At 46.7% G+C, this 71,022-nt stretch overlaps 5 protein-coding genes and 2 pseudogenes across 7 annotated transcripts; 2 read left to right on the forward strand and 5 right to left on the reverse strand.

Moving 5' to 3' along the window:
* Window positions 1-12,562: 12,562 nt before the first annotated feature.
* On the forward strand, window positions 12,563-16,075 carry LOC125543892 (wall-associated receptor kinase 3-like). 2 transcript variants are annotated; one of them, XM_048707393.2, is made up of 4 exons: window positions 12,563-12,720; window positions 12,944-13,858; window positions 14,206-14,346; window positions 14,679-16,075. In XM_048707393.2, the coding sequence occupies exons 2-4, from the start codon at window positions 12,961-12,963 to the stop codon at window positions 15,875-15,877; spliced, it is 2,238 nt and encodes a 745-aa protein (XP_048563350.1). In that variant the 5' UTR covers window positions 12,563-12,720; window positions 12,944-12,960; the 3' UTR covers window positions 15,878-16,075. The 2 variants fall into 2 exon arrangements, with proteins under 2 accessions (XP_048563350.1, XP_087401245.1); XM_087545119.1 differs by lacking the exon at window positions 12,563-12,720 and having other exon boundaries at window positions 12,927-13,858.
* A 1,101-nt stretch (window positions 16,076-17,176) lies between these two features.
* Window positions 17,177-19,321, reverse strand: LOC125543898 (ATP synthase small subunit 6, mitochondrial). The gene is made up of 2 exons (XM_048707399.2): window positions 19,013-19,321; window positions 17,177-17,454 (listed from the first exon to the last, which is right to left on the reverse strand). The coding sequence occupies exon 1, from the start codon at window positions 19,203-19,205 to the stop codon at window positions 19,026-19,028; it is 180 nt and encodes a 59-aa protein (XP_048563356.1). The 5' UTR covers window positions 19,206-19,321; the 3' UTR covers window positions 17,177-17,454; window positions 19,013-19,025.
* A 5,057-nt stretch (window positions 19,322-24,378) lies between these two features.
* Window positions 24,379-25,502, reverse strand: LOC125532602 (uncharacterized). Its single transcript, XM_048696604.1, has 2 exons — window positions 24,969-25,502; window positions 24,379-24,882 (listed from the first exon to the last, which is right to left on the reverse strand). Exons 1-2 carry the CDS (start codon window positions 25,500-25,502, stop codon window positions 24,379-24,381), a joined length of 1,038 nt encoding a protein of 345 aa, XP_048552561.1.
* A 16,814-nt stretch (window positions 25,503-42,316) lies between these two features.
* On the forward strand, window positions 42,317-43,386 carry LOC147988692 (uncharacterized). The gene is made up of 2 exons (XM_087535555.1): window positions 42,317-43,004; window positions 43,097-43,386. The coding sequence occupies exons 1-2, from the start codon at window positions 42,317-42,319 to the stop codon at window positions 43,384-43,386; spliced, it is 978 nt and encodes a 325-aa protein (XP_087391681.1).
* Window positions 43,387-46,969: 3,583 nt separating this feature from the next.
* Window positions 46,970-49,560, reverse strand: LOC125543906 (disease resistance protein Pik-2-like). Of its 2 annotated transcripts, XM_087545138.1 has the most exons (3): window positions 49,345-49,559; window positions 48,317-49,224; window positions 46,970-48,076 (listed from the first exon to the last, which is right to left on the reverse strand). In XM_087545138.1, exons 2-3 carry the CDS (start codon window positions 49,138-49,140, stop codon window positions 47,113-47,115), a joined length of 1,788 nt encoding a protein of 595 aa, XP_087401264.1. In that variant the 5' UTR covers window positions 49,141-49,224; window positions 49,345-49,559; the 3' UTR covers window positions 46,970-47,112. The 2 variants fall into 2 exon arrangements, with proteins under 2 accessions (XP_087401264.1, XP_087401266.1); XM_087545140.1 differs by lacking the exon at window positions 46,970-48,076 and having other exon boundaries at window positions 48,313-49,224; window positions 49,345-49,560.
* Window positions 49,561-65,414: 15,854 nt separating this feature from the next.
* LOC147988693 (putative disease resistance protein RGA3) lies at window positions 65,415-67,174 on the reverse strand (annotated as a pseudogene).
* Window positions 67,175-68,308: 1,134 nt separating this feature from the next.
* LOC147988694 (disease resistance protein RGA5-like) overlaps window positions 68,309-71,022 on the reverse strand; it is a 4,068-nt pseudogene continuing 1,354 nt past the window's right edge.

Consider the following 71,022-nt stretch of genomic DNA (forward strand, 5'->3'; position numbering starts at 1 on the left):
GGGTCCCGGGGGTCCACCGGGTGGGGCCACCTGCCCCGGGGGGGCCACATGGGCTGTAGGGGGTGTGCCTTGGCCTATATGGGCCAAGGGCACCAGCCCCAAGAGGCCCATGCGCCAAGAGATGGGAAAAAGGGGAGAGTCCTAAAGGGGGAAGGCACCTCCGAGGTGCCTTGGGGAGGATGGACTCCTCCCCACCCTTGGTCGCACCCTTCCTTGGAGGAAGGGGCAAGGGCTACGCCTCCCCCTCTCCCTTGGCCCTATATATAGTGGGGAAAAGGAGGAGCAAACCAATCTAAGGCCTGGCGCCTCCCTCTCCCTCCCGTGACACATCTCCCTCCTCCCGCAGCGCTTAGCGAAGCCCTGTTGGAATCCCGCTACTTCCACCACGCCGTCGTGCTGCTGGATCTCCATCAACCTCTCCCTCTCTCCTTGCTGGATCAAGGCATGGGAGACGTCATCGGGCTGTACGTGTGTTGAACGCGGAGGTGCCGTGCGTTCGGCACTTGGTCATCGGTGATTTGAATCACGACGAGTACGACTCCATCAACCCCGTTCTCTTGAACGCTTCCGCGCGCGATCTACAAGGGTATGTAGATCCACTCCTCCCTCGTTGCTAGATGACTCCATAGATTGATCTTGGTGACATGTAGGAAAATTTTGAATTTCTGCTATGTTCTCCAACAGCTATAGCCAAGGAAAACACATTGTGTGGACCAAAACTCAAGCTTGTGGCGATTGTAAGGACGCAGATTAGGATAGCAAGCACATCCAAAGGTTTTGAGATAGTTATAATCAGGTTTTTGCTTGTACAATCGCTCTAAAGGAGTAGAGTTGCCAATGAATCTACTGGGAAGACGATTAATAAGATAAGTGGCGGTGATAAAGGCTTCATCCCAATATTTGAGAGGCATGGATGCATGAGCTAAAAGAGAGAGACCGAAGTCAACAATGTGGCGGTGTTTGCGCTCAGCAGAGCCTTTCTGTTGATGAGCATGAGGACAAGACACATGATGGGCTATCCCAATGCTACGAAAGAAGGCGTTGAGTTTCTCATACTCCCCTCCCCAGTCACTTTGGACTGAAAGGATTTTCCTATCAAATTGGCACTCAACAAGTTTCTGAAATTCTTGGAAGATAGAGAAAACCTCTGATTTATATGTAAGCAAATATATCCAAGTGAACTTGCTATAATCATCAATAAAACTGACATAATATTTTTTTTCTACCAAAGGAATCTCGGGCATGACCCCATACATCACTGAAAATAAGTTCTAACGGAGCATGAGACACACTAGTTGACTTGGGATAAGGAAGTTGATGGCTCTTGGCACATTGGCAAGCTTCACACACAGACTCATTATTTTGACTATGAGACAAAAGAAGATTGTCTTTATTGACTATTTGTTTGACGATGACCGAAGATGGATGTCCTAGTCGTTGATGCCACCGTGCCAAAGATGGCTTGATGACGGAGTGGACTTGACGACGCTTGCAACCTAGTGCTCCGGATGGAATTGGGTAGAGCCCTCCAACGCATCTACCGTGATGAAGGAGTTCCCTCGTTGCCTGATCCTTGATGAAAAAATAACGAGGGTGTGTCTCAAAGAAGACATTATTGTCGGTGGCTAAACGAGACATGGAGGCAAGGTTCTTGTCAGCTTGTGGAACATGAAGTACATCTCGAAGAACTAGATCACGTTTGAGTGTAGGGGAATTGATAGAACCTTGACCGATGTGAAAAATATCCATACCTCCACCGCTTGCGGTGTGAATCTGGTCGCTGCCATGGTAGCCATGAAGAGCAAGCTGCTCGAGATCATTGGTCACGTGGTCCATCGCGCCAGAGTCCACGTACCAGACACCCTCGCCGCCGCCCTGTTCACGCATGGCAGCAGCGACATGGCGAGCGTCGGGCACATAGTCTTCGTCGGACCAATGCCAGCAGTTGATCACCTCATGGCCAGACTTCTTGCAAAACTGGCAGCGAGGGCGACCATGTGAAGGAGGACGACGGCCGTTGTTGTTGTTGAAGTCACCGCCGTCGCTGGTGTTCTAGCCGCCCCGCCATTGGAGCCAGAGCCCCCACCAGAGCGCGCGCCGTCGCCCTGGGAAGCGCGGCGTCTGCGCCCACCGCCGCGTTGCCCCTGGTGACCGCGCCCACAGCCGCGGCCATGGGAGGCAGAGTTGACGAAGGATTGGCGAAGGTCGCCGCCATGCAGGAGGGTGAGGCGGGCATCAAAACTGAGCAGCTGGCTGTAGAGCTCCTGGACGGTGATGGGCTCGACCCTGGCGGCGAGCGCAGAGACCACCGGGTTGTACTCCATGTCCAGGCCAGCGAGAATTTTGGAGACGATCTCCGGATCAGAAAGCGCTGCAGCAATGCTTGCGACTTCATCGGTGAGACTTTTAATCTTGCCAATGTAGTCGGACATGGACATGTTACCTTTCTTGAGGTTGGTGAGCTCGATGCGAGTATTGATCGCCTGGGCTTGGCTTTGAGCAGCGAACATGGCATGGATGGTGCGCCACACCTCGGCCGGCGTCTGGAGCGTGGCGACCTGTGCAAGGATCTCACGGGAAAAGGAACCCATCAAGTACCCTTGAAGTTGTTGCTGTTGTGCATACCAGAGGGATCGTGCAAAGTTGACGACTTGTTCTTCTTTGCCGTCCTTGGTGATGGTGAGAGTGGCCAGTGGTGGCGGGCTCTTCTCGTCGAGGTGGTGCTCCATCTGTGCGCCTCTGATCTGAGGCAGCACGACGGCCTTCCAGAGCAGGAAGTTGCCCCTCGTCAGCTTCTCGTGTGGTGGCGATCTGAGGGAGGTGGTGTTGGTGGTGGTGGTGGAGGAGGCAAAGGTGGAAGATGAGGAGGTGGTGAGTGCACCCATGGTGCTTGCTCTCATGGCAGCGGTGGTGGTGGACATGATCTCGGTCGCCGGAGGTAGCTAGATGCAATCTCTTTCGATCTAATGAGGAAGAGGCTCTGTTACCATGTGAAACGATATGGGAAGCGTTGAATCCTTTGCTCGGGCCGCACTTGTATATATAGAAACAATGCCGTGGCTTACAAGACGAGATCGAGAGAGATCGATCGTTACAGGGAACGATCGTTACAGGAGGATTACGAGGGAGAGATAACAGCAGAAGAGATAGAGAAGGGTACAAGGTTTAAACAAGATATCAATCCCTATATAACTCTATCTCTAACTAACCAACTATTTCAACAGAGCTTGCCAAGTGGATGATCGAAGAAGAAAGCAAGCTTCATCGCAGGGTGTTGTCGATTGTTGGGTTTGGTGGATTGGGAAAGACAAAACTGGCGAATGAAGTCTACCGCAAGATTCAAGGGCATTTTGATTGTCATGCTTTTGTGTTGGGTCTCCCAAAAGCCAGATACAATGAAAATCATCAAGGATGTGATCTCCCAGGTGTCGAACAATCAGGAATTCAAGAAATATATTGAAATTTGGGAAGAAAAGAAATCGATCTGAAAGGTAAGAGAACTTCTACAAGAAAAGAGGTAATTTCCGGCATTTTTGTTTCCATAAATATGTCTCGTTCTAAGCAGTCATTATTTTAACTACTTGTTTCTGCATCTACTTCTATTTTTTCACTCAGTTAACTGCACCGAACCATGGACAGTACATATTATCTCATGACTTGGGATAATATCAGTATGTTCACACAAATGGAACAAAAACTATGTAGTTATGAAATATAATGGTACAACTTTGATTCCACAACTTTGCAGAAATGGTCAGCAGAAGAAAAGAACTAAAACCATTGCTCAAGTTTACGAAAAACAATTCAGTTACAATTTAGAGGCACGCACATAAGAATATGTGCCCGTCCTTAGAGTTAACAGAGGCATGAGATCAATGTTATCTCAACAAATTAAAGCTACCACTCGGGAGCTCTTGTGTGTGTAAGTAAATCCAAACTTGTTGAAGCCGTACCTCACACCTCCACTGTCCAGTAGTAAGAGTTTGCAATATAAGTTTGCTTCTCTACCCTAATAATCTATCGACACAAAAATTCAAGAAAATGTTGATGTAAGGGTTGCAATTTCGTTGAAATTGGCCTTATATATTTGGAAAATAAGCTGTATTAAGTGTGATACCAGTACTTTACTATAGTTTGAGTACGCGAAAAGAATATGTAATATCATTATTGATTGATGACGCTATCTGTTGACATCTATCAGGTATCTTGTTATCATTGATGATATATGGTCTGTAGTGGCATGGAATGCCATCAATTGTGCATTTTCAGAGAACAGCTATTCTAGCAGAATCGTAGCTACTACACGCATATCGGAAGTAGCTAGCTCTTGTTGTCCAGGTCCTGATGACCAGATCTTCAAGATGGAACCTCTAAGTGATCCTCACTCTGAAAGATTATTTTTCAGAAGAATCTTTGGCTCAGAGAATTGCTGCCCTCATATGTTTATTGAAGTTTCAAAAGCTATCTTGAAAAAGTGTGGAGGCCTGCCATTGGCAATAATCAGTATTTCTGGTTTACTAGCAAACAGACCACGTGTCAAAGAAGAGTGGGACAAGGTAAAAAGATCAATTGGTTCGGACTTGAACAAAAGCCAAAGTCTAGAGGGAATGAAAAACATACAGTCCTTGAGCTATAATGATCTTCCACCAAACCTCAAGACAGTGTTGTTGCACCAAAGTAATTTCCCCGAGGATTATGTGATTGACAGAGAAAGGTTGGTGAGACAATGGATTGCGGAAGGCTTTATTTCTGAGGAGCGTGGGAGGAGTTGTCAAGAGGTTGCTGAAAGTTATTTTTATGAGCTTATCAATAAAAGCCTGGTCCAACCAGTGCACATTCATTGTGATGGGATGGTTGATGCATGTCGAATTCATGATATGATGCTTGAACTTATCATTTCAAAATCCATTGAAGAAAATTTCATCACTGTGGTGAACGGCAGTCAAACTGTTTGGGGAAATCCTTAGTGTTCTATTCGACGATTGTCAATCCAGGACATTGACCAGGAGCTTGCATATGTATTGGCAAAGAAAGATCTAAGCCATCTCTGATAATAACAGCATCAGGATGCATCAAACACTTGCCAAGTCTTATTAAGTTTGAAACTTTACGCGTATTAGATTTTGAAGGTATTCAGGACGTAGCAGAGTATGATATGAATGGTATGGAAAAGCTTTTCCTGCTAAAGTACATAAACTGTAGGAGGACGGGCATAATGGGCCTACCGTGTGGAACCGTGATGCTACATGATCTAGAGACGCTAGATTTAAGGGGTGCACAAACAAGAGACTTGCGAACCCACTGCAAGTGCTAGGCCTATTCAATCTCTAATTTACATATACTCTACTAGCAAACCTGGGCAATAAGCCACGGACATTTCTCAAAAAATAACGTGCAGTTGGCATAAGTACAATTAACAATCCCTGGTTGTTATTGATGTGATACGGGAGTAGGTGAGGTTGATACTAAGAGCACGGGCACGGGAAACATCGCGTCCGCCCATCCGTTGCGGCCGGCGAGCCGCCTGGGACACGCTGCCTGTAGACTTCTCTGTCGGCTAAAAGCAGCGGTACCTTTATCTCCCACCTCTAATCTTTTTTTATCCATCTATTGCGCGCGCGTCTCAACGGTTGTTTTCAGACCGGGTGTACTTCCTTAATTGAATGCTAATCAGCATGGTTTCCTTTTTTAGCTATTACATAAACAGCCCCCACCCCATTGAAATCAGAGGGGCAGAGAGATTATGGAAAGGCAAGCTTGGCCCCACTGGTGGAATTCACGGTTGGGAGGAAAGCTATAGAAGGATACCCACACTTGTACGGGCCCCACAACCGACAGGAACAGGTTTTGTCTTACCGCTTTGCCGCGCGCGGCCGCAAAAAGAAGAAGCTTTATTGATAGCTGCAGCCCACGGGTGCTTTCCCGCACGACCGAGGAATCAAATCACCAAACACTTGAAGTTAAGTCTTGACCACAAGCAATAGGCGAGCACAAAACATGTAGAGAGTCCACACTTTCTCGGTCGTGCGGCAAAGCACGCGTGCTACGCAATACGTACAACCTGTAGAAGTGTGCCGAGAAGGGGGGCATATGTCCCCTATCCATATAGATTTTTTGTTCTTCAAATCAATTTTGTTGTAATTTATTTAAATGTGTATATATATTGCCCCCCCCCCTCGGCACACTTCAAACCGTGAATACCAACTGGCTCAGCATCAACTGTTAGAATTTTGAGATGACTCCTTACTGTACTTTTTAATATTACTCCTTGCTGTGCATTCAGGCTAATGATTCAGTGGGGTTAGAATTTAGAGAAAGTCATAAACCAATTAGGCAGACGGAGTTGAGTTGAGCTTAGGCGACGGAGTATACCTTACGGTAATTAACTGTATTTCTGTATGTGTGGAGTACTGATACAGTGTGGAGTGCTGCTGTTAATTTATCCATCAACTAATCACAAGTTTCTGCACTAACTTGACAGGTCTTTTTTCCTGAAAATCTTGTACTCCTGAAACTGGAAACCTGTAGTACAGTACTAAGAGCAGCACATAACTAGTGTGGTACAGTACTCCTATGGGATGAAACCATAACAGTTCAGTGATTGTAGACACTGTGAGCTATCTCAATTTAAGTTACGGAGAACAAATACTCTAGGGAGTATCATGGACTATACCTGGCCAAACCTCGGGCTGGGCCGGGCCTAGCCAAGCCCGAGGCAAAAAACCCAGGCCCGGGCCCGGCCCAGCCATCGGGCCTGGTTTTTAGGCCCAAACACGTAAAAGCCTGGCGGGCCTCGGGCCTCAGGCCGGGCCCCTTCAGAAAATCGCAAAAATGATGGGCCTAGGCCCGGCCCGGCCATCGGGCTCAAAATCTAGGCCCAAGCCCGGCCCGGGAGCATCTGGCCGGGCCGGGCTTCCCATGGCCAGGTCATGGAGTAGTACAGTATTGAGAACATCTCGATAAATTAATTTTGTCAGTTTTTAACTGCATATATAGGACTACGCAGCAAACAAATAAGAACATCTCGACTGTCAAAATTAGTGCTTAAATGTGATCAGGAGTAAAATTAACATTAACAATCTCAAATCACAAGAATTGTTTGGTCCAGACAACATTTGACTCAAAAATTGTTTGGTCCAGACAGCAAGAACCAGACAACAAAAATTCAGAGCATATACAATGAATCGACAGGCAAATTCAGAGTCAAGAGTCAGTGCATGATTTAGTCAAGAGTCAGTTCAAGTTCACAGTATGTTCTGAATTTTGCTGCATGATTTACGGTATGTTCTCAATTCTTGCTGCATTCAACAAGAATCAGTGCATGATTCAGTCAAGAGTCGGTGCAAGTTGCCAGTATGTTCTAAAACTCTGCATACTATCAAACTGAACTTTTGCTGCTGTCATTCAATTAAATCTTTGTTGCTGTCATTTAAAATTCAGTTAGTTGTCACATGTGAATCTTGACACTTATATTCGTTTTTTCTTTATTCCGTTGACACTTATATCATTTCATTGACACTTATATTCTCTCTTTATTGGCAGTTAGTTACTGACAAGATTCATTCCATTGACACCTATGTTCTCTCTTTATTCAGTTAGTTACTGACATTCATATCAGCGTCATACTCCTAACCATTTGTCACATGTGAATCTTTACAAGCAAAGAGGGACAAAATGACTGGCCATTACAATCTGAGCAAATCATGCAATCTGACAAATTGTGTGACAAAAGCATGCAATCTGAACAAATCATACAAAATCTGAACAAATCATGCAATCTGAACAAGATGACTGACCATTACAATCTTTGCATGCTCTTCTTATTTACAAGCAGAGAGGAATTAAATTGTGCGACCATTACAATCTGATTTCCTTCTTCGGAGTGCAGAGGAGGAGCAGCAGTGGCAGCAGTAGCACGGGGCACGGGCAGAGGAGCAGCAGCAGCACAGACAGAGCTCCACCGGCTGCAGGGGAGCAGCAGCATGGGCAGAGCTCCACCAAGGTCCAGGTCAGAGCACGGGCAGTGGAGAAGTAGCGGCACGGGCAGAGCTTCACCCGCACCAGGTGCGCGCGGGAGCTCGAGGAGGACGCGCGAGAGCTCCTGTAGTCCTGTTCCACCGGATCGGGAGGTTCCAGCGACGCGCGGGCGACGGGCGGCGGCGAGCCGAGCCGACACACGACGCGCCTGTGGTTGCAGCTGCCATGGATCCGTTCGCCACAGACGTCCTCGCCGAGATCCTCCGGCGTCTCCCGCGCAACGCCTGCCGCCGGTCCCGCCTCGTGTGCCGGCGCTGGCGCGACGTCGTCGACAAGCGCACCGAGACGGACCTCCGGAGCCGCCCCACGACCCTCCTTGTGACCGCTGGAGGCTCGGCGCACGTCCTCAGCGGCGACAGCAGGTGAAAACCGAGGAAGGTGCTCGCCAGCGCCGAGGAACGGATGATGTCCGTGGTCGGCACGTGCAACGGCCTCATCTGCCTGTGCGACGACAGCAAGCCCCCCGGCGCCATCGCCCTCGCCAACCCGGCCACCGGCGAGAAGCTCGCCCTCCCGCAGCTGCCGTGCGACGAGATCATCATCAGCGCGCACAAGCTTTGCCACGTGATGCACCCGTCCTGGCACGCCGCGTACGGGTTCGCGCACCACCACGCCACGTACGGGGAAGTACAAGGTGGTGCACCTCCCGTGTAGCTTCGACCGGATCTACGAGTTCGACACTATCCACGTGTTCACGCTAGGGGAGGCGGCCTGGCGAGAGGTCCCGACAGCGACGTTCGGCGGTGTCGGCGCCAGGTGCCGCTTCGACATCGGCGTCGTCAGCGTCGACGGCGCCACGTACTGGGTCGCGGAGGGCACCGGCAAGATCATCTCGTTCGACCTCGAGGACGAGCGTGTCACGTCGGTCGAGCCGCTGCCCGTGGCGGCAATGCAACCACTGGAACCGAATACGACAGGTTCCGCTTTCGTCTCACAGAGGTGCAGGGTAGGCTGGGCATGGCCATCCTCCAGGGCTCATGGTCGATGGTGCACAAGACCGCCGTGTGGGTATTGGAGAGTGCGAGGGGGAAACAGACGTGGACACTATGGTACTTTCTCCGTCCGGAAAAACTTGTCTCTTAAATGGATGTATGTAACATCAAATTAGTGCTAGATATATCCATTTAAAGACCAAATTTGGAACAAGTTTTTTTGGATAGATGAAGAAGGAGATTTTGTTGCCCCACTTCGCGCACGGCGAGCACGTGTTGTGCGTCAATGGCCACCAGCATCTGTTCGCGCACCAGAGGACAGTGGTGCATGTCCCCGCAAAGAAAAAGAGGGCACCGCTGTACGCTATGTTCGAGGTCACAATTAGGGAGGATGGAGCGAGAGTGGACATCCCGAGAAAAGTTTATGTCCGACGGGCATTCGCCCACGTAGTGACCAAGGAGCCACTGGGTATTTACAAACTTTGGTGAATCTAAACACGTGGATAAACACTGTTGTACTTTCGTCATTTCTTTTTTTACTTTGCATATAATGTTTGTTTGAAGTTAAATTCCATAACATTTAACCAAATTTACATATGAAAAAAATCACCATCTACAATTTAAAATTATATAATACTATGAAAATTAGTTTTATGATCCATGTAATGATATTGATTTCTTATTGTTAACGTCAGATTTTTCCTATAAACTTGTTCAAACTTTATAAAGTTTGCCTTCGAACAAATCTTACCTGCAAGAGTAGAAAAGAAACAGGCGGGGGATCCTATACGGTGGATAGGTGCTTGCGAGTGTCCTGGTGCACACCCCCTCCGCGCGCTGGGCGTTCGTATGTGCCGGCCCATTTTCCTTTCTTCTTTCTTTTTCTTTTTTCTTTTCTTTCCTCTTATGTTTTCATTTTTATTTTTTATTTTTTTCTTCTTTACATATTCACTTTTTTGTGAATTTTCATTTCAAATTTGCAAAACTTTTTTTGTTCATCTATTTCAGAAAATGTTCATCAATGTAAAAAATATTCAATAATTCAATAAATGTTCATCGGATTTATAAAAGAGTTCATCAAAATTCAATGTTTGTTTATCAGACTAAAAAGTTGCTCATAAAATTAGAGTTTTGTTCACCATTTTCAAAAAATGTTCATCAATTTCAAAATTTGTTCATTGAATTGAAATTTGGTTCATAAGTTCTTCACAAAAAATGTTATCAATACGAATTTTGTTCATCAAATTCAAAATCTGTTAATCCAATACAAAAAAAACACCATTGTTAAATAATGCTCATAAATATTTTTTAATAAAAATAAATAAACTCAATAAAATTTAAAAAATGTTCAATCCGTGAAATCGTGAACATTCTTTAAATCAGGAACAGCTTTTTGAATTTCACAATTCACAAATTTTTTGAAAATTTTAATACCCTTTAGTAATCCTGAAATATTTTAACATAAAATAAACCAAAAGGAGAAAATAAAATTTGGAGACGGTTATTCGCGTTATTTCGAGCGGTCAAGGCCGACGTAAGCAGTCACTTTTTTTTGCAGGCACGACGTAAGCAGTCACGCTGCTTCACACATCGACGCTACGGGACGTGCTCTACGTAATACGTATACACCTCCCCGTACAAAACTCAGCGACTTGCGCTGCAATGAACTATTTTTCACGTGGTTGGAAGGAACTACTGTTAGAATAGTTTCCGAGACGGAAACAAATACTAGCTCGAGTCAAGTTCATGTACATATATACAGCACGTTCGTGCGCCGATAAATACAAGGGAAAAGAGCACACAAATACGTAGTACGTAGGAGAAAACCGTCGATAGAATCCCGGCCACCGCGACATCGACTCTTTCATCACGCCCTAGCAAGTTCTTCTCGTACCTAAGTTCGAGCACCCACCTCTCGCTCTCGTCGTCATGGAGAGCGCAACAGCAACACCATCGGCCATTGCGACGGCGAACGTGATCGACGTCGACCGGATCGTCAAGGGTTTGAACTGCGCCAACACCGAATGCAGGGATAAGCTCGAGGCGATGGCCGCCACATGCTGGGTGCAGGAACCGCCACCGGGCGCCTCCGCGTGCGCCAGCGCGCGGGTGGCGCTGGTCGAGTGCCTATCCAAAGCGTCGGCCCGCAACACAGAGGAGCAGCAGGAGAACTCGAGCTCATCGACTGTGATCAACGCCGACATCGTCAATTAGCTACTTTAGCCATCCCTATAGTACCTACAATAGTTTCGTTGTGTCTTAATAAGTATTTTCTCTGTCTCAAAATATAAGAACGTTTTTTAACACTACACGTGTAAAAACCGTTTTTATATTATGGGACGGAGGGAGTAGATTAATAATAGAAATTTTTTGGACGTGTGGTACTTGTTTTTCGAAGGTTGTCTTTTGTATGCAGTTTAGCTGTTAGTACTACAATTGTGATCGATGCTTGGTTTAAATTCGAACTGAGCATACATTAATCATTACGAGTTAATGGAATACACTTCATTGTTTTCCCTTCAATGTAGATATTGTCGTCTTGTTAGGGCGGGAAGGTCAAGATTTCTCGCCATGCATGCATGAAAACGAGATCTGGTGCCATGTACTTTGTCTCGATCTAAGGCTTCAATGACGACGACTTTACGTCTTTGGGGCTTTCGTACTTAGGGGCACGTGTACAAGGACTTGCCATTGTCATCAGAAGGTCATGCCAGCTTCGATATCAAAGGGACAACAGCATAGTGGTCATTTGGTAATCCAGAAATCTTGATGTAATTTTTTGTTACGTTTGAAGTGTTTTTCTACTTCTGATAAACTTTTTAAAATAAAAATACAAAAATATCATGAAAAAAGAAAAAAGAAAAGCCTAAATTGGTCCTCAATGCTTTGTGATTCATCCATACATGCATGTTACTATGCAGAAATAACTATGTGCGCTTCCCGTCCGTGGTCGTCTGACATCTCCCCTGGGCCGGGCTTATCCAGCTGGCTCGCCTCTTGTCTATGTGCTACTGGTTCCAGAAAAACGCACACACAAATACAGTACGTGCTAATTTTGTACTACTACAGCTTATATATAGTCAAAAGGCAAGCGCGCCCATTGGGTATGAATGCATGCTCCCACACGCGCGGCGAGTGGAATGATTTGAACGTCCTTTGAGTGCCTGGCTACCTAACAATAATGAAACCAAAACAGAAATTTGTTACCAGTAGTGTACTCCCATCCCACGAGGCTTTACCACGGCGAGGCCGGCCGACTGCGACCCGTCTCGGCTTACCACGGCGCCGCCAGGCAAAAGGAGAAATCCGCCATGCGCAAATTCATAATGTAATATCAACATGGGTGAGAAATGCACGAATCTCAAGGTTTTGGACGGCCAAGACAGGCAGGGACGTCCGTCGACGTACGGTGGGAAACCGTTTTTTGGACGCTGACCATGAGATCTCTCCACTTCCGCTTATTCTTCTTTGCAAAAGAGAAGTCCGCCGTTTGCCCATGCAAGTAGCTGCGTGCGTATTGACTTTTTGACTAGTCGACCTGCCGCTGGCCATAGACTTTTTGACAAGTCCGCCGTTTAAGATAAGAGAGCTCTACGTCGTCGTCCTCGTGTGCGCCTACCTGCTACCGTTGGCTGTTCTTCACAACACAATTAGCACAGAGGGACTTCCGGAGCAAGCACAAATTAATTCTCGAGCGAGCACGAGAGAGCGGCTCCTCCAAGATACGTGCGGCTTCTCCAAGATATATCAGGTGAGTTCTATGCTGTAATATGTTTTCGAAATATATCATCTTCTCCACGCTTGTGTTGAGTATGCTGCTCAAGCCAGAGTTTAGCTATGTTTATCATCAGATCCATTCTGCTTTTCTTGCCGTGCTTTACTTTGTGACCATACAAGAAGCTCACTGGCCTAGCTAGGCGACATATATATGAACTGAAGTATGGGCTTAGCCAGTGTTGTTTACTTTGTTGTAGATCTCAAGCCCAAGAATATGCACGTCTTGTTGCAGCTTGGCCTTCTTGGTCTCATACTTCTTGGGGCACAGCATGCCTTTGGGGCTGAGGTCCCTAGCTCAAACTGCCGAAGGCGGTGCGGCGATGTCGAGATACCGTACCCATTCGGCATCGATCCCAATATCCCCAACTGCTCGCTCGCAGAAGTCTTCGACCTCAGCTGCGAGGTTAGAGACGGCGCCCTCAAGCCCAAGCCGTTCAAGGCCATCTTTGAGGTGCTGGACATCTCCCTCACCCACAGCACCGCCCGGGTGCTCAACTACATCGAGGCTTTCTGCTACAACAACTCCACGAGGAGCATGGAGCATCTCGGCTATCACGAGAGCCAGAACGGAGGGCCTACCTCCGTCTACCGGCTCTCCGACGTCGAGAACAGATTCACGGTCATCGGGTGCAACGCCCTGGGCATCATGTCCGACTTCGCCGGCACGGGGTATCAGGGGATGGGCGTCGCCACGTGCCGCAACCTGTCGGACCTGGTGGACGGGTCCTGCGCCGGCATGGGCTGCTCCCAGACCATGATACCCAAGCGCATGTACTACTACGACACCAACTTCTCCAGCTCCGTCAACACGAGCCGGATCTGGGAGTTCAACCGGTGCAGCTACGCGGTGCTCATGGAGGCCGCGGCCTTCAACTTCAGCACCTCGTACGTCGGCAACACCACCTTCAACGACACGCACCGTGGGCGGGTGCCCATGGTGGTTGATTGGGCTGTGAGAGATGCAAAGTCATGCGACGACGCACGACGGAATACGACCTACGCATGCCTCAGCAGCAACAGCGTGTGCGTGGATTCCGTCAATGATTCCGGCTATATGTGCAACTGCTCGCAGGGGTACAAAGGCAATGCTTATCTCCACGGTGGATGCCAAGGTACGGTAATCTACTAATTACTCCATCATTTTTTAATACTAAGATGGATGTCAAACTTTCTCTATCTTTGACAAGTTTACAATACAAAATCTGTCATGAATTATATTTTCATATTTTATTTGTTTAGTATTTAGTTATTGCTAATTTTCTATGAACTTGGTCAAAGATACAAAAGTTTGACTTTTGAAATAATAATAATACACATTGTAAAGAAGAAACCGGTGGACTATCTTTGTATTGAATGTGTATACACACAAATGTCAATAAAATTGCACTATGAATATATATAAATGTTACTACTATGCCAAAATTCTAATATTTAGTTAGTTTTGCCCATCTTACTGCAGATGTCGACGAATGTAGTAACAAGAACCCATGTCCTTCAGGAGGCACTTGCCACAATACAATTGGAGGATACCGGTGTTCTTGTCGAGTAGGAAGAAAAATGGAAGACAATACATGCAGCCCTGATATCGGCTTAATACTAGGTAACACAAAAAGAAATGAGATCATCTAGCTAAAAACATTACTTTGTTTCCTATCCCTTGAACTTTAAGTCTGTTGGGTTTTCCTTTTGTCTAATTTATGGTGCTAGTTATTTGATATTCTTACTTAAGACGTCAGATGAGGATCAGTGTGTGGATTTGGACATGAGAAATAGACGAAGACCTTAATTATTTGTGTCCCATTCACTAACCGTAAATTTTGAAACTAATAATACATATTTTGTTAGCGAAAGAACACCAACTATCTCTCTCTCTCTCTCTCTCTCTCTCTCTCCATCAAATAGTCGTCTCATCCCATATCGTTATGTATGCAGGAGTTACACTAGGATTATTTGGGGCAATCATTATCGCCATGATCACTGTATTTTGGGGACAAATGATAATCCAGAAGAGAAAATTGGAAAAAGTTAAGAGGGAGTATTTCCGCCAACATGGAGGGTTGCTTTTGTTTGATAGGATGAAATCTGAGAAAGGTCTTGCTTTCACTATATTTTCAGAAGCTGAGCTCATACATGCCACCAACAACTTTGACAGTACCAGAATACTTGGAAAAGGAGGTCATGGAACAGTCTACAAAGGGATATTGAAGAACAACATGACGGTTGCAATTAAAAGATGTGCATTAGTTGATGAAAGGCAAAAGAAGGAATTTGGCCAAGAGTTGCTCATTTTATCCCAAATTAATCACAAGAACATTGTGAAACTCTTAGGTTGTTGCCTTGAGGTGGAAGTTCCAATTCTAGTATATGAGTTTGTTCTAAATGGTACACTTTTCGAGTATATTCATGGAAAGAACCGGTCATCACATATCTCCTTCAGCAATCTCTTAAGAATTTCTCATGAAGCAGCGGAAGGACTCAGCTTCCTACACTCCTATGCATCTCCCCCTGTTATTCATGGTGATGTAAAAACTTCCAACATTCTTCTTGATGACAACCACATGGCCAAGGTATCGGACTTTGGAGCCTCGGTACTAGCCCCATCCGACGAAGAGCAATTTCTCACAATACTTCAAGGTACGTGTGGATACCTTGATCCTGAATACCTGCAAACGTGTCAATTGACAGCTAAAAGCGATGTGTATAGCTTTGGAGTTATCCTTTTGGAGATCCTCACAGGCCAATTGCCACTAAAGCTTGAAGGGTCTGACACACAAAAGATCTTATCATCGACTTTCCTGTCTGCCATGAAGGAGAACAATCTTGATGCAGTGTTGGTCAAACACGTGAAAGAACAAGAGAGCATGGAGTTGCTGAAAGGACTTGCAGACCTAGCAAAGAAATGCCTAGATATGTGTGGTGACAGCAGGCCCTCGATGAAAGAGGTTGCTAATGAGCTCGGCAGATTGAGAAAGCTTCCAATGTATCCCTGGGTGCGGGTGGGCGTGGAGACGGATAGAGAGAGCCTTCTAGGTGGAGATTGCACCGGTGTTCAGGAAATAGAATCTGACTATTCTATGGGAGAAAATGAGAACCAACACATAAATCCAGGAAGTTCATATTATGCTAGGTGACGAAGGCAATTAGATACTCCATTAAGCTACTAGCACTTGCGTGCATAGCTTCTTTAGATACATGTTTCTTTCTGAACATTGTTACCATGTGTATTTCCCCCCTGACTGGCATTCTCGAACGTGTTCTATGTGTATTTGATCTGGTTACAGATAATTGGTTGGATTGGATTTTAACAAAAGGGATGAACTTTTTGCTGACATGTGGAAACTGCTGACAGCTTGGTGGAATGGTGGTCATGTAAAATTCTTAACTTCCAGTACTTCCTCGTCTGCTTTTGCTTATTCCAACTTTACTTTCAGACAATTTCACTCTTGTCCGTGTAGGTGTAGGCGTCTGCTTTTGCTAATTCCAACTTTACTTTCAGAGAATTTCACTGTTAGTCCGTGTAAGCGAAACCATGAACGCCTAAGGTAGTTTGCTTTCGTTGCGCATGAATGCTTGGAACTCATATACTGTTGATTCATTTGATGATAGTGAATCGCGGCTCTTGCGTATGGGGCAAAAAAAGGAGGTCAACAAAGTGCCTCACCCTGTCGAGGGTGCACACTCGGCCAATGTTTTGTGGTAGTTTGAGGATAGTGAAACCCGGGCTACTCCGACAATGTTTTGTGGTAGTAATATTATTGTAAATAAAAAGGGCGGCACACCCGTATGGTATGTGCACCTTTTTCTAGATGTAGTAGGTGTATTCTTATTGCTCTTTCTAATTTACAAAATGTTGTAGAAGTTTCAAAATTTTAAACATTCAAGTAGCAAGTTTATAAACAAACAAGTGCCAGAGTTGTATCTGGGATAGACTATGTACATACCTTACACTTCATGTATTTTGGAAAACAGATGGCTAAATTATTTACAGAATTCAAATTCAGTTCCTTGCACGGGAGCCTGGGAGGCATGACTACAATTAAACTTACTTCAAGATAATAAATTTAAGCAGAATTAAACTTGATTGGAGATCATCAAGTTGATCAAGCTTTTCCTGAAATCCAGCAATTAAGATTCAACCAGCGTAAGCAAGTAAATGCTCTTAACGACCAATGGCAGTAATCAGCAGTATCAACTACTACCTCTCTCTCAGTTTACAGGGCGTGCCCGTGCCCCTAGGTCGTCAATTTGACCAACCTAATGTAAGTCATATATTACAAAAAATATATCAATATAAACTTTAGATGTTCTATTTTAAAATCGTATAATTTTTGTGTTGTATAGTTTATATTAAGGTGATAAAATTGACAACGTAGGTATACGCGTAGGACTTGTAAACTGAAACGGAGGTAGTACCAAAACAAACACTGGAATAAAGCAAACCACACACGGTAACAGATCTGCAAAACAAAACAGAGAGCTATTCATTGTGCATAGACAGAGTGACCCATGGCAGCTACTTTATCCGAAGCCGTTTTTTTCTTGGATTCGACGATTCAAATGTCGCTTATTACATTACAAACCAGAGCAGCAAAAATGCACGCAGTTGGATTTGAACAAAAAACATAAAGTTCAATCACAATAGTGAGGGTGAGGACTGGCTCGCCGCATCAAGGACACATGCCGGTAACTCAGCTGCTGCCCCTGTGACCTGCCAGTAGAGTAATGTTGAGTATTCAGTAACTTGATAGCAAAGTACTAAGGGCATACAAATATTTCTAAAACCCTACGACTTGTATGAAGCAAAGGGCGCAAACACCGAGTCCTCTTTTAGCAGAAATCATGCTGGCTACGATATCAGATTTAGCCGAAGCAGGCATAGGTTTTCATTGCCACAGCAAAAATTAATCCAAAGTGATATGCACATTTTAACAGTCAGTTACAAATGAAAGCTCTAACATTAAGGCAGCTAAAATTCCCTGCAGTGACCAAGGTATATATATTCATATGCTCATAACAATTCAATCCCACGGAAAGGCTCATCATATATAGAAGACCAAACAGAGTTTCACATATAGTCAGATAAATCTCAATGCATTCCGGTATTTTGGCACAAGGAAGATCATCTGCTTGTCATCTTTTGGTTTGATGGCATATAGAAAATTCAAAATAATAGAAAGAGCCAATTGGTGTACCAACTGAACTTTCTCCACACTACATAGAAATGATGATAATTTAAGAAAATGGGACCAGAGTGAACACAGGATAATATAACAACATCATAGTACCAAAAGAGCTAGAGTGACCACATATATAGTAGAAGGTAGTGCTCTAAATCGTTAATGTGGTGAGAAATAACTCCGAAACAATGGTGCTATTGTCATCAGTGGGTCAGGCAGTGCTGTCATAGGCTACAAGATACTAGGGACATTGAATCCTTTTTGCGTCACTACAACTTGCAAAACAGAAATAGCCCTTAGCTTGCTGAAAGAATAATTCTCTCGTATGCTTAGTTTCTGAAGAATAACAGAGGATGCACCAATTAGGAGCAGGTCTGCAACCACATGACTAAGATTCTGGAGTATTGATGGAAGTGTGCAGCAAGGATGATAACACACGTTGGGAATCCAATGCAGTATATTTGAGCAAGAAAAGAACACATTTGATAGAATTACAATGGCATCCATGAGGTCGGAATGGCACGAGTAAAGCCAGAGACTTGAATCAATGCACTAACTCGCCCATTCCTCTACTTGGACGAAACCAATCGATTCAAGTAACCCGATGTTCCACAGACCACGCGGAGTTCAACAGATTACAATAAACCATTTCTCAACAGAAAACCATCATGCGGCGTCCCCCTCATCCGCCCTTCCCCTCTTATCCCACAGACAGGGGTTGATGAACTCACTTGCCCATTCCTCTACTTGGGCCAACCCACACCGCAGATCCATCGTCTAATCGGTTCAAGCGATCCGATGTTCCACAGATCATGCAGCGCTCAATTAATTAGAAGCATTTCTCAACATGGGACACCTCGTGTTGCGTCTCCCTCATGCTACTCCAGATCCCAAACGACTCCACCGATTCCCCGCAGTCGCCGCAGCCCAACGATCAAGACTCCGGCACCAGCCATCTACGTGTGAAGGCGAATCGTACGCCAATCTCTCCCAACCCAACCCAGATCTACGACGAGAACAAGCAGCCGGCAGATCCACGCATCTACCTACCCAAGGACGGATCGAAGGAGGGGAGGGGCGGGGGGATACCTGGCGGCGGTGACTACTTCTTCTTGTGCGCCTGGACGAACTTGGAGTTCTTGAGGTCCTCCTCGGTGAAGCCGGCGGTCATCTTGGTGATGACGGCCCCCGTGACGGCGAAGCCGGCGATGAAGGGCCAGGTGCGGCCCCACTCCCGGCGGAAGAACACCGGCCACGGGTCGAACGCCGAGAAGAACTTCATCTCCGGTGGGTTTGATCTCGACCTCCGCCTTGGATTGGATTGGATTCGAGTCCGCCAAGATCTGGTTCTCTCTCTCGGTTGCGTTGCGGCGTGGACGGGGGGTGAGGGGAAAGAAGAGGAGTGGCTGGCTGTGGGTTGGGTTGAGTCAGTCGTGGTGGCCGGCTGGGTGGGCTTCTCGTGGGCCACGCCATGCGGGCTGGTGTTTGGGCTTCGATGCGTTCCTGAACTTCCGGCCCAGATAGACTTCTTTTCTCAAGAACAAGATGATATTTTTCTCAAAACAAAGAAAAGAAGAACAGGATGCTCTTTTTTCTTCTTCGAAGGAAGAGGAGAAAAGGATTAATCTTAGGAACCACTGAGGCTGCTCGAAAACAAAATTGAGGCTGCGTTTGGCAGCTAAATGTTAGAGCATCTCCAGCCATTGGTCCCCCAGGGGGCGCGTAAATCGCCGCCTGGGGGCGAGGCGACGCTAAAAATCGGCGTGAGGGTTTTCGGGTTCCCAGCCGTTGGCCCCAGGGTCGCCCCAGAAGGCGGTTTTTTTTAAAAAAAAAGAATTCGGCTAAAGTTCGGTAAACTGAACAAAGATTCGGCTAAAGTTCGGCGAACATCACATTACATAGCAAAGTTTAGTAAAAAAATGGCTGCACTACAACTACGGAATGAAGAACTCGCTGAGCGCGGCGAAGTCGTCGACGTCGCCGCCATCCCTGTTGTCGTCCTCGTCGTCCTTCTCCTCCTTGACGCGGGCGCCCCTGCTGGATCCCTGCCCGACGTCGTCCTGGCGGACCGGCGGTGGCGTCGCTGTCATCATCGAGGACGACAACACCTCCCTTGTCGTGGCCACGGCGCCAAAGCGGCGAATTGCTCGTAGGCGCAGCACTGGCGCTGCAGCTCCGTCCGCGCCCACTTCAAGGCAGCCACGTCGTCGAGCTCCTCCTTCACGTCGCCCGCGAGCCCCGGCTCCGTCTTGACGACGGCGAGCCCCCTCCATCTTCGGTTTGACGTAGTGGGGAGGAGCCGAGGAGGAGGCGCGCCCGCCGCCCTCGTTGATGACGATGCCGACGCTGCGGGTGCGCCGGCCGAGCGGCGTCTCCGTTGCGGGCTCGGCCTTGACACCGAACACCGCCGGCGAGCAAGGCGAGTGGGAAGAGGAGCGGGATGAGGAGTGAGAGGACGAGGACAAGGAGGAGCTGAACCTCCTGGGCATCCATTGCCCAGCGCTCCGGCGGGGGACCGGGGCGGCAGCCACGTCAGGGTATGTCAGCGGCGGGTCGTTGCCGCCCTCGAGGTGCTACAGAACCTCGTGCAGCGTGCGGCCGGGGTCGCCCCACCACAGACTATTCTTGACACCCCCACCACCGGCGCCCCGTTGGTGGAGGCCAGCCGGTGCTGGAAGTACGCCGCCCACGCCTCATGGTTGTCAGCGGTGTACTGCGGGAGGGCGCTGCTCCTCCGTCAGTGACGCCCGCATGTGGTCTACCTCGTCAGCGAAGTAGTCGGCGCGCGCGTTGACGTCGGGCACCGGGGGAATGGGGGCGCCACCGGCGCTGAGCCTCCACCCGCCCGGCCCTGCGCGCATGTCAGGCGGCGCCGGGATGTTCGCCTCGAAGAGAAGATACACCTCCCACGCGTGCAGCGAGCGTCGGCCGAAGCCGTTGGCCGCCGCCGCGTCGCCGGGGAATCGCTCGCCCATCGTCGATGTTGGGCTTGGGGAGAGAGGATCGTCAACGGCGGGTGCGCACGGGGAGAGAGAGGCAGAGCACGGCGGGGTGTGACCAGAGGCGAGGGGGAGGCGTCGCTTTTATAGCCGGGGGCCGTGTGTACGCGTGGCGGGAGGGGGGCCGTCGCCACTTCGCCCGTGAGGAATCAATGGAAGGCTGACCGGCGGCAGCCTTGGCATTGATTCCCCGCGGGAAACCGAGGCGTTGTGAGGACGACGAGGCGACTGTCGCTCACGCAACGGGCCCGCGGCTAGTTCGCACCAAAATCGCTCGCCCCGGCGCTCCCAGACGCCCCCCAGCGCGTCGGGTTCGACCTGGGTCCGCCGGTCCCAATTTCGGCCCAACCTAGCGAAAAACGGGATTCTGGAGGCACGACTGGACCAATTTTCGCCTGCCGGCGCTACAAAATCGCCGCGGGGGGGGGGGGGGGTGTTGGGGACGTGGCTGGAGATGCTCTTAAAAACCACCGTTTTAGTAACTTTGTGTTAGCATCTCACAGGGATTCACTAGAGTTTGGGATTTGGATTCAAACTACAATGTTGAATACAAGCATAAGTGTGCTGAGAATGAGAGAAGCACGAAGAAGAAAGGTTGAAAGCCGGAGGCGCTAGAGAAAACCGCCGCTAGTGCCAGTACGGTGAAACCCTCGGATGGCATGTTCGTTGCCTTCCCCTGTCAAAATATGTACGTCGCGTGTATCTAAGAACCAGCAGGAGTAAAGTCTGATTTAAATCTTGAGATTGTAAGGCTCGTCCGAAACGAACTCTTACGTTCTAATCCCTGAAGTTTGTACCCTGTCCTCTTTGATCCTGCCCTAAATGAACCTTCACTCTGTATTGGGAGGGGATTTGGTGACGTGGCACAGTGAGTTCGGGATTGTTGACTTTGACCAAATTAAATATTGCCATGTCAGTGTACACATATGTGGATCGTTTCTTGTTAGTGTGTTGGAGAAAGAAATACTGGAGGGTTTCAGGCAAAAAATAAAAGTCGCCGACGAGGGTTCGAGCAGCAAACCGAGCAGACTGCCGGACCATCCCGCTCTATCTGTCGGACGATATATTCGTGTTCCATATTATGCAATAGCATGCCCATGGCGATGCTGGTACTTATCCAGCCGCTCTAGATCGCCATGCAGTCGCAGGTGATGACGTAGCAGTCCTCGATGCGCTAGTTCCTCCCCTACGCAGTCGCACGCGCACTTGCACTGCATGCTCCGACGAGTGCGATGAAACTGCTCCCACGCGAAGCTGGCTCCAGTTGCTTTCGTATCCAGCCGGAATCAATCAACACTGTATGTTGAAGCTAACTTGTACAGTTGTACGTATGTCTTGTTCTTTCCTTTGTATGGGTACTTGCGTCTCGGCGGACTGCAACGATTCAGCAGTGGTGCATACGTGCATGCATCGATCCAGCAGCAGCGACGGGCATTTCGTCGAACAGCTTGGCTGCAGCAGCGGAGTTCGAGGAGGCATATGCAGTCGCCGGCGGCGGCCACGAGCAGGTCCCACAAGCATATGCTGTATAACTCATACATCCCGGCCTTTTCGGAGCCAAGTAGGAATCCCCCATTTGGATGCGGCTTAAAGGTCAAAAACGACCGGGATAAGTAAGGTCAGAGTACAGATTTCAGGGATTTAGACGTTGGGGTTTATTTGCGTCGTGCCCTACAATCTCAAGGTTTAAAATAGACTTCACTCGAACCGGTAGTGGGTTGGTCCTTGGTTCCCACGTTCCGGGGTCACTAACACTTTGATGATTAAAGAAAACTAACACTTTGATGTGTTTGACATCAATATAAATACCACTGCTTTTATAATTCGTAGTAGCACAAACATTGTAGTGTTTTGTAGTATTTTAAATAGGGTCATGACCTCCTTTTCCTTGACCAAACTGAGAAAGAAAATGTGCCTTTTGGAATCTGTAGTATTAATTGACCAGACATTGGAATACTGATTTATTGTGTTGTCAAACTAGGCCCGAGTATATTTAGGCTACTCATAGTGGGGAGTAATATATACTAGTATCATGCATATGATACTATCTCAATAGTGCATAGTATCATAAAGTAATATCATAGATGGTCATATTTATTGCCATGCATCACACAAAGTAGCCTAGCATTTAACATGATACGGTATCTATCTATGTTACTCTAACCCTCTCTCTTTTATTTAATTGTGTGCCACATAAGCATGTTTGCTAGTCCCAAGCGCATGTTACTGATTATGTTACCCCCACTATGGCCAGCCTTACCTTGGCCCTCCTCCTATAGGCACAAGGTCAAATGATAGGGGACACACTTTTGGGGTTCTCCATAGTCAAACGCGCCGGTATACCCGGCCTATTACATAAACAAAGGCAGGGTTTCACGATTGTTGTATCTCATAATGAAATCTAAATAATAATACTGGGAAAAGAGCCAAGCGAAACATTCAAAGGTTAACACACAACACGAGTAGTTTACGTTCCAGGTTTCCATTTCGCAACTAACCAAACCATACTGAATTTCAGCATGTAGAGGCGTGTTTGGTTCAAGTTGTGAACAGTTCATGCATCGCATACACTTCTCAACCTAGTTTGACTGAGCAAAAACATGCCATCTGCAAGTTGTTTGGTTGCCTGCATCTTGTCCCTGCATTAGGTAATACACAAGTGCTATTTGTTCGGTTGCCTGCATTGGCCCAAGCGGCACATGAACATGACGTTTGGTTGCATACGGCGTACATGATGTGCTTACCTTGTACCCTAATTGGTGAGCTTACCCATAATGATCACACCTAGCACACCAACGCCACAACACAGCAATGGCGATGAACTAGGCGAAGATAATGAAGTTCTTTAGCTTCAGCCGCCAAACTGACGATCCACCTTAGCACCTTCCACTTTAACAACTCCAACCTTGCCACTGCCAACGCTGCTGCCTCCGTGCTTTCGCACCTAGTCGGAGTAAGCTTGTTCTACTGTCTGCCTAATCTTGAACCCTCTATGACTGTTGTTGCTATATGATGCCACTTGTGCACTGCCTTCTTCCCATGAACTGTAAACCCCTGGAGCCTTACCGATGAACACGGCATACCACTTGCCCTAGAAATGCACAAGAGCAAGAGTTGAAGAAGCAAATCAATGGAGCACACAAGTAGCACGCAAAGTAGCACACAAACAACAATGGAGCAGAAGAGAAGAAGTAAAGCATGCATGATCATACGACATAGCAAGTTCTACCTAACACTACCTTAGTTTTAACCTACCACCACATCCAAAAGAGGGTGTCGTCCTACCACCGCAAGTTCACCATCAGCGTGTGGGGTTAGTATATACCATCTCACCAAAATATACATACCATCAAATAGTTTTTCAGCCCTAGCTACACAAAATGTAAGTTGTCATCATTATCGTCGTAGCCACCACCATCGCCGTCGGGGATCATGCACGCTCACAGGCAGCACTACTCAGTAGTAGTGCTTGCCCAGCCAGCTCCTGAGCCACAACACCCTGTGAGTGTCTGCCATGGCAACGAACCCAACACCCTGGGCCTTGTTGTCAAGCAGGTGGCTGAGAGCTGCCATGAGAGCCTCGTCGCTGAAGCCATCCTGGGTCATGACAGCGCCATACAGGTCAGGGTGGATGTCGAGGGGCTTGCACTCCCTGATGGCTGTTGTCATCTCCTTCACCGCCTCAGTCATGCTGTAAAAGACATTGATCTCCTCCTCCATCAGGCCTCCTCTCTTCCTCTTCCTATCATGGACGGGGTCAAATGTCTTGTCGAAGGGCTTGTCAGGGCCATCAAGGACCTCGATGTCCGGGGTCCTAGGGAAGTCTGGCATGGGAGAACCAAGAGGCTCCCCCGAGCCCATGGCATGCTTCCCAGTTGCCAACCCGAAGGAGAAAATGTGCTGCATCTGGCTGTAGTTCTGTATGGGTGTGTTGAGGAACTCAGCGTCCCTTGGGTGGTCCTAAGAATGAAACACAAGTGTTGTTAGTTGCGATTAGGAGTAGGCAATGGTGGACAGTATGAAAAGGAAGAGGGCTGTGAGCTAACCGCGACATGGCCGACGTAGTGCTCTGCCTCCAAAACTATGGAGCAAGTGTTCTCATCCCATGAGGCGCCGCTAAGGTCTCTTAGCTTGGACACTTGGATCCATCGACCTCTCCACTTCCTTAGGTGGTTGTACACCTGAGTGGCAGACACCTCTTGCCCACAGAACTCGAACACCTGCTTCGCAACGGTGTTCAAGTGCATCTCCTTGAAGCCCTTGTCAGTCCTAACTCCACTAGAGATGAGCTCACACATCTTGTTCAGCACGAACGTGGACTTGAACAGCTGCCACTTCATGTTTTTCGACCTACCATCCTTCTTTGCCTTTGTTGTTGCTACCTTGAGTGCAGTGGCAGCAACAGCAGCAGCAGAAGTTTTCTCAACGAGCACTACTGGCACATAGACAGAATCAGATGCGAACACCTCTGAATCAGGTGACATCTCGGACATAGGATGCGAGTCCTCGAAAAATGATGGAGCAAACTTGCTGTCGGACAGGACAAGGGCCTGACTAAGATCTTGCATCTGCGTGGTCATGTCCTACAATCGTAGCACGCATTGACAGTAAGCATAGCACACAACATACCGGACAATCCATGAAAGCAGGAGCATACATGTACATGGTTCATCACTATCATAGCAAGCACATGCTTCATCACTATCATACTAAGCACATGGTTCATTGCTATCACACTAAGCATACCGGACAATCTATGAGCACGAACATACATCTACAACAAACAACATGCTACAAATGGACCACCAATAGCTACAAATCACAGATCTAAGCACAAATCAACACAAGCACAAGGTTCAACTTCAAACTCTACTACTAATCTAGCCTACCACATGCTTGAACATCTAGCCCTACCACAAATTGCAACCGCAGCATAGCAATTAACCATATGAGCTTACAGATCAGACCACTAATCAACCATGCATCTAGATCAAACCCAAGCTGCAGATCAGATCTAGCTAGAAGGAACAAAGAGAAAGGGGGATTAAACTCACAGAGGCCATGGCTGTAGCTCAAGGACGAGGGGGGACAGTCGTAGAAGATCAACGCCGGCCGGTGAAGGAGCGCCAACACCGTGGACCGCCGGCCAATGAAGATGTGCCGTTTACCTGCTTGTCGGTGCCGATGCACGTCGGCGGGAAAGCTCAAAGGGAGGGAGAATGGTGGCGGGAATTGGGGCGGTGAGGGAGGGGCAAAATAGGGGTGGACTCGGTGGAAGGTGAGCCGAAATGCTCCCGCCGATTTTTCGGCGATGCAGGCGAGCTCGCGCCATCTCTCTGGTCGCACGAGGAGAGAAGCGCGTCGCCCTCCCCTGCCTCGCCCGAGCCAGGCTTGCGAGCTACTGCCAATTCGGGCATTTCCCCTGGGCCTGGTCTAGACGTGCTTTAAGTTCCGTGTCATGCGGGCCGCACAGTAAATGCAGGCAACCAAACAGGCCAAGTTCTTCCTGCATGGGCCATGCTGGGCCATATGCAGGCAACCAAACACGCCCTAGAACTCTGGCTGCTGGTTGAATCGACGGAAGCGTTTGCATATCACCACATAGTTAACGTCATGAGTGACTCTTGTCTGAACCAATTTTTGTCTGAATATTTAAGTTACAATCAAGTTGTAACTCCTGAAAGACAAAGCTCCACATAGACGGAGACCTTCTTAATGTAATACTCTTGAAACAAACACACAAAGAAACAACAAAAATCATGAATCCAATGGTAACGAAGACCACTCTTATTTGAGCTTCAGGTAACGAGAATAGTAGCTTCAGGAAGCCATTCCAACCAAGCACACCGGAGTCAGAGGCGTGCGCCACCCGCCGCGTGAGGCAGCGGGCAAGGGAGAGGGGCGCGGCGAAGAGCTCTGTCCACCGCCACCGCGGGTTACCCGCGGAGCCCGACGAGGACGAGCGGCTCCTTGATACGTCTCCAACGTATCTATAATTTATGAAGTATTCATGCTATTATATTATCCATCTTGGATGTTTAATGGGCTTTACTATGCACTTTTATATTACTTTTGGGACTAACCTATCAACCCAGAGCCCAGTGCCAGTTTCTGTTTTCCCCTTGTTTTAGTGTTTCGCAGAAAAGGAATATCAAACGGAGTCCAAACGGAATGAAACCTTCGGGAAAGTTATTTTTGGAAAGGAAGCAATCCAGGGGACTTGGAGTGCACGTAAGGGAAGCAACGAGAAAGGCATGAGGCAGGGGGCGCGCCCACCCCCCTGGGCGCGCCCTCCACCCTCATGGGCCCCTCGTGGCTCCCCTGACCGACTTCTTTCGGCTATATATGTCCATATACCCTAAAAACATCGGGGAGCATAATAGATCAGGAGTTCCACCGCCGCAAGCCTCTGTAGCCACTGAAAACCAATCGGGACCCTGTTCCGGCACCCTGCTGGAGGGGGGATCCCTCACCGGTGGCCATCTTCATCATCCCGGCGCTCTCCATGACGAGCAGGGAGTAGTTCACCCTCGGGGCTGAGGGTATGTACCAGTAGCTATGTGTTTGATCTCTCTCTCTCTCTCTCGTGTTCTTGATTTGACACGATCTTGATGTATCGCGAGCTTTGCTATTATAGTTGGATCTTATGATGTTTCTCCCCCTCTACTCTCTTGTAATGGATTGAGTTTTCCCTTTGAAGTTATCTTATCGGATTGAGTCTTTAGGGATTTGAGAACACTTGATGTATGTCTTACCGTGCTTATCTGTGGTGACAATGGGATATCACGTGATCCACTTGATGTATGTTTTGGTGATCAACTTGCGGGTTTCGCCCATGAACCTATGCATAGGGGTTGGCACACGTTTTCGTTGACTCTCCGGTAGAAACTTTGTGGCACTCTTTGAAGTTCTTTGTGTTGGTTGAATAGATGAATCTGAGATTGTGTGATGCATATCGTATAATCATACCCATGGATACTTGAGGTGACAATGGAGTATCTAGGTGACATTATGGTTTTGGTTGATTTGTGTCTTAAGGTGTTATTCTAGTACGAACTCTATGATAGATTGAACGGAAAAAATAGCTTCATGTTATTTTACTACGGACTCTTGAATAGATCGAGCAGAAAGAATAACTTTGAGGTGGTTTCGTACCCTACCATAATCTCTTCGTTTGTTCTCCGCTATTAGTGACTTTGGAGTGACTCTTTGTTGCATGTTGAGGGATAGTTATATAACCCAGTTATGTTATTATTGTTGAGAGAACTTGCACTAGTGAAAGTATGAACCTTGGGCCTTGTTTCCTAGCATTGCAATACCGTTTACGCTCACTTTTACCACTTGCTACCTTGCTGTTTTTATATTTTCAGATTACAAAAACCTATATCTACCATCTATATTGCACTTGTTGTTGGAAATATGCCCTAGAGGCAATAATAAAAAGCATTATTATTATATTTCCTTGTTCATGATAATTGTCTTTATTCATGCTATAATTGTATTATCCGGAAATCGTAATACATGTGTGAATAATAGACACCAACATGTCCCTAGTAAGCCTCTAGTTGACTAGCTCGTTGATCAACAGATAGTCATGGTTTCCTGACTATGGACATTGGATGTCATTGATAACGAGATCACATCATTAGGAGAATGATGTGATGGACAAGACCCAATCCTAAACATAGCACAAGATCGTATAGTTCGTTTGCTAGAGTTTTTCCAATGTCAAGTATCCTTTCCTTAGACCATGAGATCGTGTAACTCCCGGATACCATAGGAGTGCTTTGGGTATACCAAACGTCACAACGTAACTGGGTGACTATAAAGGTAGACTACGGGTATCTCTGAAAGTATCTGTTGGGTTGACACGGATCAAGACTGGGATTTGTCACTCCGTATGACGGAGAGGTATCACTGGGCCCACTCGGTAATGCATCATCATAATGAGCTCAAAGTGACCAAGTGTCTGGTCACGGGATCATGCATTACGGTACGAGTAAAGTGACTTGCCGGTAACGAGATTGAACGAGGTATTGGGATACCGACGATCGAATCTCGGGCAAGTAACATACCGATTGACAAAGGGAATTGTATACGGGGTTGCTTGAATCCTCAAAATCGTGGTTCATCCGATGAGATCATCGAGGAGCATGTGGGAGCCAACATGGGTATCCAGATCCCGCTGTTGGTTATTGACCGGAGAGCGATCTCGGTCATGTCTACATGTCTCCCGAACCCATAGGGTCTACACACTTAAGGTTCGGTGACGCTAGGGTTGTAGGGATATGTATATGCAGTAACCCGAATGTTGTTCGGAGTTCCGGATGAGATCCCAGACGTCACGAGGAGTTCTGGAATGGTCCGGAGGTAAAGAATTATATATAGGAAGTGCTATTTCGGCCATCGGGACAAGTTTTGGGGTCATCGGTATTGTACCGGGACCACCGGAAGGGTCCCGGGGGCCCACCGGGTGGGGCCACCTGTCCCGGGGGGCCACATGGGCTGTAGGGGGTGCGCCTTGGCTTACATGGGCCAAGGGCACCAGCCCCAAGAGGCCCATGCGCCTAGGGTTTCAAAAGGGGAAGAGTCCCACAAGTGGAAGGCACCCCTAGGTGCCTTGGGGGGGAGGGAAACCTCCCTTGGCCGCCGCCCCCCTAGGAGATTGGATCTCCTAGGGCTGGCGCCCCCCCTAGGCCCTCCTATATATAGTGGGGGAAGGAGTGATTTTTACCCACGCCTTTGGTTGCCTCCTTCTCCCTCTCCAACACCTCCTCTTCCTCCATAGCGCTTGGCGAAGCCCTGACGGAGTACTGCAGCTCCATCACCACCACGCCGTCGTGCTGCTGCTGGAGCCATCTTCCTCAACCTCTCCTTTCCCCTTGCTGGATCAAGAAGAAGGAGACGTTACGCTGACCGTACGTGTGTTGAACGCGGAGGTGCCGTCCGTTCGGCGCTAGGATCTCCGGTGATTTGGATCACGTCGTGTACGACTACCTCATCCCCGTTCTTTGAACGCTTCCGCTCGCGATCTACAAAGGTATGTAGATGCATCCGATCACTCGTTTCTAGATGAACTCATAGATGGATCTTGGTGAAACCGTAGGAAATTTTTTTGTTTTCTGCAACGTTCCCCAACAGTGGCATCATGAGCTAGGTCTATGCGTAGTTCTTCTTGCGCGAGTAGAACACAATTTGTTGTGGGCGTAGATGTTGTCAACTTTCTTGCCGCTACTAGTCTTATCTTGCTTCAACGGTATTGTGGGATGAAGCGGCCCGGACCAACCTTACACGTACGCTTACATGAGACCAGTTCCACCAACTAACAGGCACAAGTTGCATAAGGTGGCTGGCGGGTGTCTGTCTCTCCTACTTTAGTTGGAGCGGATTCGATGAAAAGGGTCCTTATGAAGGGTAAATAGAAGTTGACAAATCACGTTGTGGCTTTCACGTAGGTAAGAAAACGTTCTTGCTAGAACCCTGTTTCAGCCACGTAAAACTTGCAACAACAATTAGAGGACGTCTAACTTGTTTTTGCAGCAAGTGCTTTGTGATATGATATGGCCAAAGTTGTGATGAATGATGAATGATATATATGTGATGTATGAGATGTTCATGCTATTGTAATAGGAATCACGACTTGCATGTCGATGAGTATGACAACCGGTAGGAGACATAGGAGTTGTCTTTATTTTTTGTATGACCTGCGTGTCATTGAGAAACGCCATGTAAATTACTTTACTCTATTGCTAAACGCGTTAGCCATAGTAGTAGAAGTAATAGTTGGCGAGCAACTTCATGGAGACACAATGATGGAGATCATGATGATGGAGATCATGGTGTCAAGCCGGTGATAAGATGATCATGGAGCCCCAAGATGGAGATCAAAGGAGCTGTGTGATATTGGCCATATCATGTCACTATTATAATTTGATTGCATGTGATGTTTATCATGTTTTTGCATCTTGTTTACTTAGAACGACGGTAGTAAATAAGATGATCCCTCATAATAATTTCAAGAAGTGTTCCCCCTAACTGTGCACCGTTGCGACAGTTCATTCGTTTCTAAGCATCACGTGATGATCGGGTGTGATAGATTCCAACGTTCACATACAACGGGTGTAAGACAGATTTACACATGCAAACACTTAGGTTGACTTGACGAGCCTAGCATGTACAGACATGGCCTCGGAACACAGAAGACTGAAAGGTTGAGCATGAGTCGTATAGAAGATACGATCAACATGAAGATGTTCACCGATGTTGACTAGTCCGTCTCACGTGATGATCGGACACGGCCTAGTTGACTCGGATCATGTTATACTTAGATGACTAGAAGAGGGATATCTATCTAAGTGGGAGTTCATTGAATAATTTGATTAGATGAACTTAATTATCATGAACTTAGTCTAAAATATTTACAATATGTCTTGTAGATCAAATGGCCAACGTAGTCCTCAACTTCAACGCGTTCCTAGAGAAAACCAAGCTGAAAGACGATGGCAGCAACTACACAGACTGGGTCCGGAACCTGAGGATCATCCTCATAGCTGCCAAGAAAGATTATGTCCTACAAGCACCGCTAGGTGACGCACCTATTCTCCCTGCAGAACAAGACGTTATGAACGCTTGGCAGGCACGTACCGATGACTACTCCCTCATTCAGTGCGGCATGCTTTACAGCTTAGAGCCGGGGCTCCAAAAGCGTTTTGAGAGACATGGAGCATATGAGATGTTCGAAGAGCTGAAAATGGTTTTCCAAGCTCATGCCCGGGTCGAGAGATATGAAGTCTCCGACAAATTCTTTAGCTGTAAGATGGAGGAAAATAGTTCTGTCAGTGAGCACATACTCACTATGTCTGGGTTACATAACCGCTTGACTCAGCTGGGAGTTAATCTCCCGGATGACGCGGTCATTGACAGAATCCTTCAGTCGCTTCCACCGAGCTACAAGAGCTTTGTGATGAACTTCAATATGCAGGGGATGGAAAAGACCATTCCTGAAGTATTTGCTATGCTGAAATCAGCAGAGGTAGAAGTCAAGAAGGAACATCAAGTGTTGATGGTGAATAAAACCACTAAGTTCAAGAAGGGCAAGGGTAAAAAGAACTTCAAGAAGGACGGCAAGGGAGTTGCCGCGCCCGGCAAGCAAGCTGCCGGGAAGAAGCCAAAGAATGGACCCAAGCCCGAGACTGAGTGCTTTTATTGCAAGGAAAGTGGTCACTGGAAGCGGAACTGCCCCAAATACTTATCGGACAAGAAGGCCGGAAAAACAAAAGGTATATGTGATATACATGTAATTGATGTGTACCTTACCAGTACTCGTAGTAGCTCCTGGGTATTTGATAGCGGTGCAGTTGCTCACATTTGTAACTCAAAGCAGGGCCTGCGGAATAAGCGAAGACTGGCAAAGGACGAGGTGACGATGCGCGTCGGGAATGGTTCCAAGGTCAATGTGATCGCCGTCGGCACGCTACCTCTACATTTACCTACGGGATTAGTTTTAAACCTCAATAATTGTTATTTAGTGCCAGCTTTGGGCATGAACATTGTATCGGGATCTCGGTTATTCGAGATGGCTACTCATTTAAATCCGAGAATAATGGTTGTTCTATTTATATGAGAGATATGTTTTATGGTCATGCTCCGATGGTGAATGGTTTATTCTTCCTCGAACGTAATGCTACACATGTTCATAGTGTGAAAACCAAAAGATGTAAGGTTGATAACGATATTCCCACATACTTGTGGCACTGCCGCCTTGGTCACATAGGTGTCAAACGCATGAAGAAGCTCCATGCAGATGGACTTTTAGAGTCTCTTGATTATGAATCATTTGACACGTGCGAACCATGCCTCATGGGTAAAATGACCAAGACTCCGTTCTCAGGAACAATGGAGAGAGCAACCAACTTATTGGAAATCATATATACTGATGTGTGCGGTCCAATGAGTGTTGAGGCTCGCGATGGCTATCGTTATGTTCTCACCCTCACTGATGACTTGAGTAGATATGGGTATATCTACTTAATGAAACACAAGTCTGAAACCTTTGAAAAGTTCAAGGAATTTCAGAGTGAGGTTGAGAATCAACGTGACAGGAAAATCAAGTTTCTACGATCAGATCGTGGAGGAGAATACTTGAGTCAGGAATTTGGCACACACTTAAGAAAATGTGGAATAGTTTCACAACTCACGCCGCCTGGAACACCTCAGCGTAATGGTGTGTTCGAACGTCGTAATCGCACTCTATTAGATATGGTGCGATCTATGATGTCTCTTACCGATTTACCGCTAACTTTTTGGGGCTATGCTTTAGAGACTGCCGCATTCACTTTAAATAGGGCTCCGTCGAAATCCGTTGAGATGACACCGTATGAATTATGGTTTGGGAAGAAACCTAAGCTGTCGTTTCTAAAAGTTTGGGGATGCGATGCTTATGTCAAAAAACTTCAACCTGAAAAGCTCGAACCCAAATCGGAAAAATGCGTCTTCATAGGATACCCTAAAGAAACTATTGGGTATACCTTCTACCTCAGATCCGAAGGCAAGATCTTTGTTGCCAAGAATGGATCCTTTCTAGAGAAAGAGTTTCTCTCGAAAAAAGTAAGTGGGAGGAAAGTAGAACTTGATGAAGTATTACCTCTTGAACCGGAAAAAGGCGCAACTCAAGAAAATGTTCCTGAGGTGCCTGCACCGACTAGAGAGGAAGATAATGATGATGATCAAGATACTTCTGATCAAGCTCCTACTGAAATTCGTAGGTCCACAAGGACACGTTCCGCACCAGAGTGGTACGGCAACCCTGTCTTGGAAATCATGTTGTTTGACAACGGTGAACCTTCGAACTATGAAGAAGCGATGGCGGGCCCGGATTCCGACAAATGGCTAGAAGCCATGAAATCCGAGATAGGATCCATGTATGAAAACGAAGTATGGACTTTGACTGACTTGCCCGTTGAATGGCGAGCCATAGAAAATAAATGGATCTTTAAGAAGAAGACAGACGCGGATGGTAATGTGACCATCTATAAAGCTCGGCTTGTCGCTAAGGGTTATCGACAAGTTCAAGGGGTTGACTACGATGAGACTTTCTCACCGGTAGCGAAGCTAAAGTCCGTCCGAATCATGTTAGCAATTGCCGCATTTTACGATTATGAGATATGGCAAATGGACGTCAAAACGGCATTCCTTAATGGTTTCCTTAAGGAAGAATTGTATATGATGCAGCCGGAAGGTTTTGTCGATCCTAAGAATGCTAACAAGGTGTGCAAGCTCCAACGCTCGATTTATGGGCTGGTGCAAGCATCTCGGAGTTGGAACATTCGCTTTGATGAGATGATCAAAGCGTTTGGGTTTACGCAGACTTATGGAGAAGCCTGCGTTTACAAGAAAGTGAGTGGGAGCTCTGTAGCATTTCTCATATTATATGTAGATGACATACTTTTGATGGGAAATGATATAGAACTCTTGGACAGCATTAAGGCCTACTTGAATAAGAGTTTTTCAATGAAGGACCTTGGAGAAGCTGCTTATATATTAGGCATCAAGATCTACAGAGATAGATCAAGACGCCTCATAGGTCTTTCACAAAGCACATACCTTGATAAGATATTGAAGAAGTTCAATATGGATCAGTCTAAGAAGGGGTTCTTGCCTGTGTTGCAAGGTGTGAAATTGAGCTCAGCTCAATGTCCGACCACGGCAGAAGATATATAAGAGATGAGTGTCATCCCCTATGCCTCAGCCATAGGTTCTATTATGTATGCCATGCTGTGTACCAGACCTGATGTAAACCTTGCCGTAAGTTTGGTAGGAAGGTACCAAAGTAATCCCGGCAAGGAACACTGGACAGCGGTCAAGAATATCCTGAAGTACCTGAAAAGGACAAAGGAAATGTTTCTCGTTTATGGAGGTGACGAAGAGCTCGTCGTAAAGGGTTACGTCGACGCTATCTTCGACACAGATCTGGATGACTCTAAGTCTCAAACCGGATACGTGTATATTTTGAATGGTGGGGCAGTAAGCTGGTGCAGTTGCAAGCAGAGTGTCGTGGCGGGATCTACATGTGAAGCGGAGTACATGGCAGCCTCGGAGGCAGCACATGAAGCAATATGGGTGAAGGAGTTCATCACCGACCTAGGAGTCATACCCAATGCGTCGGGGCCAATCAAACTCTTCTGTGACAACACTGGAGCTATTGCTCTTGCCAAGGAGCCCAGGTTTCACAAGAAGACAAGGCACATCAAGCGTCGTTTCAACTCCATTCGTGAAAATGTTCAAGATGGAGACATAGATATTTGTAAAGTGCACACGGACCTGAATGTAGCAGATCCGTTGACTAAACCTCTCCCTAGAGCAAAACATGATCAACACCAGAATTCCATGGGTGTTCGATTCATCACAATGTAGCTAGATTATTCACTCTAGTGCAAGTGGGAGACTGTTGGAAATATGCCCTAGAGGCAATAATAAAAGCATTATTATTATATTTCCTTGTTCATGATAATTGTCTTTATTCATGCTATAATTGTATTATCCGGAAATCGTAATACATGTGTGAATAATAGACACCAACATGTCCCTAGTAAACCTCTAGTTGACTAGCTCGTTGATCTACAGATAGTCATGGTTTCCTGACTATGGACATTGGATGTCATTGATAACGAGATCACATCATTAGGAGAATGATGTGATGGACAAGACCCAATCCTAAACATAGCACAAGATCGTATAGTTCGTTTGCTAGAGTTTTTCCAATGTCAAGTATCCTTTCCTTAGACCATGAGATCGTGTAACTCCCGGATACCATAGGAGTGCTTTGGGTATACCAAACGTCACAACGTAACTGGGTGACTATAAAGGTAGACTACGGGTATCTCTGAAAGTATCTATTGGGTTGACACGGATCAAGACTGGGATTTGTCACTCCGTATGACGGAGAGGTATCACTGGGCCCACTCGGTAATGCATCATCATAATGAGCTCAAAGTGACCAAGTGTCTGGTCACGGGATCATGCATTACGGTACGAGTAAAGTGACTTGCCGGTAACGAGATTGAACGAGGTATTGGGATACCGACGATCGAATCTCGGGCAAGTAACATACCGATTGACAAAGGGAATTGTATACGGGGTTGCTTGAATCCTCGACATCGTGGTTCATCCGATGAGATCATCGAGGAGCATGTGGGAGCCAACATGGGTATCCAGATCCCGCTGTTGGTTATTGACTGGAGAGCGATCTTGGTCATGTCTACATGTCTCCCGAACCCATAGGGTCTACACACTTAAGGTTCGGTGACGCTAGGGTTGTAGGGATATGTATATGCAGTAACCCGAATGTTGTTCGGAGTCCCGGATGAGATCCCGAACGTCACGAGGAGTTCCGGAATGGTCCATAGGTAAAGAATTATATATAGGAAGTGCTATTTCAGCCATCGGGACAAGTTTCGGGGTCACCGGTATTGTACCGGGACCACCGGAAGGGTCCCGGGGGCCCACCGGGTGGGGCCACCTGTCCCGGGGGGCCACATGGGCTGTAGGGGGTGCGCCTTGGCTTACATGGGCCAAGGGCACCAGCCCCAAGAGGCCCATGCGCCTAGGGTTTCAAAAGGGGAAGAGTCCCACAAGTGGAAGGCACCCCTAGGTGCCTTGGGGGGGAGGGAAACCTCCCTTGGCCGCCGCCCCCCTAGGAGATTGGATCTCCTAGGGCCGGCGCCCCCCTAGGCCCTCCTATATATAGTGGGGGAAGGAGGGATTTTTACCCACGCCTTTGGTTGCCTCCTTCTCCCTCTCCAACACCTCCTCTTCCTCCATAGCGCTTGGCGAAGCCCTGACGGAGTACTGCAGCTCCATCACCACCACGCCGTCGTGCTGCTGCTGGAGCCATCTTCCTCAACCTCTCCTTTCCCCTTGCTGGATCAAGAAGAAGGAGACGTTACGCTGACCGTACGTGTGTTGAACGCGGAGGTGCCGTCCGTTCGGCGCTAGGATCTTCGGTGATTTGGATCACGTCGTGTACGACTACCTCATCCCCGTTCTTTGAACGCTTCCGCTCGCGATCTACAAAGGTATGTAGATGCATCCGATCACTCGTTGCTAGATGAACTCATAGATGGATCTTGGTGAAACCGTAGGAAATTTTTTGTTTTCTGCAACGTTCCCCAACACTTGTATCACCATCTCTTCGCCGAACTAGTGCACCTATACAATTTACCATTGTATTGGGTGTGTTCAGGACACAAGAGACTCTTTGTTATTTGGTTGCAGGGTTGCTTGAGAGAGACCATCTTCATCCTACGCCTCCCACAGATTGATAAACCTTAGGTCATCCACTTGAGGAAAATTTGCTACTGTCCTACAAACCTCTGCACTTGGAGGCTCAACAACGTCTACAAGAAGAAGGTTGTGTTGTAGACATCACTCCTCGCATGGGTCTACCGCCGATCGCTTACGACGGCGGAGACAGACGCTCGGTGGCCCCACCGGAAGAATGCAAAGGCTTTCCGGCTAGCTATCGAGCACTCCGAGCGCGAGGCTAGGGAGAAGGCGGCAGAGGCGTCTCGGCTGGCGAAGCTCAAGCGGCAACAGGACTGGGCCGTCCGGCACTTCAAGGGCATCATCGTCGTCTCCTCCTCCGACGACAACGATGATGACGATGGCTCCTCGTCCGACAACTCAGACGATCCTCCACCACCCGCCGACGGTTACAGCTGCGCCGACAACCGGAAGGGGAAGGGGTCGGTCCGGAAGTGGTGAAGATCCGCTTTTCTTTACTTTAATTTCAAGTTTTAGATGTAGTTTCAAGTTGTCCGTCATTCATGTGAAATTTGGTGGTCGTTTGAACATTCGATCTTTTGGTGAATGTAATGTGCTTGCCTATGTCCGTTTGCCGATCTACATAGGTCGACCAACGTTGCATGGTTTAGTATGGATATAGGGGATCGGATATGAAATACACGGATGTGAACGACGTTATTTGAGGAGTGTCCGGTCTCGTACGCGGGCGTTTGAGAGGTTATATTTGTCCTCTGCGCCGGTAGATGCTCTTAGGAGACATCCTTTTGAGTTCTCCATTTCTGAGTGTGAGTTTTTAGAGGTTGAGCTACGGGGCACCTCTTATCTGTGTCGTCCACTAGACATCAGTTCCACGAGATTGACGCCACTCCGGACAAGTTCACTTGCAGCACATGCAGTTGATTTACAGGGCTATGCTGACAACAGCTGACAATAACATGGGCGGAAACTTGATGAGCAGCTAACTAGTAGGCCTGCATGCCTATTCACTGTTGATGATACAGACAAGGCACGCACGGAACAAATGAGGCCGCCTGATGAAGCGCGGTCACCCGACGAGGCCGGCGGCTCATCACGGAAACCAATCGCGGCTGATCCCCCATCTCTCATGCTGTCGTCGGCGTGCTCTCTCCCAACTACTCGTGCGGCGGCGCCGTCGGGTGGGAAGGCTGTACGAGCGGCAGCGGCGGGAGCGGATCTCGGCGTCAAGGTGGATGGTGAGATCACAAGGGAGCAGCCGAGGCTGCGGCAGTGACAGGTCCAATTCTCTGACGAGACGGATCCCGACACTTGGATCGTGGGGCGTCTTCATTTTTCTCCATCATCACGATGAACGACTCTGTTGGATTTGGAAAACGATGCGTTGGCCGGCGATTATCTCCTTGACGACGATCAAATAGAGGTAGGGTTTTGGTTCTCCTTGGATAACTATGATGTAGTTGTGGGTCCTTGTGTGCAGGTTGATCAGATCCCAACGGCGGATTTTGTTGATTTGACGAACACAATGAACACAACAAGAATGGATCGTCCGGGAGGATGTTTCTGGGTTCTAATCGAGAGTGATGTCGAAGAAGAGGTCGAGATAGAGCATGCCAAGACGAATTCTGTTACGGTGTCAAACCCGGGACCAGAGAGATCGCCGAAGTTTAAACATGCAATTGACCATCGTTGGTCCAAAGCTCCGAGCTCAAAGAAAATTGTCAAACCTTGGATCGGACCGATCCCTAAGGTATCTCGCGCACCCGTAACACTGTCAGATTTTATTCCGGAGTCATGGACTTTAGTAACTAGAAAGAAGAAATGCAAGAAAGGGCAGTCATCGAGGCCTGCACCGCAGCGATCGCCGGTGGCGACGGCAGCTACCATGATTCGAGCGGCCAGGAGGGCACGCTTGAATTCGTTGCTGGGCCTCGATTCTAGATCTGAACCGACGCCGGTCGTGGGCTATCTGGACTCGGGGCATGTGGCCCAGTCGGAAGCCCAAGCCACGTCGTCCGTTTCTACGTGCATGCATGAACCGGAGAGGCCCGAGTCGTCCGTTGTCGTTCCGGCTAGGGTTTCTCGATCGCCTGGCTTCCCGTCGCTCGATGCGGGGCGTGCTACCAGGATCTCCAGCGCCGGCGCGATGGCTGGGCGCGGAGGACCGCATCCCGCCAGGCAGGGGCCGCCGGCCGCCGCTGGGGCCGGCCGCGGTGCTCCTCCCCTCGCGAGGCAACTACCATCAGCCGCTGCTGGGCATGCACCGACGCCTGTTGCTGGGGCCGGTCGGGGAGCTCCAGGTGCTGGCCGGCCAAACGCACGGCAATCGGATGAGCCGACGCAGTTGCCGGCGGCTAAAGCGCAGGCGCTGGGGCGGGGTCGCGGTGCGAATCAAGGATGGGACAGCCATGGTTATGGCGGATACGGCAGAGATGGTCCTCGGTTCAATCGGTATGGGCAGTGGGGCGACGATGGCTACGATGTGTATGGCGAGGGTCAGCACCGTGGGTCATCCTCGGGTGGTGGTCGAGGAAACAACTGGTATAATGGTGGCAGGCAAGGCTTTCAGGGACCGCCTGGGAGTTTTGTTGAAGATGTTGCCGGCCCTAATGACTGGTACCGGGGAGGATATCGTTGCGGGAGAGGGGTGGGAGGCGCCCACCTCCACCACGCCCACCTCCACCACCACCTCCGCCGGCGGATACGACACACGCGCCCCCGGGGGCGGTGATAGATCCCGCAGCTTCTACGGCGGCAGCTCCTACTCTTCCCGCGGTGGCTGTAGACACAGTCAGGGCTCTAGCAACAGTCTTTATTCCGGCAGCCATTGGAGCTGCTAAGATAAGTGATGGTGGACCGGGCAAAAGCTCAGACAAGCCGGAAGGCGAAAAACTTTTGAAATGGGCAATTAATAAGAAGAAACTCCCTTGCTATAGATGTGGTGAACCGGGACACTTTGTCGCAGAGTGTACTAATGAACTTTGTGACTACTGCCAGAGATCGTAGCATGTGTCCTGTGATTGCCAGCTCTTATCCAGTCCCAAGCCAGGGGTTAACATTTTCGGAGTGTGCTGCAAAGAGTTGATGTTTTTTGAGTCACCTGAGGTGGAACCTCTAACACACGTGGTGGAGAGTTCTTTCCCAGCAGTGGTTAAGGTCACCAATGGGAGCATGACAGAGGCTCAGATTGTGAGACAACTGCGAGAGTTGGTTCCAGGTAATTATTAGTGGCATCTCGACAAGTTGGAGAACCAGACTTACAAGGTGGATTTTCCCACAAAAGAGGATCAATTGCATATTCTTAAGTGGGGTTTGTGTAGAGTTCCGTGCACCAACATTATCATGGCTTTCGATTAGTGGAAGGAGCCGCAACCAGATGGTACACCTTTAGAGAAGGTATGGGTACGGTTCTATGGTGCACCACCCAAAAAGATTAAACACTTTCTGATAATCTGGAGCTTGGGTTCTTTGATTGGCAAGACAGAGCAGGTGGACATGCCTTTCCCTCTCTCCTCCGGCGCCTCCGACTGAGTCGGGGAAGGGTCGCGGGCAGGAGGCCCGCGGTCTCTCCTCTTCATCTGGTCATCAGGATTCTCTAGCTTGGTGTACTTCAGTAACGCACCATGCATACCGGCAAGCTCAGCCTTGAGGGAGCGGATCTCGCGGCGGACCCCTTTAAGGTGGCCACACTCATTGGCGAGCAAATCGGCGAGCTTCCCCAGCAGAGGACCCAACGCGCCCAGTGCGTCTGTCACCACAGGCGCCATTGGTCCCCTCCCTCTGCTCCTGGCGTGGTCGCGTGTCAATCTTTGAGAAGAAGCTTGAGCGACCACTAATCACGAAGCAGCAGCACGCGGACAAGAAGAAGAATCAAACAGCTGCAGCACGGATCAAGCAAAGCATCAGCAGATCGAAGCAATCATAGCATCAGTGGAGCGGATTTCAAGCAAAAACTTGAGTAGAACGAATGAAGCAGAGCATGAGCAGTACGGCACTCACCCCCGGTGCGATGTCCAGCCAAATCACCGCGCACGGCCAGCCCGGTGATGCAGCCGCGAGCTCGACGCAGCCTCCGGGCGCGTCAGCGAGGTCCGCGAGCCGGCAGGAGAAGGGGATCCGCGGCCGCCATGGAGTGGAGTGGAGCAGGGACTCAGGCTGGAGAGGTGCTAGGATCTGTGGATGGACCCTATCGACTGTCCTGTGCTCTTGATTGGCCCTTCGCTGTAGATACGAGGTATAGTTTCCTAGTAATTGCGGAACTGTAGATATCTAATGATTGCTGGGTGCTCTCTTTTTCTTCGTCTCTCTGAACTTGCGAATGATTATGCTGCTGAAATTCAAGCTCCGTACGCTGCCGAAGGGAATCCAACGCGCTCACGGGAGGGGACGCGTTGGTTCGCGGAAGGTGACGGCCAAACCGTCCGGGCTACCCACCAGTTGCTGCCCCGCTCCCGACCCAGGAAAGACCGGCAGCGCCTTACAATCCTTCATCTGTTCTCCGGTGGAACTTTGCTTCGGTACACCCTCAGAAGACCAAGATGAGAAGATACCCTTTTAATAAAATAACGACACCGTATTTTATACTCAAAAATCATTCTACTCTGTACGTTTCATCTGTAGGCTAATATGATGATAGCCTTTCTAAGTAATTTAATTAAAATTCGTGCAAACATTGAGGGGGTTGTACCGAAGCAAAATCTCTGCAATGACTCTCTCAGTCTTCCCTCCCGTACAACAATTCTCTAGAATCATATTGCGTCGTAGTGGCCAGATCAGACCTTGTGTGTTAGTGCGCTGTGTTGTGCGAGTGGGGCTATCAGAGCAACTTTAATGAGGTGACCCATTTCGTCCGCCGCCGTTCGGTTGGGTCGGCGCGGACAGAAAAGTCGGTCCAACGTGCCGACCCAAACAGACGCGCGTCCGTTTTTCGTCCGCGGGCGACCCATTCCCGGTCTAATTTTGAGCCGGATTTGCGTCGGCGCGGACACGAGACGGACACACGCGTGCGTGCCTACTCCTCTCCCCGAGCCCGCCGGTCGGTGAGAGCCACCACCATTTCCCCCCAATTTACCCCAAAAACACTCCCGCCCGCGCGCGCTCCCAGCCCCAACCAGCCATGGACGATGCCATCGACCTCGACGCCGCCGCCGGCCTCGCCTCCCTCGCCTCGTCCGGCGCCGTCGCCCCCTCCGGGAAAGGCAAGCCTCGTGCACCGCGCAAGACCGCCACCGCGACCAAGCCGAAGAAGGCGCTAATTCCCGAACACCGGGCAAGGGAGTCGGCCAAGAGGAAGAGATCGAGGCACGCCGCAGACGCGAGGGATGAGGCCGCCACGCAGGCCGCCGTCGTTGCCGCCGCGCAGCAGGAGGTCACCAACGCCCGCGTCGAGGCGGCAACGAGGGAGGCGCTCTACATGCTAGGGTTAAACCCTAGCCAGCACGGCCTCGTCCAAGCTGCCGTCGCCGCAGCCAGCACCGGCTCGTCGGCGTTTCCTCGGATGGTGCTGCCCGACTCGCCCCGCGCGTCGGCTTGCAACCCAATCCCCGGCTTCCACATCTACCCGCAGGCCTCCAGCCTCTCCGGGGAGTGCTCGCCCGACGTGAGCGTGGTCGTGCCTTCCACGCCCGCGCCCGTGCCCATCGACCTCAATGCCACCCCGGTGGTCGGTGGCTCGTCATCCGGCGGCATGAGGAAACGCGCGCGGCAGACGCCGGCCGGTGGTCTCCCGGACGCCCGCAACCTATTCGAGGAAATGTCGTCTGCCGTCGACGAGGACTACATGCAGAACCTCATCTTCGAGGGCGGTGCGCCGGCCGCTGTCTACGATCCCGACGAGACACAAAGCCAGGACGGCCGCGGGGCGTTCACGCCGGCCGCTGGCTATGATCCCGATCAGGTGGTGATCAGGTCGGCATCGACCTAGACGGCTTCCTCCTCGACCACGAGTTCCCGGACGACTACGGTCTAGAGGAAGAGGACGAGTGTGACATCGAAGTGGAGCCTTTGTTCGAGGACGAGCTCGCCAACCAAGCCACCGGTCCTAAGCCGAAACGCAAGAGCAAGCGCACGAAAACGTACACGGCGGCCGAGGACAAGCTTCTTAGCGAGTGTTGGCGAGACATTGGACAAGACCCCAAGACGGGCACCGAGCAAAAGCATTCAACCTTTTGGATTCGTGTCCACTGATAGTTTCATGAGCGCAAGAAGTTTCCACCTTACCAATTTGTGAGCACGCGCGGGTGGGTCTCCATTTCCAAGCGGTGGAGGGTGATCCAACAAAAGTGCAACAAGTTTGCGCCACTCTTGAGAGCGTCAAGGCCCGCCCCGTGAGCGGCATCGGCATGCAAGACATGGTATGCTAGTAAGCAAGCCGCCCTCTTTTGTGCCATCAAGTTCATCCTTTTGCGTGTTCATTTGCATATCACTTGCCCATATGCTTGCATGGAAATATTTTGTAGGCATTTCAAGCTTTGGAGGCATTCAAGGTTCAACACAATGGCAAGTGCTTCAACCTCTTCCGTTGCTATCGGGTCATCAAGGACGAGGAGAAGTTCAAGGCGCAATATGCCGCACTCAAGGCACGTGGGAGGGGGGGGGGAGAGAGAAAGCCGTGGAGGATGTTGGGGAGGGCGAGCCGGCACGGCCGCGGGGGAAGACCAACTCCAAGAAGGAGGACAAGTGAGATGCGGCCACCAACGCCTTGATCGCAAGCATGGACGGCATGATGAATAAGAAGGACTTAAGGGAGGAGGAGCACCGGTATTTCAAGGCGGAGCAAATAGACGCTTTCATGGAGATCCAAAGGAGGCTTGACATGGACGCCGAGAACCAAGCCAAGATGTTTGAGCTAGAGGCGGAGAAGCAAGTCAAGATGCTAGAGATCGAGGCCGCCAACGCCAAGACCAAGGCGAAAGAAGTGGCTCTCGCGAGCATGATGACCGGGGTGGAGATCATGAAGGTGGATCTCAACACCGTGTCGCCAAGGAAGAGGCCGTGGTTCGAGAAGATGCAGGCCGACATGCTCAAGTTCGACGACGAGTGATCTATGGCGGCGAGCGCCATCTTTTTTGTATGCCGGCATGTGTGCTAGCATGACCACGGGAGCTGCGATGGCATGGTCGAACTCAAATTCCACCCTTTTTGTGTGCTGGCATATGTGGCAGCCGGCTGGTGAGTGCGCCAGCTTGAACTGTGATGATATTTTCTAGAACCGGCATTGTATGCCGGCGCTGGCATAATGCCGGCATGAGACATGGCCGCTGGCATAAGGGGCCGCGGACCTTTTTTTTAAAAAAAAGTTGAATACGGATATAAAATGGGTCGGCACGTTGGACGTACTACCAATCCAAATACAAAACTAGACGGACGCCGGGCGGACGGCCGACCTAAACAGACAAAAAACGGATAAATGCGCCGTCTGTTTGGATCGGCCGTTGGAGTTGCTCTCAGCTATCTACATCGGCTTTGGATGGGGAGCACCGGGGCAAGGCAAGTCGTAGCTCAGTCTCACCTCTGGTGCGACTCTACTAAGATGGTCCTCGTACCTCAGTCTACGGTTTTTTCTCTGTTATTTTATTATGGGTTCTTTTAGTATCTTCAGCGGTTTTCTTTGGTTTCTCCTTTTTATTTTGTCTTCTATTCTTTGTTTTTTCTTAGTTTTCTTCACTTTTTCTGTTTTCCTATTTATTTTTTATTTCATTTCTTCCTTTTCAACACATGCCCATAATGTTCATACACATTGTACAATTTTTTTATACACAAGGGACAATTATTACACACGCTTAATATTTCCCAAATACATGATTAATATTTTCTAGAATATGTAATCTGATGTCTATTTTTTCATATATATTGTACATTTTTTATATATATAAATACTTTTTATATACTTTCAACATTCTTCAAATATATGATTAATTTTTTTCCAAATACATGCTTTTAATATTTGTTAAAAAAATTCTAAAATACACATGAAACATTTTTTTGAGTGATAGAAAACATTTTTTAAATTGTACGGACATTTTTCACATTGTATAAACATTTAAAAAAAATATTACTGATGGTGTCATGTGCCTGAGCCATCAGAAGTCAGCCCGAGCAGGCAGAGAACAATCCCCTGTTTTATTTGTGTACCCCGCTCTCATAGACAACTTGTACGCAGGCGTGCTGCCTTGGCCTACAGAGCCATCATGGATCCTCCAACTAGCTAGGCAATCAGGTTGATGTTGATTCACATGAGTAGTGCATTGCTACTCCTCAGTTTCACCCTGACTCTGGAAATTTCAGCACGTATTTCTGGGTCCAGCCAGCACTTCAATCAACAAAGGAGTTTGCAATCAGCTGCCAGAGCACACCCCTACCACATAGCTTAGCGCCACAGCATCTTTTATTTTTGCGAGGGAACAACCAGTTTTATTCCTGACAAGGTTACAATCAGCTAAAACTAGCTGTTCAACGCACGGGGGCCCTGACGTGAGATACCATAACATATGCACACATGCCAAAGACAAGCAGGGTATACTTCAGTTTCTGCCTCGAATATCTCTGGATACATCATAACAAAGGTCGACTTCCGTAGTGTAATTATTAACAGCAGTGGTAAATTTTTTGAAACAGTCTGATTCCAAGTTCACACATAAAGGAAAACCAAACATTATAATCAAATAGCAACTATAGGCCACTTTTATTTGAGCTTCAGGCGACGAGAATAATAGCTTCAGAACACCATTCCAGTGAAGCCACACGCAGTTATACTGAATGAGAGCAGTTTCCCTACAGAGATAGAATGTCAGCCCGCCAGGAAGCTTCTTAAAAATATGGATAAAATACACATATGTTCAAGGAGAAAACTGGTAGGTCTGATTGCAGACAGCATGAACTATGTGAAATTCGTAATAGTAAAAGTAGCAATACCTCCTGTCATTATTCATTTCTTCATTCGAGAGTCAATCTGGGATGGTTGGGATGGAGACTTGCTTCATTCCTTATGGCAACTTCTGCAGCCTCAACTTCAGAAGATGCGGCATCCCGCTTCTTCTGAAGAATAACTCGCACATCTTTCAGATATGGGAGGTGCTCAATACCTAAGTAGAACCCATAGGCCTTCGCCATTGACACAGAGATCCACAGAATAAGCTTCTCGAGCTTTGGCAGTGCCCCTTTCTCAAACACAAGGGTCCCTGCACCTCCACCAAAAGGTTCATAAATGAACTCCTTCAAACACCGGAATCCTCTGCCTTGGAAAACAAGCCTGTCTTTGTGGACCGTGTTGGTATAAAGCTTCAGACAAAGTAATGCAGACAGCTGTCCAAGTATGTCAAGAGCCTCCTCTGTTATTACACTTAAATTGATGTTTAGGTATGTAAGACTGGTGAGTGATCCATTTTGGCAGTTTTGGGATACCGTACGAGGTGCTCATCTCAAATCTTTGGAGGCAAGATGGAAGAGGATACCAGGAATCTAATAACTCGAATGGAGCTGTAGCACTATCTATCCACACGGACTGGAGTTTGTAGCTCCCAAGCTTGCATAGTGAGGAATTAAACATCTCTGCATGACTCTTGCATTCGTGAGATTCTTTACACTGTACATAGAGTATCTTCAAATTGATCAGGCTCCCTAGCTCCTATACAGCACCTACTAGACTCATGGTAATATCAAAGCCTGAGACCTCCCTTAAGTTTGTCATATTCCCAATCCCGATTGGTATCTTCCTCCGATATATATTCATGTCACTGACTAGATGTTGTAGTTTAGTGAGCTGAACAATTCTAGCCGGCAAGTCTATGATTCTTGTACCCCTAAAATCTAGGGTCTCTAGATCATGTAGCATCACAACTCCAGATGGTAGCTCCGATATCCACGTTCTGTTAAAGCTTAGGTACTTCAGCTGGAACAGGTTTTCCATACCATTTATATCATACTCTCCCAGGCCCCGACAATCTTCAAAGTGTAGTACACGTAAAGTTTGAAACTTAGTAAGACTGGGAAGTGTTTGATGCAACCTGAAGATGTTATTATAAGAGATCGGACATGACTTAGATCTTTCTTTGCCAATTCAGATGCAAGCTCCTGGTCAATGTCCTGGATCGATAATCGTCGAATAGAACACTGAGAATTTTCCCAAACAGTTTGACTGCCGTTCACCACAGTGATGAAATTTTCTTCAGTGGATTTTGAAATGATAAGTTCAAGCATCATGTCATGAACTCGACAGGCACGCACCTTCCCATCATAACCAATGTCCACTGGTTGGACCAGGCTTTTATTGATAAGCTCGTAAAAATAACTTTCTGCAACCTCTTGACAGCTCCTCCCACGCTCTTCAGAAATAAAGCCTTCCGCAATCGATTGCCTCACTAACCTTTCTCTGTCAATCACATAATCCTCAGGGAAATTACTTAAGTGCAACAAGACAGTCTTGAGGTTTGGTGGAAGATCATTATAGCTCAAGGACAGTATGTTTTTCATTCCCTCTAGACTCTGGTTTCGGTCCAAGTCAGAACCAATTGATCTTTTTACCTTCTCCCACTCTTCTTTGACACGTGGTCTGTTAGCTAATAAACCAGTTATACTGATAATTGCCAATGGTAGGCCTCCACACTTTTTCAAGATAGTATATGAAACTTCAATAAGCATATCAGGGCACCATTCTTCTGAACCAAAAATTCTGTTAAAAAATAGTCTTTCAGAGTGGAGATCACTTAGAGGTGTCATTTCATATATCTGGTCATCATGATCTGGACAACAAGACCTTGCTACTTCCAATATGCGTGTTGTAGTTATAATTCTGCTTGAAGAATTATTCTCTGGAAAAGCACAGCTGATTGCTTTCCATGCTAATGTAGACCATATATCATCAATGATGACAAGATACCTAAGACAGGGGAGGAGTATAAATCAATTAGGATATATAGATATAATTGCACTATAAAAGAAAACCCAATTGTAAAATTTCAATCGGACTATAAACCATGCAATGACAAGCACAACTGGTGGTACAATGGGGTTCATTCTGTGCACATCAAAATTACATCCTTGAAACAGTTAACTAGAATAATAATACTTACGCACAGCACATATTTCATAGAAAATGATGAGCAACACCATATATTACCTTTTATCTTGTAATAGTTCTCTTAGCTTTTCAATGGATTTCTGTTGATCCCAGCTCTCCATATCTTTTGTGAATTCAGCATTGCGAGACATCTGCAAGATCAAATCCTTGATTATTCTCTTTGTATCTGGTTTTTGCGAGACCGAGACAAGAGCATGACAGTCAAAACGCTCTTGAATCTTATGATATACTGCATTCGCTAGTGTTGTCTTTCCCAATCCACCAAACCCGACGATAGAACAAACCCTGCGATGATGCTTGTTCTCTTCTTCCAGCATCCACTTGGCAAGATCGTCTCTTGGACCGTCAATGCCAACAAGGTGTGCCTCCTCAGCAAAAAGAGCGGCCAACCGGGGATCCACGGTTGCATGTCCTGTGGTGGTACAATCAATATCATCTAACTTGTAGCTAGTCTTGAGCTCTTTCACTTGCTTGATACGAAGCTTCAGGTCATGGATTTGGTTGGCGATTCCATGCCGAGCTCCAAGAGTTTTTAGACGGCGAGCCGTCTTGCGGAAGAACTCCTTGAAGCCAGCTTCTTGGGGCCCACCATCACCAAGGTGATGAATGAACTTGTCGAAGCAATCCTCAGTATCATAGGCCACCTCCCTCACTAGAGATATCCATTCCTTCACCTGCTCATCAGCATCCACTAGATTTGTGTACTTTCTGAGAGCACCAAGCATGCCAGTAAGCTCAGATCGGAGGGAGCGGATCTCTCGGCGGACACCTTTCAGCCGGCCGCACTCTTTGGCAAGCAGATCCGTGAGCTTTGCCAGAAGGGGACCTAATGTGCCTAGTGCAGCGGTCACCACAGGCTTCATCTCGGTTCCCTCCCTCTTCTCCTGGCGTGTCTGGTTCACCACACTCAAATCTTTGCGGAAGCTTGGGCCGCCAATAATCAATAGCTGCAGCACGGATGTAGCAAAACATGAGCAGATCGAATCAAGCAACACATAAGCAGTACCGGATCGACCAAAAACATGAGAGGAAGGAATAAAGCAAAACATGAGCAGCACAGCACTCACAGCCGATGAAGCACAGCAGTCAGGTAGAATTACTGTTGTGAAATCAGTGCTCCGGTGCAGCGCGCGCGGTCACCACAGGTCCACAGGCGCCATCGACCCACTCTGAGTGTAGAGAACTCAGACATCCGCAGGAACAAAGGGGGTGGGAAGGTCGAGCCTGTACTAGATGCAAGCTGCTTTCGTTGGCTCGCCTAAAGATGGCTTAACAACCTTACTTTTCCAGTGGCTAGCATTTCTACGAAGCAGCCAGGAAAGTGCGTTAGCGAATTAAGAACATTCAATCATGCCACCATGCCGCCCACTTGTACATTTAATTAGAAATTGTTCATTTGTTATTACGCTGCTCAGTGATTTTTGATTACTGAGCAACTGAGGCTCAGGAAGTTTGGAAGTTTGGAACCGAGGTTCCCATAGGCACTTGCCCACTTGTACATTTGATTAGAATTTTTCTTACCATGATTAGTGCGAACAATGCCAATCTCATCCTAATAGTATAAGATTGCAACTGATAGATTTTGGGGCCCAGATAGCTTACTTCCCTTCTGAAAATAAAGATGGAGTATGAACCAGGTAGTGCTGCTCATGTTTTGCTTCATTCCTTCCGCTCATGTTTTTGCTACATGTATCAGAGTATGAATCAGGTAGCACTACATATGCATATAACCATGTTGTCGCTTCAGAATTCTGGTACACACTCGGTAGAAGAAAATATAAGGGCTTTTTTCTGTACGCATGATTGGTCCTACCTTATCTAGCCGTCGACGTGTTCCGGATCTGCTGCCAGAGATCTTGCCCAAGGATATCTGGAACGGATATATAGTTTCCGGTCGTGCGCGTCTATATCGGCCTACGTGGCTCCATGAGGACGCGGCGCGAAGCTTTGTTGTTTGTTGGAACCATAGGACATGTCGGCATCTCGATTTTCATGGCGTAGGTAACAGTGGAGAAAGTCATGATGGCTAAGATCGGAGGATCAGCAAGGCGGGGCGGGGGGGGGGGGGGGGGGGCTTGGAGGCGATGGAGTCAGCCAGGTGTGAAGCAACAGTGATAAGTGGGGTGGCAGCACTAGAGGATTTCATTATTGGTGGTGCTCCTCGGGTGCCGAGTCGGGAGTTTCAGGGTGAAAACCTAAGGTCTGGCCTTCATTGGTTGTGTCTGGCAATTGCCTTATTGAAGGTATTGTTTTGAGAGTTCGGACTTTCTCCAGGACGAAAACCTAAGATCTTGGATGGGGCGACGACAGCGCTAGTGCAATGTTTCCTTCTTGAAGGCGTCGTTTTTTGGAGACCTTCTATATTTTCTGGGTGTTGCCTTCGATGGTGTTTTGTGTGCTGCTAATGAGAGGAGTCGATCACTATGGCGAGGCCTTTGGATTTTCTTTTACTTCTTTTGTTATTGTTTTCGGGCTGTGTGCATCCTGGATGTCCTCGTGACTTCTTGTTGGTGCAGAGGCTGGGTGTAATTGGTATCTTCTTGATATTAATATATTCCCCCTTTCGAAAAAACAAGGGCCCATGAGAAGCAAAAAAGAAAGAAAAAGAGGACTCCTCTCTGCTTGCCAGCTCAACAGGCAAAGTCTGAATCAAGATACCTCACATCTCCTATATGTAGTTGCAGATGGACTTTTACATAAATAGCCATTTGGATGAACTACAACAACACATATTGATTGCCATGACATCCAGCTCCATCATCAATTAAAAGATCGTGGATGTCGCCTAGAGGGGGGTGAATAGGCGCTTCAAAATAATTACGGTTTAGGCTTGAACAAATGCGGAATAAACCTAGCGGTTAATTTGTCAAGCACAAAACCTACAACAACTAGGCTCACCTATGTGCACCGACAACTTATGCTAAGCAAGATAAACAACTAGGTGATAGCAAGATATATGACAAGAAACAATATGGCTATCACAAAGTAAAATGCATAAGTAAATGGCTCGGGTAAGAGATAACCGAGGCACGTGGAAACGACGATGTATCCTGAAGTTCACACCCTTTACGGATGCTAATCTCCGTTTGGAGTGGTGTGGAGGCACAATGCTCCCCAAGAAGCCACTAGGGCCACCGTAATCTCCTCACGCCCTCACACAATGCAAGATGTCGTTGAAGAAAATATGCCCTAGAGGCAATAATAAAGTTATTATTTATTTCCTTATTTCATGATAAATGTTTATTATTCATGCTAGAATTGTATTAACCGAAAACATGATACATGTGTGAATACATAGACAAACAGAGTGTCACTAATATGCCTCTACTTGACTAGCTCGTTGATCAAAGATGGTTATGTTTCCTAGCCATAAACATGAGTTGTCATTTGATTAACGGGATCACATCATTAGGAGAATGATGTGATTGACATGACCCATTCCGTTAGCTTAGCACCCGATCGTTTAGTATGTTGCTATTGCTTTCTTCATGACTTATACATGTTCATATGACTATGAGATTATGCAACTCCCATTTACCGGAGGAACACATTGTGTGCTACCAAACGTCACAACGTAACTGGGTGATTATAAAGGTGCTCTAAAGGTGTCTCCGAAGGTACTTGTTGGGTTGGCATATTTCGAGATTAGGATTTGTCACTCCGATTGTCAGAGAGGTATCTCTGGGCCCTCTGGTAATACACATCACTTAAGACTTGTAAGCATTGCAACTAATAAGTTAGTTGCGGGATGATGTATTACGGAACGAGTAAAGAGACTTGCCGGTAACGAGATTGAACTAGGTATTGAGATACCGACGATCGAATCTCGGGCAAGTAACATACCGATGACAAAGGGAACAACGTATGTTGTTATGCGGTCTGACCGATAAAGATCTTCGTAGAATATGTAGGAGCCAATATGAAAATCTAGGTTCCGCTATTGGTTATTGACCGGAGACGTGTCTCGGTCATGTCTACATTGTTCTCGAACCCGTAGGGTCCGCACGCTTAACGTTACGATGACAGTTTCATTATGAGTTTATATGTTTTGATGTACCGAAGTTTGTTCGGAGTCCGGATGTGATCACGGATATGACGAGGAGTCTCGAAATGGTCAAGACATGAAGATTGATATATTGGAAGCCTATGTTTGGACATCAGAAGTGTTTCAGGTGAAATCGGCATTTTACCGGAGTACCGGGAGGTTACTGGAACCCCCCGGTAACTTAATGGGCCTTAATGGGCCTAGTGGAGGAAGAGGAGAGGAGGCCAAGGGGCAGCCGCGCCCCCCCCAAGTCCGAATTGGACAAGGAGGGGGGCGGCGCCCCCCCTTTCCTTTCCCCTCTCTCTCTCCTTCCCCCCCAAGTCCTAGTCCAACATGGAAAAGGGGGGAGTCCTACTCCCGGTAGGAGTACGACTCCTCCTGGCGCGCCCCTTGCCTGGCCGCACCTCCTCCCCCTTGCTCCTTTATATACGGGGGCAGGGGCACCCCATAGACACAACAATTCATCATTGATCTCTTAGCCATGTGTTGTGCCCCCCTCCACCATAATCCTCGATAATATTGTAGCGGTGCTTAGGCGAAGCCCTGCGACAGTAGAACATCAAGATCGTCACCACACCGTCATGCTGATGAAACTCTCCCTCAACACTCGGCTGGATCGGAGTTCGAGGGACGTCATCGGGCTGAACGTGTGCTGAACTCGGAGGTGTCGTGCGTTCGGTACTTGATCGGTCGGATCGTGAAGACGTACGACTACATCAACCACGTTGTGCTAACGCTTCCGCTTTCGGTCTACGAGGGTACGTGGACAACACTCTCCCCTCTCGTTGCTATGCATCACCATCTTGTGTGTGCGTAGGAAATTTTTGAAATTACTACGTCCCCAACAGTGGCGTCCGAGCCAGGTTTTATGCGTTGATGTTATATGCACGAGTAGAACATAAGTGAGTTGTGGGCGATATAAGTCATACTGCTTACCAGCATGTCATACTTTGGTTCGTCGGTATTGTTGGATGAAGCGGCCCGGACCGACATTACGCGTACGCTTACGCGAGACTGGTTCTACCGACGTGCTTTGCACACAGGTGGCTGGCGGGTGTCAGTTTCTCCAACTTTAGTGGAACCGAGTGTGGCTACGCTCGGTCCTTGCGAAGGTTAAAACAACACCAACTTGACAAACTATCATTGTGGTTTTGATGCGTAGGTAAGAACGGTTCTTTCTCAGCCCGTAGCAGCCACGTAAAACTTGCAACAACAAAGTAGAGGACGTCTAACTTATTTTTGCAGGGCATATTGTGATGTGATATGGTGAAGACGTGATGAGATATTAGTTGTTGTATGAGATGATCATGTTTTGTTGAAGTTATCGGCAACTGGCAGAAGCCTTATGGTTGTCTCTTTATTGCATAAGATGCAAGCGCCAAATAATTGCTTTACTTTATCGCTATGCGATAGCAATAGTTGCAAGAGCAATAGTTGACGAGACGACCATGTGACGACACATTGATATAGATCAAGATGATGGAGATCATGGTGTCATGCCGGTGACGATAGAGATCATGACGGTACTTTGGAGATGGAGATCAAAGGCACAAGATGATCATGGCCATATCATGTCAATATTTTGATTGCATGTGATGTTTATCTTTTATACATCTTATTTTGCTTAGTTAAATGGTAGCTTTATAAGATGATCTCTCACTAAATTTCAAGATAAAAGTGTTCTCCCTGAGTATGCACCGTTGCCAAAGTTCGTCGTGCCCAGACACCACGTGATGATCGGGTGTGATAAGCTCTACGTCCATCTACAACGGGTGCAAGCCAGTTTTGCACACGCAGAATACTCAGGTTAAACTTGACGAGCCTAGCATATGAAGATATGGCCTCGGAACACTGAGACCGAAAGGTCGAGCGTGAATCATATAATAGATATGATCAACATAGTGATGTTCACCATTGAAAACTACTCCATTTCACGTGATGATTGATTGTGGTTTAGTTGATTTGGATCACGTGATCACTTAGATGATTAGAGGGATGTCTATCTAAGTGGGAGTTCTTAAGTAATATGATTAATTGAACTTTAATTTATCATGAACTTAGTCCTGATAGTATTTTGCAAATAATGTTGTAGATCAGTAGCTCGCGTTGTTGCTTCCCTATGTTTTATATATGTTCCTAGAGAAAACAAAGTTGAAAGATGATAGTAGCAATGATGCGGACTGGGTCCGTGATCTGAGGTTTATCCTCATTGCTGCACAGAAGAATTATATCCTTGATGCACCGCTAGGTGACAGACCTATTGCAGGAGCAGATGTAGACGTTATGAACGTTTTTGACAAAAGCTCAGTATGATGACTACTTGATAGTTAAGTGCACCATGCTTTACGGCTTAGAATGAGGACTTCAAAGACGTTTTGAACGTCATGGACCATATGAGATGTTCTAGGAGTTGAAGTTAATATTTCAAGCAAAATACCCGAGTTGAGAGATATGAAGTCTCCAACAAGTTCTATAGCTGAAAGATGGAGGAGAATAGCTCAAGCAGTGAGCATGTGCTCAGATTGTCCGAGTACTACAATCGCTTGAATCAAGTGGAAGTTAATCTTCCAGATAAGATAGTGATTGATAAAATTCTCTAGTCACCATCACCAAGTTAGTAGAACTTCGTGATGAACTATAATATGCAAGGGATAACGGAAACAATTCCCAAGCTCTTCATGATGCTGAAATCGACGAAGGTAGAAATCAAGAAAAATATCAAGTGTTGATGGTTAACAAGACCACTAGTTTCAAGAAAAGGGCAAAGGGAAGAAGGAGAACTTCAAGAAGAATGGCAAGCAAGTTGCTGCTCAAGTGAAGAATCCCAAGTCTGGTCCTAAGCCTGAGACTAAGTGCTTCTACTACAAAGGACTGGTCACTAGAAGCAGAACTGCCCCAAGTATTTGGCGGATAAGAAGGATGGCAAAGTGAACAAAGGTATATTTGATATACATGTTATTGATGTGTACTTTACTAGTGTTTATAGCAACCCCGCGGTATTTGATACTAGTTCAGTTGCTAAGAGTAGTAACTCGAAACGGGAGTTGCAGAATAAACAGAGACTAGTTGAGGGTGACGATGTGTGTTGGAAGTAGTTCCAAGATTGATATGATCATCATCTCACACTCCCTATACTTTCGGGATTAGTGTTGAACCTAAATAAGTGTTATTTGGTGTTTGCGTTGAGCATGAATATGATTTGATCATGTTTATTGCAATACGGTTATTCATTTAAGTTAGAGAACAATTGTTGTTCTGTTTATATGAATAAAACCTTCTATGGTCATACACACCAACGAAAATGGTTTGTTGGATCTCGATCGTAGTGATACACATATTCATAATATTGAAGCCAAAAGATGCAAAGTTAATAATGATAGTGCAACTTATTTGTGGCACTGCCGTTTAGGTCATATTGGTGTAGAGCGCATGAAGAAACTTCATGCTGATGGGCTTCTGAAATCACTTGATTACGAATCACTTGATGCTTGCGAACCATGCCTTATGGGCAAGATGACTAAAAACTCTGTTCTCTGGAACAATGGAGCGAGCGACTGACTTATTGGAAATAATACATACTGATGTATGCAATCCGATGAATGTTGAGGCTCACGGCAAGTATCGTTATTTTCTGACCTTCACAGATGATTTGAGCAGATATGGGTATATCTACTTGATGAAACATAAGTCTGAAACGTTTGAAAAGTTCAAAGAATTTCAGAGTGAAGTGGAGAATCATCATAACAAGAAAATAAAATTTTCTACAATATGATCGCAGAGGTAAAATATTTGAGTTACGAGTTTGGCCTTCAGTTAAAACAATGTGAAATAGTTTCACTACTCACGCCACCTGAAACACCATAGTGTAATGGTGTGTACGAACGTCGTAACCGTACTTTATTAGATATGGTGCGATCTATGATGTCTCTTACCGATCTGCCACTATCGTTTTGGGGTTATGCATTAGAGACAGCTGCATTCACGTTAAAAAGGGCACCATCTAAATCCGTTGAGACGACACCGTATGAACTGTGGTTTCGCAAGAAACCAAAGTTGTCGTTTCTTAAAGTTTGGGGTTGCGATGCTTATGTGAAAAAGTTTCATCCTGATAAGCTCAAACCCAAACCGGAGAAATATGTCTTCATAGAATACCCAAAGGAAACTGTTGGGTACACCTTCTATCACAGATCCAAAGGCAAGATATTCGTTGCTAAGATTGGATCCTTTCTAGAGAAGGAGTTTCTCTCGAAAGGAGTGAGTGGGAGGAAAGTAGAACTTGATGAGGTAACTGTACCTGCTCCCTTATTGGAAAGTAGTTCATCACAGAAATCTGTTCCTGTGACTACTACACCAACTAGTGAGGAAGCTAATGACGATGACCATGTAACTTCAGATCAAGTTACTACCGAACCTCGTAGGTAAACCAGAGTGAGATCCGCACCAGAGTGGTACGGTAATCCTGTTCTGGAGGTCATGTTACTTGACCATGACGAACCTACGAACTATGAGGAAGCGATGATGAGCCCAGATTCCGCGAAATGGCTTGAGGCCATGAAATCTGAGATGGGATCCATGTATGTGAACAAAGTATGGACTTTGGTTGACTTGCCCGATAATTGGTGAGCCATTGAGATTAAATGGATCTTCAAGAAGAAGACGGACGCTGATAGTAGTATTACTATCTACAAAGCTAGAATTGTCGCAAAAGGTTTTCGACAAGTTCAAGGTGTTGACTACGATGAGAGTTTCTCACTCGTATCTATGCCTAAGTCTGTCCGAATCATGTTAGCAATTGCCGCATTTTATGAAATCTGACAAATGGATAAACAAAACTGCATTCCCTAAAGGATTTATTAAAGAAGAGTTGTATATGATGCAACCAGAAGGTTTTGTCAATCCTAAAGGTGCTAACAAAATATGCAAGCTCCAGCGATCCATCTATGGACTGGTGCAAGCATCTCGGAGTTGGAATACACGCTTTGATAAATTGATCAAAGCATATAGTTTTATACAGACTTGCGGTGAAGCCTGTATTTGCAAGAAAGTGAGTGGGAGCACTACATCATTTCTGATAAGTATATGTGAATGACATATTGTTGATCAGAAATAATGTAGAATTATTCTACAAAGCATAAAGGAGTGTTTGAAAGAAGTTTTTCAGAGAAAGACCTCAGTGAAGCTGCTTACATATTGAGCATCAAGATCTATAGAGATAGATCAAGACGCTTGATAAGTTTTTCAATGAGTACATACCTTGACAAGATTTTGAAGTAGTTCAAAATGGAACAGTCAAAGAAAGAGTTCTTGCCTGTGTTACAAGGTGTGAAATTGAGTATGACTCAAAGCCCGACCATAACATAAAATAGAAAGAGAATGAAAATTATTCCCTATGCCTCAACCATAGGTTATATAAAGTATGCCATGCTGTGTACCAGATCTATTGTATACCCTACCACTGAGTTTGGCAAGGGAGTACAATAGTGATCTAGGAGTAGATCATTGGGCAGCGGTCAAAATTATCCTTAGTGGAATAAAGGATATGTTTCTCGATTATGGAGGTGACAAAAAGGTTCGTCGTAAATGGTTACGTCGATGCAAGTTTTGACACTAATCCAGATGATTCTAAGTCTCAATCTGGATACATATTAAAAGTGGGAGCAATTAGCTAGAGTAGCTCCATGTAGAGCATTGTAGACATAAAATTTTGGAAAATACATACGGATCTGAATTTGGGTGTTAATCACATAGCGATGTGAACTAGATTATTGACTCTAGTAAACACTTTGGGTGTTAGTCACATGGAGATGTGAACTAATCACATAAAGATGTGAACTATTGGTGTTAAATCACATGGTGATGTGAACTAGATTATTGACTCTAGTGCAAGTGGGAGACTGAAGGGAATATGCCCTAGAGGCAATAATAAAGTTATTATTTATTTCCTTATTTCATGACAAATGTTTATTATTAATGCTATAATTGTATTAACCGGAAACATAATACATGTGTGAATACATAGACAAACAGAGTGTCACTAGTATGCCTCTACTTGACTAGCTCGTTGATCAAAGATGGTTTTGTTTCCTAGCCATAGACATGAGTTGTCATTTGATTAACGGGATCACATCATTAGGAGAATGATGTGATTGACTTGACCCATTCCGTTAGCTTAGCACACGATCGTTTAGTATGTTGCTATTGCTTTCTTCATGACTTATACATGTTCCTATGACTATGAGATTATGCAACTCCCATTTACCGGAGGAACACTTTGTGTGCTACCAAACGTCACAACGTAACTGGGTGATTATAAAGGTGCTCTACAGGTGTCTCCGAAGGTACTTGTTGGGTTGGCATATTTCGAGATTAGGATTTGTCACTCCGATTGTCGGAGAGGTATCTCTGGGCCCTCTCGGTAATACACATCACTTAAGCCTTGCAAGCATTGCAACTAATGAGTTAGTTGCGGGATGATGTATTACGGAACGAGTAAAGAGACTTGCCGGTAACGAGATTGAACTAGGTATTGAGATACCGACGATCGAATCTCGGGCAAGTAACATACCGATGACAAAGGAACAACGTATGTTGTTATGCGGTCTGACCGATAAAGATCTTCGTAGAATATGTAGGAGCCAATATGAACATCCAGGTTCCGCTATTGGTTATTGACCGGAGACGTGTCTCGGTCATGTCTACATTGTTCTCGAACCCGTAGGGTCCGCACGCTTAACGTTACGATAACAGTTTCATTATGAGTTTATATGTTTTGATGTACCGAAGTTTGTTCGGAGTCCCGGATGTGATCACGGACATGACGAGGAGTCTCAAAATGGTCGAGACATGAAGATTGATATATTGGAAGCCTATGTTTGGACATCGGAAGTGTTTCGGGTGAAATCGACATTTTACCGGAGTACCGGGAGGTTACCGGAACCCCCCGGTAACTTAATGGGCCTAGTGGAGGAAGATGAGAGGAGGCCAAGGGGCAGCTGCGCGCCCCGCCCCCAAGTCCGAATTGGACAAGGAGGGGGGTGGCGCCCCCCCTTCCCTTTTCCCTCTCTCTCTCCTTCCCCCCAAGTCCTAGTCCAACATGGAAAAGGGGGGGGGGAAGTCCTACTCCCGGTAGGAGTAGGACTCCTCCTGGCGCGCCCCTTGCCTGGCCGCACCTCCTCCCCCTTGCTCCTTTATATACGGGGGCAGGGGGCACCCCATGGACACAACAATTGATCATTGATCTCTTAGCCGTGTGCGGTGCCCCCCTCCACCATAATCCTCGATAATATTGTAGCGGTGCTTAGGCGAAGCCCTGTGACAGTAGAACAGCAAGATCGTCACCACGCCGTCGTGCTGACGAAACTCTCCCTCAACACTTGGCTGGATCGGAGTTCGAGGGACGTCATCGGGCTGAACGTGTGCTGAACTCGGAGGTGTCGTGCGTTCGGTACTTGACCGGTCGGATCGTGAAGACGTACGACTACATCAACCGCGTTGTGCTACGCTTCCGCTTTCGGTCTACGAGGGTACGTGGACAACACTCTCCTTGTCGTTGCTATGCATCACCATCTTGCGTGTGCGTAGGAATTTTTTTGAAATTACTACGTTCCCCAACAGTCGTGATTCCACTAAGGGACCCTTGAGGGCGGTCACCGAACCCGTGCACATGGCAACCCTTGGGGCGGTCACCGAACCCGTACACTTTGGCAACCCTTGGGGCGGTCACCGAATCCGTACACTTTGGCACCCTTGGGGGCGGTCACCGGAACCCGTCAAATTGCTGGGGGTGATCTCCACAACCTAATTGGAGACCCCGATACTTGCCCGGAGCTTTACACCATAATGATTGAGCTCCGGACACCACCAACCGTCTAGGGCGCCCAAGCACCCAAGAGGAACAAGCTCAAGGGTACCAAGCACCCAAGAGTAATAAGCTTCTCAACTTGTAACTTCCACGTATCACCGTGGAGAACTCAAACCGGTGCACCAAATGCAATGGCAAGGGTACACGGAGTGCCCAAGTCCTTCTCTCTCAAATCCTACCGAAGCAACCACTACTAGGGAAAACCCTGGTAGTAGCGCGGATTTTGAGGCTATCAGCAGCGCGTGCAGCCGCGCTACCAATAAGGCGCTACAGCTAACTATTAGTAGTAGCGCGGTCTGTACCCGCGCTACTATATGGACTGTATCAGTAGCGCGTTTCCGGAACGCGCTACTATTAATTAGTTGTAGCGATTTCCTGGCCCCGCGCTACTGCTATATCTTTCATCATTTCCCCCCGGCTTCCTACCCCGTTTCAGCTTCAATAAACAGCAATTTCTAGATACTAGGTACTACTAGATATCAATTTCATAAAGCATTATAGGTACTAGGTAGTACCCCCTCGGTTCCAAATTACTCGTCGTGGTTTTAGTTTAAATTTGAACTAAAACCACGATGAGTAATTTGGAACGGAGGGAGTACTAGATAATAATTTCATATATACTCAACATGCATCCTCAAGCAGTACAAGGTGATATCGACGACGATCATCATATGTAGTTCTATATAATATCGACGACGATCATCATATGTAGTTCTACATGATATCGACGACGATCATCATATGTAGTTCTAGATGATATAGCCACACACACACATATGTAGTTCTAGATGATATCGACGACGATCATCATCCTCAAGCCTGGGCGGTGTGTGTTCCTGATAGTTTAGGATGGCCTGTCCAACACGAAGATTCTTGCCAACGAGGAATCTCTTCCACCCAACCGAGTTTAAGTGTGTGCGGCCGTCTGTGTCCATGCGGTAAGTACAGGTGGTGACAGAGCCCCTTGCGGTAAGGCGTAGTCCAGCTGAGCCTTCTTCATCAGGCTCGATACCACAACTCACAGATAGGTTCTTTGGCAATTTCTGAATAAGAAAAACATATCAATTAATAAATAGCCTCGCACATACTCTTGCAAATATATTTCTATTAAGTCTAGATTTCTCCACTATCAAAGGACACAGTACTACGCATTTGTACTAACTAATCATGAATTCTACTAATAAGTATATATGGATTATCTACACTATTAATAGTTCCTTGGATTCTACACTAATAAGAGCATGTGATCAGACTCTACACTAAAGCATATCATCAACTAGATTTCACAAAGCATATCATTGGACTCTACACTAAGCATATCATCGGATTCACTAAGCATATCATCGATTAATTTGCATTTGTAAGTATAACAATAAAGCATATATATCATCAAATTACTACAGGCAGTACGTATAACATATCATTTCATGCCGATCGACCATGGTACTTGTCAGGCGGGTCACGAATGGCACCCCGACAAAGTCATCACGTGGCGGAATTATGTCCCATAGGTTGCACACCTCCTCCTCGCTCAGCCTCATTCTTTGAGCTATGATGGCTTCATGAAGTGGGTTCTCATCATCTTCATCGAGTGGGTCCTCATTATCTTCATCATCTTCGTCATCTTCATCATCTTCGTCATCTTCCACCAGGTTGAGATAAATGACAGCCAGCTTGGGTCTTTCTGCTCTGAAGGAGAAGCTGATCAACTCACCACCAGTAAGACGCATGTGGGCAAGGAAACGGGCCCATCCATCTCCAATCTGCGACATATTGCGTCCTTTCTTGACCTCCATACTGTACGGCCCCACAGGAGCCTCAAATGTCACAGTGTCTCCTGTCAGCTTGTTGAATTTCAACCTCACATTGCATGGGACGATCCGTGTAAAAAAAGCAAAATGACACAATGCAGTAATGCCAACACTAAAAATAAAATAGTTGTTACATTTCATCTAATTTCTTACCGCCGCATGACGAAAACTCGGCTGGAAGTAGATGCCGAATAGCTTGCCAGTTGCAAGGCTGCTGGCGCATCTTGACTTGCACAGTCGACATAGTGGTGGTGGTGGTGGCGCCATTTTCCTAAAGCAATATGAGCAAAGGATTAATGATTCATTTCACAGGAAAGAAAAATAGTAGCATCTGATATTTTTGGTTCTTCCGCGAGAAGCAATTTTATGGACAAAGCATTTCGGTGGCACCTATTGCCGAAAAAACTTTTCACAAATATGTACCAAATAAGGGTACCACCTACCAAGACATTTCATCTCATTTGGTCCCTATTGCCTAAGATAATTGATTAAAAAAACAAGTGGCAAATTTAACTAAATTGGCACCTACATTTTGCCAAAAAATAACTTATTACAAAAAAACAAAAGCATCTACGTATCCATGTACAGAAAAAATAAGAATAAAATGGTGCATACTAAATCAGCTAAATCAACTAGCCTACTAAATCCACTAGCATACTAAATCAACTAAATCAAAATGTTCTAAATCAACTAAATCAACTAGCCTACTAAATCAACTAAATCAACTAGTCTACTAAATCAACTAAATCAATATGTTCTAAATTAACTAAATCAACTACATACTAAATCAACTAAATCAAAATGTTCTAAATCAACTAATACAACTAGCCTACTAAATCAAAATGTAGCAGGGAGGAGGGGTTGTGGATGGAGGAGGGAGGAGGGAGAAGGAGGGGCGACTCGAGGAGGGAGAAGAGAGTAGGACGAAGGAGGAAGACGAAGTGAGGAGGGGCCAGCCGGCGGCGAGTGGAGGGAGGACGTAGGAGGAAGGCAGAGTGAGGAGGGACCGGCCAGCGGCGACTAGAGGGAGGACGGAGGAGGAGGCCGGTACCGAGTCTAGCGAGAAGGAGGAGGTGGCGGCGGCGCAGATCGGAGGAGGGGCGACGGGGGAGGACCGGCGTGGGGGGTTGAGGGGGAGATCGAGTGAGTGTGAGTGTGAGTGGATCGGATAGGTCGGAGAGGGGGGAGATGGAATGGCTTAGCAGTAGCGCGCTATAGCAAAAGGCGCTACTGCTAAACGACCTAGCAGTAGCGCCTTTCACAAAGAGCGCGCTACTGCTATGTGTCAGCATGTAAAAATAGACATAAAAAATACATTGATCATCAATGATCTTTTTGTGTACAATCTGATTTGTCAATATGAGTCCTCATCACAAATTCTACACATAGAGTTCAATGTAGACCAAGTGGTTGTGAAAGTTTGAGAAGTAACATATTTAAGGTGGTACAAACTCTCTTCACAAAGCGAGGTGGGACTAATTTTTTTAGTAAACTTAGCAATAGCGGTTATTGTGTAAATGCGCTACTGCTATGGTCCCTAGCAGTAGCGCTCTTCATATTAGCGCGCTGCTGCTAGAACTAGCCTCGCGGCGGCGTCGTGGCAATTATAGCAGTAGCGCGTCTTATAGTGGGTGCGCTACTGATACATTTATTTCAGCAGTGAGGTTTGTGCACGCGTGCTGCTGCTAGTTAGCAGCAGTGCCTTATTTAAAGCGCGCTGCTGGTAAGATTCTGTGTATAGGCTTTTCCCTAGTAGTGACTAATGCTAGGGAGGAAAATGAGAGGAAGAACAAGAAGAACACCAAGAACTCCAAGATCTAGATCCAAGGGGTTCCCCTCACATAGAGGAGAAAGTGATTGGTGGAAATGTGGATCTAGATCTCCTCTCTCTTTTCCCTCAAAAACTAGCAAGAATCCATGAAGGGATTGAGAGTTAGCAAGCTCGAAGAAGGTCAACAATGGGGGAAGAACACAAGCTCAAAGGATAAGGCTCAATGGGGAAGAAGACCCCATTTTATAGGTGGGAAAAAATCCAACCGTTACCCCACATCTCAGCCCGCAGAGAGCGGTACTACCGCTCGATGGAGTGGTACTACCGCACTAGGCAGCGGTACTACTGCTAGGCCCAGCGTAGTACCGCTTGAGCTTTGCACAGAGGCTGGAAAGAAGGGGCAAGGAGGAGGCGGCCCCCGAGCGGTACTAGTAGCGGAGGTAGAGCGGTACTACCGCTCGAGAGCGGTGCTACCGCGCCTACTACCGCCCAACCCGACACGAGAGGCGATGCCCTCGAATTGAGGCGGTACCAGCGCAGAACAGAAGCAGTACTATCGCTGATGACCACGAGCGGTACTACCGCTGAGAACAGTGGTACTACCGCTTGAGGCTGTCAGCGGTACTGCCGCTCAGGCCTGGCGGTACTGCCGCTGACTCCTCCCAAGTGCCACTTCCACGAAAACAAATATACTCCAAGAAAAACCAGAACTGGCACAACTTCTGCAAATGAGCTCCGAAATGAGCAAACTCAAGCTTGTTGGATAGATGACGATGAGTAGCATCCAACAGCTTCTGCAAATGGTTATAGTAAGAAGAGGCAGGGGAGGTATGCCTAACAAATAGAGGAGTGAAACCTCAAACAGAGAAGAACCGACATGATCTCCAACATTGAAAACATCATAGAAGATGCATGTGAACTCCGTTTTCGATGAACTCGAGCTTGTCATCAAGATGACCATAAGCTCCAAATCTCACAAGGAGAAGAACCAAACAAGAACCAATAAAGATGATGCAATGATGCAATGGTTTGAGCTCTCTATGAACGATACGATCAAGCTACTCATCGAGAGGCCCCCTTGATAGTACGGCAACCGATCCTATAACCCAGTCTCCCAACTACCACCATGAGACCGGGAAAATAGAAAACCTATCAAGGGCAAACCTTTGCCTTGCACATAGTCCACTTGAGCTAGATGATGACGATCTTGACTCCCTCAAGATGGACCACCTTTCTTGATTGCGTTGGCTCGGTGAAGACTAGTTGATTGCTCCCCCATACTCCACTATGGGTGAGCCACTCTTTGGCACAACTTCACAAGTCCATTGTCGCCACAATGGACGGCAAGCTTCAAGCATGATATCTTCGTGATGCTCCACTTGAACTTGCACACCACAACATGACTAATCTTTGGATAATTCCTTAATAGCACCTTGGTCAACTCATAAACTCATGACCAATCTTTGGATAATTCCTTAATAGCACATTGGTCAACTCATAAACTCCTTAAAACCAATACATGGACTTCAAGAAATGCCTATGGACAAATCCTTCAAATATAACTTAATGCAACTATTAGTCCATAGAGAATGTCATCAATTACCAAAACCACACATGGGGGCACCGCATGTCCTTTCAGCAACCTTCAATCAAGATTGTACAATGACCTGGTCCGGCAGCTGTCCATATACAATCCTTTCAAAGCCATCACAGTTAGCTATATTCATAGATTTTAAAGCAGGTAGATTTTTGGGCTTTAACAAACTTGGAGGAAAGCTATCACCCCCAAATTTATCAATTATAAGATGTTCCATGCTCGAAGGAGGATGCAAGCCTTCCAAAACTCCGTTATGACTGGTCCTCAATTTGCACCGACCGTCCTGCCAATGTAGGTTCAAATCCTTGAGATATTGCTTGTCAACAAGCCTAGCCTCAACAGCTTCCTTCCTACTTTCCACGTAAACCAAACGACGTATATATAGCTGTCCACTAAGCTGATTCATGCCCTTCAACTCACCAATTCTCCGCCCATTCCCTTCCACAATTGTAAAATAGATCAAACTCTATAGAGATGGCATATTTCCAAGCCCGCTTATTTTAGACAACACTATACTGGCTTCTTTTAGCTGTGCTAGACGACGCAAGTTAACTAGCTTTGTCACATCCAGATGAATTGTTTCCAAACATGAACGATCGGCATAAAAGTACTGTAGGCTGTGAAGAAACCAAAATTTCTAGGTTATTTCTTGCATACTAGTATCAGATATGTCAATATAACGAAGGCTGTTCAACTAAAAAATGCTTTTGGGTAGCTTTACCAGCTGCTTGAAACCCTTCAGGCTCAAAAAGAGAATGTTGGGGAGATGGTGGAACCATGAAACCTCAGCCTTGAGTCTCATTCCAATCCTAAGCGAATGCATTTTCTTCAAATGTAGAATGCCTCCTATTCTTCTCGGAGCTTCATTATCCACCTCGATTGACATATGGCGAATTGTTTGGACTTGTCTATGAAGGTCCATGTAGCTCAAACCTTGCATCAGGAAGCACTCACCCACAGAAATAAACTGTGCCATGTCATGGATCAAATCATGCTTGACATATCTATGTTCATTAGGGAACTTGGGATCAATCTGAAAAAGGAACCTGCTTCTTAAATCATCCATATGTCGATACCCCATTTCTTCAAGGCGCATGCTCCCGTCAGTTTCAACAAAGCACAGTGCCACCCAAAATAATCAATAAAGTGGTCGAGAATAATCAATAAAGTGGTCGTATGCATCTCCCAGATGCAGAGGCCGGGGGTCATCCTCCTTTTCTAAAATAAAAAAAACAGTGCCACCCAAAATGCAACTATCTCATCTCTTTTAAAGCTATAATCTTCCGGAAATATAGAGCAAACAGCAAAGCATCTCTTTAGATCCCATGGGAGATACAAGTAGCTTAGTTGAAGGGCCGGTAATATCTCATTCTCCTCATATGATAGCTGCCACAGTTCGTTGTTCAGGATGTCTCTCCAATGTCGCTCAGTCAAATTGCCATTGAACAAGCGTCCCAGTGTTTTCGCAGCTAGAGGAGAGCCGCACAACCTATCAGCAATGCTGTGACCAATGTCTTGCAACTCAGGGTATGACTTTGGGTCATGCTTGCCGAATGCACACTTGCTGAAAAACTCCCAAAATATATCAGTAGGTAGGCCTTTGAGTTCAACAGGAATAATATTGCTGACAAAGTCAACCTTGGGAGATCTTGTAGTTAGCAAGACCATGCTGCCACCAAGTCCAGTTCTGAATGGTGTATAGAATGCTTCCCATTCCTTCATAGCATTCGGCCACACATCGTCCAACACCAACAGAAACTTTTGGTTTATCAGCCTCTCCTTCAGTTCCTTGAGATGCAAATGCAGTTTCATCAGGTCTTTGTGCTTGAACCTGCCCCACTCATCATGGTCGAGGAGGACATGGGCCCTGGGCAAGGCTCACCGCTCAGCTGGATCTCCTCAGCGAAGCTGGCTCCAACAGAGAAGATCCATTGCAGCGCCTCCATGGTTGCCATGCTTGGCTCCTCGACGAGGGCGTCGTCATCGTGCTCTCCGACAGCGACGACGATGTCGCTGCGCCGAGCCAGCGAGTCCGCAGTGGCGATCCAGGGCAGGGCTGCAGCAAGGACACCCCGAGCGATGGCGACAACGGCTGTGACGACTACACCGCCTTCTACAACTCCTCGGCATGAACTAGGAGTAGCTTTTTTTATATGTTTTTATATGTAAATTCACCAAATATCAATGAAATCACCTATATTTCGTCCAAATTTACTGAATGTCGTCAAATTTGGGCTTTTAAAAAAAATCACTCATACCGATGCGGGCGCGGCTAGGAATCAGTCCCCACCCCCGCCGAAATTATCGCCCGTAGGCCCCCAAGAGGCGTTATTTTTCACATAAAAGCGTTCTTGAGGGGCCGAACGGCTGAAGATGCTCTTCGGAACCACCGTTTTAGAAACTTTGATGTGTTTGACATCAAAAAACACCACGGCTTAAAAAAAATTCATACTCGCACAAATACCGTAGTGTTTTTGCAGTATTTAAAAAAGAGGTCTTGGCCTATTTTTTCTTGACCAGACTGAGAAAGAAACTGTGTTTTTTTTGAATCTGTAGTATTCATTGACCAGACACTGGAATACTGATTATTGTGTTGTCAAACTAGGCCCGAGTACATTTACCTTACCTCCTCCTATAGGCACAAGGTCAATGATAGGAGACACATTTTTGGAGTTCTCCATACTCAAACACGCCGGTAATACCGGGCCTAGTATATAAACAGCGGCAGGATTTCGCATCATAATGAAATCTGAATAATGAAGTGAAGAGCGCCCAGTGAAACCTCAACTGTTAATACACAACAAGAGTAGTTTACAAGTTCCCATTTGCAACTAACTAAACCATGACTGAATTTCAGCATGTAGAACTCTGGATGCTGGTTGAATCAACGAAGCGTTTGCATATAACCAGGTAGTTAACGACTTAACGTCGTGAGCGACTCATGAGTGAACCAATTTTTGTCTGAATATTTAAGTTACAATCAAGTTCCACACAGATGGAGATCTTCTTAATGTAATGCAGATGGGAGTAACTCTTAACAGCAGTAAACAAATTGAAACAGTCTGTTTCCATTTCACACGTCAAGCAAAAATGAATATCATAAATCATATAGCAACTATAGAGACCACTTTTATCTGAGCTTCAGGCAACGAGAATGATAGCTTCAAGCACCATCCCTAAAGAGAGAAAATATCAGCCCGTCAGGAAGCTTCTTGAAGATATGGCGAAAATACATATAACATTCAAGGAGAAAACCAATTAACTTGATTGCAGACAGCATGAACTATTTAAATTTCGTAATAATAAAAGTAGCCATACCTCCTTTCATTCTTCCATCTCCAAGAGAGTTAACCTGGGATGGTTGGGATGGAGATTTGCTTCCTTCCTTATGGCAACTTCTGCAGCCACAGCTTCAGAAGACGTGGCATCCCGGTTCTGAAGAATAACGTGTACATCTTTCAGATACGGCAGGTGCTCAATACCTAAGTAGAACCCATATGCCTTTGCCATTGACACAAAGAACTGCACCATAAACTCCTCGAGCTTTGGCAGTGCCCCTTCCTCAAACAGAAGGATCCCTGCACCTTCATCAAAAGGTTCATAAACGAACTCCTTCAAACATCGGAATCCTCTGCCTTGCAAAACAAGCCTGTCTTTATGGACCGTGTTGGTATAAAGTTTCAGAGAAAGTAGTGCAGGCAGCTCTCCAAGTATGCCAAGAGCCTCCTCTGTTATTACACCTAAATTAATGTTCAGGTATGCAAGACTGGTGAGTGCTGGAGTAATCCACTTTGGCAGTTTTGATAAACAGTACTCGGTGGTGCCCATCACAAATGTTTGGAGGCAAGATGGAAGAGGAGACCAGGAATCTAATAACTCGAATGGAGATGAATCACCACCATTTATATACACGGACTGGAGTTTGTGGCTTCCAAGCTTGCATAGTGAGGAATGAAACATCTCTAGATGACTCTTGTACTCATGAGATTCTTCACCTTTCTCCGTGAAACATACATGGAGTACCTTCAAATTGATCAGGCTCCCTAGCTCCTTCACTGCACCTACTGAACTCGTGGTAATATCAAAGCCTGAGATCTCCCTTAAGTTTGTCATATTCCCAATCCCGATTGGTATCTTCCATAAATGATTGCCAGGGAGTAGATGTTGTAGTTTAGTGAGCTGAACAATTCTCGCCGGCAAGTCTTTGATTGCTGTACCCCTTAAATCTAGCATCTCTAGATCATGTAGCATCATAATTCCAGATGGTAGTTCCGATATGTTTGTTCCGCAAAAGCTTAGGTACTTTAGCTGGAACAGGTTTTCTATACCATCCATATCATACTCCGTCAGGCCCCGACAACCTTCAAAATCTAGTACACGTAAAGTTTCAAACTTAGCAAGACTGGGCAAGTGCTTGATGCATCTTGATGCTGTTATTATAAGAGATCGGACATGGCTTAGTTCTTTCTTTGCCAATACAGATGCAAGCTCCTGGTCAATGTCCTGAATCGACAATCGTCGAATAGAACACTGAGAATTTTCCCAAACAGTCTGACTGCCATTCACCACAGTGATGAAATTTTCTTCAATGGATTTTGAAATGATAAGTTCAAGCATCATGTCATGAACTCGACAGGCACGAACCATCCCATCATAACCAATGTCCACTGGTTGGACCAGGCTTTTATTGATAAGCTCGTAAAAATAACTTTCTGCAACCTCTTGAAAGCTCCTCCCACGCTCTTCAGAAATAAAGCCTTCCGCAATCCATTGCCTCACCAACCTTTCTCTGTCAATCACATAATCCTCAGGGAAATTACTTAAGTGCAACAAGACAGTCTTGAGGTTTGGTGGAAGATCATTATAGCTCATGGATAGTATGTTTTTCATTCCCTCTAGACTCTGGTTTCCGTCCAAGTCAGAACCAATTGATCTTTTTACCTTCTCCCACTCTTCTTTGACACGTGGTCTTGTTAGCTAATAAACCAGTTATACTGATAATAGCCAATGGTAGGCTTCCACACTTTTTCAAGATAGTATTTGAAACTTCAATAAGCATATCAGGGCAGCGGTCATCTGGACCAAAGATTCTGTTAAAAAATTGTCTTTCAGAGTGGATGTCGCTTAGAGGTGTCATTTCATAGATCCGGTCAGCACGATCTGGATAACAAGATCTTGCTACTTCTAATATGCGTGTTGTAGTTATAATTCTGCTTGAAGAATCATTCTCTGGAAAAGCACAGTTGATTGCTTTCCATGCTAATGCAGACCATATATCATCAATGATGACAAGATACCTAATACAGGGGAGTATGAGTATAAATCAATTAGGATATAGATATAATTGCACTATAAAAGAAAAACAATCGTAAAATTCCTATCAGCCTATAAACCATGCAATGGCAAGCACAACTAGAGGTGCAATGGAGTTCATACTCTGCACATCAAAATTACATCCTCGAAACAATTAACTAGAATAATGATATTTGCACATAACGCATATTTCATAGAAAATAATTAGCAATACCATATATTACCTTTTATCTTGTAATAGTTCTCTTAGCTTTGAGATGGATTTCTGTTCATCCCAAGTATCCATATCTTTTGTGAATTCAGCATTGCAAGACACCTGTGAGATTAAATCCTTGATGATTTTCTTT

This window comes from Triticum urartu, chromosome 1A (genome assembly GCF_056163025.1).
Source record: "Triticum urartu cultivar PI428250 chromosome 1A, HENAU_Tu73, whole genome shotgun sequence".
Lineage (NCBI taxonomy): Eukaryota > Viridiplantae > Streptophyta > Magnoliopsida > Poales > Poaceae > Triticum > Triticum urartu.

Bases quoted from the DNA above. Each gene is read 5' to 3' on its own strand.
- LOC125543892 (XM_048707393.2), top strand. From the start codon at position 12,961: ATGCACGTCTTGTTGCAGCTTGGCCTTCTTGGTCTCATACTTCTTGGG. The intron at 13,859-14,205 runs GTACGGTAATCT...ATCTTACTGCAG, and splicing joins TCTCCACGGTGGATGCCAAG to ATGTCGACGAATGTAGTAAC. The intron at 14,347-14,678 runs GTAACACAAAAA...TTATGTATGCAG, and splicing joins TGATATCGGCTTAATACTAG to GAGTTACACTAGGATTATTT.
- LOC125543898 (XM_048707399.2), bottom strand. From the start codon at position 19,205: ATGAAGTTCTTCTCGGCGTTCGACCCGTGGCCGGTGTTCTTCCGCCGG.
- LOC125532602 (XM_048696604.1), bottom strand. From the start codon at position 25,502: ATGACCACGCAGATGCAAGATCTTAGTCAGGCCCTTGTCCTGTCCGAC. The intron at 24,883-24,968 runs GTTAGCTCACAG...TTTCATTCTTAG, and splicing joins ACTACGTCGGCCATGTCGCG to GACCACCCAAGGGACGCTGA.
- LOC147988692 (XM_087535555.1), top strand. From the start codon at position 42,317: ATGGACGATGCCATCGACCTCGACGCCGCCGCCGGCCTCGCCTCCCTC. The intron at 43,005-43,096 runs GTGCGCCGGCCG...GATCCCGATCAG, and splicing joins GAACCTCATCTTCGAGGGCG to GTGGTGATCAGGTCGGCATC.
- LOC125543906 (XM_087545138.1), bottom strand. From the start codon at position 49,140: ATGAAGCCTGTGGTGACCGCTGCACTAGGCACATTAGGTCCCCTTCTG. The intron at 48,077-48,316 runs GTAATATATGGT...CCCCTGTCTTAG, and splicing joins GAACTATTACAAGATAAAAG to GTATCTTGTCATCATTGATG.